Source organism: Miniopterus schreibersii (assembly GCF_964146895.1).
Source record: "Miniopterus schreibersii genome assembly, chromosome: 2".
In the NCBI taxonomy this organism is placed as follows: Eukaryota; Metazoa; Chordata; class Mammalia; order Chiroptera; family Miniopteridae; genus Miniopterus; species Miniopterus schreibersii.
In genome coordinates this window covers 4,526,790-4,598,878 of record NC_138102.1, presented here as the reverse complement: position 1 = coordinate 4,598,878, position 72,089 = coordinate 4,526,790, and positions in this window count along the sequence as shown.

Genomic DNA, 72,089 nt, shown 5'->3' with positions numbered 1-72,089 from the left:
CTTGAAAAATGTCCTCTTGTCTTTCTGTTATTGATTTCTAGTTTCATTCCATATGGCCAGAAAATAAACTCAGTGTGGTTTAAATCATTTTGAATTTGTTGTTCTCTGTGCTACGGCTGGGGACGTGGTCTATCTGGGAGAATGCCCCACGGGCCTTAACAGTGTATGACTTCTGCAGTTTTTGAGTGAAGTGTCCCTATATGTTAATTAGATGACGTTGGCCCGTGAGTCGCTCTCCTGCTGATTTTCTCTGCTTGTTCCGTAGTGACTGCCAACTGCGGACCGTGAGGTGGCGAGACCTTCAAGGACACCTGTGGGTCCCTCTTTTCCCGGCCTTCAGCTCTCCGGGGTGACACCGCACCTGTCTGAGGCTCTGTTACTTGGAGCATGCCCGACGGTGGTCACATCTTTCTGGTGTTCCGATCCTTTTGTCATTATGGAAGGCGTCCCTGACACTCCTCTGTGACCTCTATTTTATTTGATATTAGTAAAGCCTCTCCTGTTGTGTTTTGTTTTACCTAATGGTCGCCTGGCATTATTCCTTTTACTTCCAAATTACTGATTCCATTGAATTTATACTGAGATTCATGCAGACGGCATAGAGTTAGGTCATGTTTTTTAAACACACTACCAACACGCTTTCTTTATATCATTTAATTTAAGGTAATTAGTAGTAAGTGAGGACCTTAGGTGGGCATTTTATTATTTCTTTGTTGTTTTTCTTTGTTTCCCAGTCCTCCGTTTCTCTATTCCTTGCTCTCCTGTGAATAATTTGAACACTGTTTAAGGTTCAATTTTAGTTTATTTATAATATTTTTTTAGTCCATCCCTTTGAATAATTTTCTTTGTGGTTGTCCTAGATATTACAATATACAAATGTCACTTATCAAATTATACTGGTATCAACCATTTACCCAGCCTAATGACATGTGGAAACCCTTCATATTTTTAGGTCCTTTTAACATCCCCACTTGAAAACTATAGCTATCTTACATTACGTTCTTCCTTAACCTACATGGAGCACTGCATTAAATTATCGTTTTCGCTTCAACCATCAAATATGATTTAAAAGCTAATGGTAAAGATGATAGCTTATTATATTTTCACCTCTACTGTACCCTTTCAGATGTTCATTGCCTTCTGAACTTCCAAGCTTACGTCTGGTATAACATCTCCCATTTGGGGAATTTCGTTTAGCTGCTCTTGATAAGCAGGCTTGCTTACTACAAATTCTCTTAGCTGCTCTTCATTTGAGAATGTCTTTATTTCCCCTTCACATTCCTGAAATATGTTTTTGCTGAATGTGGTTGACAAATTTTTCTTTCTTTCAACATTTGGTTTTCTCCATGGTTTCAGATGACAAATTACTTTCATTCCATTGATATTCCCCTGTGAGTAATGCGTTGCGACTCCCTGGTTATTTTCAAAGTGTCTTACTTAGTTTTGCTTTTAGTATTCAGAAGTATAATTAGGATGTATTTTGATGTGTATTTCTTCAGGATTATTCTACTTGGAGAATGCCCAGCCTCTTGGATCTGTGGGTTTATATTTTTTATATAAAATTTAGGAAGGCTTCAGCCATTATTTTTTCAAATATTTTATAATCTCTCATTATCTCTATTCTTTTTTATTTTTTATTTTCATAATTTATGCTTTGTTCTTTTTTATCATTTCACTCCCTTTCTTGGAATTTTCTATTTGTTCATTTATTTCAAGGTAATTCATAATTACTTTTAAAGCCTTTTTATGGTAACTTCTTTAATGTCTTGTCAGGAAGGGCCAGTTTTCTGATTTATCTCTGTCTTTTCTCATTCACATTGGAATTTTCCTGCTACCTTTATGACAGGTAGTTTTCAGTTGTGTCTTGGATGCTTTATAGTATGGGACTCTGAATAAAATGTAAGCTTCATTTAGGGAGGCGGTTCTCCTATTAAGGTATAGAGTGAGGGCAGACTGTGTGTGTGTGTCTGGGTGCCCGATGAGGCCTGGCAATGCCACCCCTGCTAAAAGGGCGCTCTAAGAGCTCCTTGTTCCCTCCATGGACCTCACTGTGAAGGACTCAGGGAACTTAGTGCCGTGTCTCCCTTGCTCGAGTCCCAGGGTCTAGGCAGTCCTTTCTTTCACATTTTAGACTTCCTATTCCCCTCTGTTCTGTGATATCCTGGGATGTTGGGTTGTAAGAAGGAGGACTTGGGAGGACTGCTACTCCATCCTGATGGGACACTTTTGTTTTTCATTAGCCAAATATCAGAATATATACATACCTGTCATTACAACTTTTTAACCCAAAATTTATTTATGAAAAAAAATTATATTTACATTCTTAAAACACAATGGCCTATCTTAAACAAGTTATATGATAAATAAATCTTGAATTACGTTCCAGAAACAAGTAGTAGAATGTCAGAATCATATATAGACATTTTGAAAACCACATGGATGGGCCAAAGGGTGTTTGACTCCGGAGGCTGCTGGCACTTAGCGAGGTAGCATAGTCGGCGAGTTAGGTAGATGCAATAATAAATGTTTTTCTCGAATGTTATGGCAGTAGGATAGGAATCCTTTCTTTAAATTAAGAAACAATATAGGCCTTAGCGTGGCAGAGAAAAAATATCGAACGTTACAATTAAAAGTCTAAACAAAGATTTTAATTTGAAATTATTTTTTGATCCTAAATGTTCAGCCACTCCCTTAAAGCTTTTCTGCTCGCCAGTTCTTATCCAGCACCAGGATGGCAGAGACCTGTGTGGGCTCCTCTGAGGGTGACAGCTTACTGAAGTTGCTGCATCTGCATCTAACTTGTCTGCATCATCAAATTCTGTTTCCACAGAAAGCAATAGCTGATAAACCCTCCTGGGCTCCTCAGTTATCAGCTTGCTTCAAATTTTAAGTCTCCAACTCAACTGGTGAGTTATAGTTTATTACAGGAAATTAGCATTTGATTGTAAATTTTTACATGCTGTTTTTCAAGCAAATTTATTGTTACATGTTATTGGCCTTTCCACATCGCAAACAAAGTGTTTGTGGTGTTATATACAAATCGTACATTTCCCTGCCTTCAAAACGAATGCAACAACCACATTAATTGTTTGATGATAAAGAAGAAAAGTTTTCAGCATTTTTTATACCCAAACATGATATTCTGTAACTTTTAAGTATTTTATTGCGTTTAGGAATAACTTAGGAAACTGGGACTCTGGGTTGAGGAGCAATGCATTGTAAGTTTCCTCATTTTAAATGGCGAGATATGTCACCACCCCCTTACATATTTCACATGGAATGTTAGGGTTTTAGAATCAGGTAATTTACATTAAGTGGATGGATTCTGAAATAACGTCTCGCAACAAAGCACTTGATAAAATATCACAAACAACTTTTCACATAGACGGCCGAACTTACAACTAAATTAGGTTTCAAAATATGATCATGCCTTGGTCCCTAGTTATAATAAGGTCAAGAAGTCACTATTTAAGGTCCTTGGAGGGTGTTGCCTTTTCTTTGCTTTGGCAGCACCCCAATTTGCAGTCTTCGGGTCAATGACTGCAAGGAACAAGAGAAGAGTTTGCTTCCACGTAGCAGAGAATGCTGGGTGCCTGTCTAATTTCCTTTCCCATTAATCTTAATTATTGACCCCAGTTTTATTCGGTTGACAATGTGCACAGTGAAAGACTAAGTTTCCAGCCATTCTCCCAGAGAGAAGTAATGATGGAAATATCAGTTCTGTCCAGTGATTTGCAAGTATAGTTATTCAGTGGGTAACCTGTTAAATCTCTTTATAGGAGCCAGGCTGGCGTGGCTCAGCAGTTGAGCATCAACCCAGGATCCAGGAGATCACAGTTGGATTCCCAGTCGGGTCATAGGCCCGAGTCCAGGGCTCGATCCCCAGCGGGGGGCATGCAGGAGGCAGCCGATCAATGACTCTCTCTCTCCCTTCCTCTCTCTGCAATCAATAAAGATATACTTTAAAAAAAATTTTTTTTTAAAGATCTCTTTATAGGAGACTGTTGTTCAGAGCATATTTTCTTCTTGCTTCCCCCTCTTTCTGCCAGAAATGAGAAACAAAGGGATGTATCTCTCATCTGTAACTGAGTAGCCTTAGGTATATATGCCTCATATTAAAGCTGGCAGAGCAGAAATGTGGAAGGATGGCAACTACTGACTCATCCTGTCTGCTCTAGACTGCTTTCAGATTTTCTTTTTTAGCCTAAAAGAAAACTAATCTATTTTTGTGTGTGAAAGGTACTGATATTTGCGTGGTTTCTATTACATACCACTAAATGTAGTCTTAATTGATATAAATATGAGATTCCTGAATAAACTTATGGGTTTCAAATTTAAATGAAGGGAGCCTACAATAAAATAATCCCCCTTTCAGGATAAGAAAATGAATGAATGAAAAAGGTGCTGTTTTTGGACAAGGCTCTGGCTGGGACCCAGGAGCATTTGAAAGTAAGCCTTTCATCACTTGGGTACGTTGTAATCTCGCTGGTCATTCTGGGAACTCCCAGGCCAATAGAATACTTAAAGAAGTGCTTTTACACAAGAATATAGAACCAAAAAATAAGCAAATAAAGAGCAATTACGACAGAAAACATGTACAGAAGGAGATGCTTCTATCGGGGACACAATGATAGTCATCATTGCCCATTTTATAACAAAGCCTTATAGCGCACATTTGTTTAACATGCATTCTTTTGTACATATCAACTGTATTATGCAACCATTTTAACAGCTGAAAGGTGTCAGAAAAAAGATTTATAATTTAAAAAACAAACCATGTTTTAACGCAAACTAAAGACTGAAAAATATCCTTACCCAGAAGAGAAAATGATGAATTTTCATGTTGAGGTGTGTTCAGTAGAATATTTTTCAAATGATAGCTCACAGTATCCATCATGGAATATAACATGACTGATCCAATATTAATGGCTAATGATTGCCTGAAATTTTCAGGATAATTTTCGGTTTAGTCAAGTATTTTATTAAAGGGATTTAACTTAGTCATCACATTTTTGATGGATTGGGAAAATGAGTGCCTCATAGGTCTTCGTTTAAGAGATAAAAATAGATATTTCTTTCCAGTTTTCATGCAAATGAACAGAGCATGTCAGTTTTTTATAGATGTTTATTTTTCCAGCGTAGTTTTTATATGCTGAATCTTGTCAACAATTAAATTCACAAAACATATTAAGCAGCTAGATTATTCTAAGCACTTAGCATTTAATGTCAAAAGTTAAACCATGAGTTGAACTTTGTTGAGGATCATTTTTTGAAATGTAATCCATATGAATTCAGATCTTACCAACATGTGGGCACATAAAGGGTCACAATAATTTAATACTCAAATTTCCCGAAGATATGGTCCCACCGACAGAATACTAATCTTCATTCACCTAGCAATATCTGTGTTACTTTTTTTTTGTAATTCCCAAGAAAAGCATGTCCTCGTAGGAGTCAGCTCTCTTTCTTTTACCCCGGTTCCATATTGACAATGGCCCCCCTCACCTGTGCTCCTAGTGCTACTGCTGTCCAGGAAAAGGCTGACTTCCCATCTACAATAAAGTCCAAAATGACAAATGGACCCACCAGCTGACAGTGAGAGGCAACTCTGCAGCATCCCACGGGGACCCTGCGGCATCCCCTGAGGCATTAAGGGGGATGGTCTCTCCTCCCCAATAGAGGCAGATGGGAAGCTCTGCCAGGGGTCTTAGCAGAGAGGACGGGGGCTTGGACCACGGTGGAAGCTGAGAAGATGAAGAGAAGCGAGTGGTGAAGATGGGAGATGCTAATATCTCTCCTTGATTCTTTGTTCAAGGACATGAAGACCCCAAAGACACAATCATGAATATGGGTTTAAAAACGGGGATCAGCTCATGATGTCTACACTTTTCTAAAAGACTGAACCTCTCTTTGGTGTAGTAATTGAGAAGTTTTTGTTAAATTATTATACATCTAGCTAAGCTAACTATGGCTAGACCATAGCTTTCTAATGACCAGCATGTGAGATTGCTGTAATTTCCTTCCTAAGAAACAAATGCTCAGGACTTGACATTTCAGACGGCGCTCGCTCCGGGCCCTGGAGGGCAGGGTGCACCCCTGTGGGAGGGTCTCCGTCAACTCTGCGCCTTAGAAGCCTTGCTTGCCTCACCCCTCCCTAGACGCTAAGTCAGTGTATCGTGCAAGCTGGGATTCAACAAGACTTGTTGCAAAGCAGGCCGAGACGGACATTCATAAAGGCAAGGTGTTATTTGCAATGATTACATTAGGGTTACCTACACATCGACACTCTGCCAAGGCAAAAGGCAAAAATAGAACAGTCACTGTTCCAAATAGCTCCATTCATACAGACAGCAAACCAGAAATAAGTTGTCCCAAACCTCTGCTCCTCCTCTGACACAACTTAATTGTAGGCGTTTATTAACTGGTCTATTATTTGTTTTTCTTTCTTGTTAAATTTCAAGTCAGTAAACTTTTCAATTAGAGAAAGTAAATCCAGTCTTCACCTGTGGGATAAACGGGTTGGCAGGGTCTGCGCACACGCATGCCCGCGGGCACCCGGGAGTCCTCTGAGCAGGCCCAGCAGGCCGGGCAGGGACAGCAGTGACTTACGAAAGCCACGCCTCCTTTATGACACTCCACTTCAAAATTTTAAATACCACGCTGGAAAACCAAATAATGCTGCTAATCCAATATTTAGTCTCTTATAACTACTCTTGAAAGCTTCTGTCTATAAAATGTAGCATTAAATATTTCTACTTCTTCCTGATCTCTCCTGCTCCCCAACTACAAGCAACAAGGAAACGGTAACACCGGCAAAAACAACAAAAACTCAGCCTTGCACCAGAGAAACTAATTTGTGGCCATTCTTTCCAGAAAGATGGAAGATGGGAAGGTGCTATGGACGACTTTATGTGGTTTTCTCAGCTCCAGCCAGCCCATCAGCTGCGAGGCCTCGTAGGGGAGATAAAATCTGCCGTCAGTCACTGTGGGTGTGAGGACACGTCAGGTTCAGAGGGAAACCCCAGTGGGCGCAGCCAGAGTCATTAGCCCCGGCCAGCAAGAAGATAAGCCCGGCAGAAAGCGGAAAGAGTTTTCTTTAAAAAAAACAAAAAACAAAGAGGGAGACCCAGAAAGACCAACGTTGATGCCTTCCTAAATATTTTTATTTCCTCTTTGGCCTAGGCCTGGCGCGCAGCCTACAGCTGCAGTGTCTTTAATTTCTTCTCTTGTTTCTGCAGTGACTATTTTTTCATCAGAATGGTTTGTCTGGAACAATGCTAGCATGCGGCAACACCTAGCAGAATATTTGTAACTAATTAATTCCATCACTTACGTGAATGCAGTCGGCCTTGATATAGTTATGGCATTGTCTACACGAAGACCACCTATATCGTGGATTGCTTAGCTTTTAAAGGAATTGGTGATTAAAATACAGAAATAACCACACGCAATTTCACATGCAAAACAAAACCTATTGCTTTGCGTCAAGATGAGTCACAAAGGGTAAGAAGGCAGTGGAAGCAGTGAAATGTTCATTTCTGTAGGGGGCTCTTGGACTCGGGGAGGAAGTGTGTTTCAAGAGAGCTTGCGTTGGGAAGGTTTTTACTGATTTCAGAGAGAGGAAGGGAGAGGGAGAGAGAGAGAAACATCAATGATGAGAGAGTCATGGATCGGCCGCCTCCCGCACACCCCCTACTGGGGATGGAGCCTGAAACCCGGGCCTGGGCCCTGACCCAGATTCGAACCGTGACCTCCTGGTTCATAGGTTGATACTCAACCACTGGGCCAGCCAGCCAGGCATGACTTTGTAAAATAAATTTCTATGTGTGTTCGGGGAAACCATTAATTCTCTCTGGTAAGTGGTGAAAAGATACCTAGCGTCTCTCCTGTAAGATCATCCTCTCTAGTGTCTTAATTGTATGATGATCCTTATGGCTTCAGCACAAACAAAATAAAAAACACAAACCACACTCAGGTGCGTGCACGCACACACATACACACACACACAGAGGCAAGCACAGGCCTGGACCCACCCAAACAGACAATGATTTAGGACTTGCTGAATTAATTATCTCTGAAACCGGTTTCATTTTTGTATGGTGTACACTTTTCTCTGATTCAGAGGATTACCAACAGGAAAATTACCAAAAGACAATCTGAGAATCTGTCACAAATGGTTCCTAAGATGGTCCCCAAGTCCCTGTCCCCTGGTGGAACAACCTGCATGAAACCTGGAGACTGGACAGGATGGATTTTACTCCAGTGATTCTGTTATGCGTAGGACACAGCTGACTAAGAAAGGGAGGCTTCCTAGGGCATGGCTCACCTAAAAGGGTAGCCTTTGAAAAGCAGAGAATTTTCCCCCGTTGGTCGCAGAGGAAGAAGTCCGAGATATACATGAGCACGGGGGGAACATGGCCAGAGGGAGATTCCCCACTCAGGGCTTTCATTCAGAGGAGGCCAGGTGGCAAGGGTTTGAAAGCAGCCTCTAGGCACTGAGCATGGCCTCGGCAAGCAGCCACCAGGAAACGAAACCTGCCCGCCACCTGGGGGAACTGGAAAGTAGATTCTTCCCAATGGCCCCCGGGACGAAGCACAGACACTGTCCTCGGACACTCGGCCCTTGAGACCTCGCGGATGCAGCTGACCTGTGTTGAGACGCCTGAACCTCAGAACTGGGGGCTCAGAACTGGGTGTTGTTTTAAGCTTCAGAGTTTGTGGTAATGTGTTACGTAGAAAAACTAACACAAAAGCAGAAAGAAAAGCTTGAAATGCTAACTTTTGAAGATTTTATAGAAAGTTTATACATTGTCAGGTGGTGCGCGACATCAAGCTGCCCAATCTGAACATGAAAAATGAAAGCAATGCCATGGTAAAAAATCATGACCCTCAATGCATTTTTCAAGTTTCTTTTGTACAATGCCAGATTGTTTTTTAAATCATCTACTGATACATTCAGGAAATTATCTATATATTCCAGATTTTTAAAATTTCTTCTTTCATATTTATATCTAAATACTTCAGACATTTCTACTGTGCTAATAATGTTTGAAAAATGTGGGGACTTGAATGAATAGTAAAGGAAATTAGGAAATTAGCATCTGAATCTTTAAGGATTGTCAACACTGGTTCTAACTCATCTGTTGCAAGATTACTGATATTATAGCAATATTATATATATATAATCCTCACCTAAGGACATGCTCATTGATTCTAAGGAGAGGGGAAGAGAGAGGGAGAGAGAGAGAGCGATCACAAACATGCAAACATTGATCGGTTGCCTTCTGTATACGCCCGACCAGGGATGGAACCTGCAACCTAGGCGAGTGCCCTGGCTGGGAATCAAACCCACAACCTCGCCATGCACAGGAAGATGCTCCAACCAACTGAGCCACACTGACCAGGAACAGCAGTATAATATTTAATGAAAATAATCCTATAGTGTTTCAGTTACATTTTAACGTGGAATCAGAAAATTTAAAATTGTGTTTATGAAATCACACCCTGAACATCTTCTGGCTAGGGTCAATGCAGGTGAGATCTTTATTGATCCAAAGGTACTTCTAAAGCTTTGCCATTGCCCACTACCTATTAACATGAAAGAATTAAAAGAGTTTTTAAAGAAATCAATTATATAAACAGGGCATAGCATACCTACCAGGCAGAAATGGACTAGATTTTTGCAAAAGTAGTCTCGACCAAGATTTTAAACATTTTTTTAACATGTAATTTGTCAAATTAAAATAATATAACAAAAGTACTAACTCAAAAAATTATAATTGAAAATAGATACTATTTTAAAATATTTTCCAGCTTGTTCAATATATCTTAATCAAAATAATTTTCCTGTAACAGTTCAAGATTCTACAAATTATTTTACAAACATTAGACCAAATTGAGTAATTAAAGTACTCCCACATCCCTGCTGCTATAATTTTTTTAAAATGCAGGTAAAATAGGAAAAAACGTGCTAATTTTTTATCTCTTCAGATAAGAAATACTGGGTTGATAACATGACTTTTAGTGAATTTGTACTTAAACATTTTTAGCTTAGAAATTTAAATTCCATGAACAGTCTAGCATACTTGTGAAGCAAAGTCTCCTGCGATTTATCTGTATTATTTAATATGCTACACCTTACATGAGCTAAGTTGATATTCTGAGGCAAAATTTTAAAAATTAGCAGTGGGAAACTTTGAAAGTGCTCTCTGCCAAATATTATTCTGCCCTGGTCATATTTAGGGCACTATCATTAGTGTTTTGCTGTAGTTTTACTTTAACTTTTTTTTTTTTTTTTTTTTTACCTTCGTCATGACCTTGGGCATGAATAAGCTCATTAAAAATTAAATTGCTTATTATAACCTGGCATCACTTTCCATTTTGATCAGAAAGCACAATGGGTTCTTTGAGTGGCTTTACCTATAAAATATTCTAGTAATGAGAGCAGGAAAAGCAAGTTGAATAACCTTAATGCTGAAACAAAAGCTGCAGAAACGCCACCAAGGGGTGATAAGGACCATGTTATGTGGCAAAAATAAACTACAGATTTGTGACATTAAAATTTAGTTTTCTAGCTTGTTAAGTCAACCTCGCTTACAACTCGAAAACCTAGCGATTTCAGTTCTACACAATCATGTTCTGCATGCAGCGTATTTTACTGACATCGTTTGTGTTCTCTCTCTCCCCACCCCACACAGGACTATGAGCAGCCCCGGAATAACTCCACTGAAAAGAAAACAATTTAAGGGAGTAGTATTAAAATGGCTTCTAAATTAGGAATTTGGATACTCCGGAGGCTTTATTCTTCTTTTTAAAATTTGGTTGCTGTTATTTCACAGTTGTGGTTGTGCTATAACAATTTAGGTTGCTGTAGCTCTGTTCCTAGAGTTAGAGCGTAATTTATAGTTTTCCGCCTTTTCAGCATATGGGGAGAGTAACAAAGTAAGAGCAACATGAATTATATCAGAGGTTTACAGCAATTATGTATGAACTAAAATATTCTAGCAGCTTTTACTTGCATTGAAACTTCCTCATATTTACAGCTTACAAATTCATTTGCATTTGAAATTTAAAGGCTCTGCACTTGGGATTCTGTTGTATAGATGAACGTGAAGAGAGTTGGCAATAAAACAGTATATTTACGTCTACTTGCTGTCCACGGATGTAGTTATATCACCATGAAGAAAAAGAAAGCTTTTAAAGTTATTTCTTTTTTTTAAATGTTAGAATGAAGTATATTCCACTAAGAATCTACAAGTTAATATTATTTAAGTAAAAATTCCCATATTATTCAAATTGTCACAATTATCGAAAGTCTGTCATGATCACTACTATTTATCTTTGGACATAAAGTGGAAGCCAGTCAAACAAGGCAGAGGGTCTACAGTCTGCCTACTCTGTGCTTAGGGGTTTCCAAGATTATAAAAGAAATTCAAGCCATTGCAAAGCAGGGATGCTTAAATCAAATTCTGGAGCCAAAATATACTCCTTTTATTGAAGATTAAATTAATATGAGTTTGTAACTCATTTTTGTACTCAAAATATAAAAGAAAGGACATATGACAAAATAGCTACTTGTTACCTATATATTTTACCTTTTTAGAGCTATACCAGTTTTGCAGGAATGACTATGTGCTTATAGTCCTGGATTTCTTTGCATTAAGATGACGTTATTTCTATTATTTCTATTATTTACTTATTTTTAGGTAATTGTATTACGTTTCCTCCAGAGTTTTAAAATACACATATTACTACTTTTATGATACAAAATAAGCAATTTTAAAATACATGTTAATTTTATATGATGCCTTACAATAAAGGGCAGAACAACAAGGCAGACAGCTGGAAGTAGGGCTGGCGACGGAGACAGGGAATCTTGCAACATTTAGGATGATAACTGGGTTTTCTCACTTTCTAGTTTATTTTGGTTATAACAAGTTTTCATTATTATAATTAGTACTCTAATATATATACACATATATAGTCAAGCCTTCTAGCATTTAACCTATATTTTTATATTGTCCCACAAGATAAATTAGCAATAATTATATCACCTGATTAACATACTGGTAAATTGATTTATAAAGCCCTTTTATTTATTTACAGTGATATAAGCAAAAAAAAAATGAGTTTACATTTCTTGATATTTTGTTGTTACCAGTGCTCATATGATATTAGTAAAGCAAAATTTATTTTTCTTTAACTAAGCTGTTTTAAAATTATAATTTTTATCTATATCATTTGCCCAGGTATCTACTAGAATCCACAATATTTCATTAAACTGCATAAATATACTTACTAGCCTATGCTAGAACACTTTTCCTACACACATAAATTAGTCCTTAGACTTTTGTTTTGTGTGTTTTAATTTTGCCAAACTTTTAAGGAATTAAAGTAACTGGACCATGACCCATTTTCCTCTCCTTCCCTGTGGGACATTCTCAGAAGGAAGGCAGGTGACCCAAGCTAATCTTCCTGAAAACATGCTGATAATTGGACCTCTTGGCAAACACACTAATTATATTGCTGGGAGGAGAGTCTTTATGGAATGTTTTTAGCACACTGGCTGCAGCTTAGGATTGCTTGTGGAAAACAAACCTAGAATCTGTATACTTACAAGGCATTCTCCTTGGAAAATGTCATGTAAGCCACAACTGTATAATTCACAATCAAAATTTTCTGTGTGTGATATATCTGATTAATCGCCTTAGAGTTCTCATTTATTACTCTGGGCCAGAGAGCTCATGTGAATATACCCAATTAGTCAAAAGTGGTTCAGAGGAAAAGTCTAAGGAATAGCTCTCTTTTTATGTTCAAAGCACCTGTAATTAAGACGTGACAGAGACACTTGCCACAGGGCTTTGGGCGTGGCTATTGGAGCCGGCGGCTGACTGGGATCCATCAGTGACTGACAGCCCCAAATTCCTACCGAAGATGAGCTTAGCTCCCAAGGAGAGTCTTCTCTCTCATGCCTTCTGTAGATGCAACCAAGGTGTTGAAAAGGAACATCCGGAAGGCAGAGGAAGGTGGGTGGAAAGGGTGGGCCAGGGGGCTACCATCCCAGTGCCGTGTCAGGATTGAGATGAAGGTGAGTCTGCTCTGCAGCTTTAATTCCCCTTTCTGAAGAAGGAGTTATATTGAAGTTATTCTGTATTTACGGGGTGTGTCCTATTAACTCTTTGATCTCTGGGTCAAGATAAACTACGTACAGATCTGACATAGTAAATATGTGATCCTGAACGCTGAGTCTAATGCTGGCCCGGACTCTTGGGTTTACTGCTTGGGGGCTGAGCATATTTGCATGTAAATGGCAGGGAAGCTAATCTTTTTTGAACAAGAAGACAGTCTTTGTAAATTAATTTTCAAATTATTTACCTGTTCTCTCTTATCAGAAGAATAATTGTTTCCCAAAGATGTCCCTGCCCTAATCTCCAGAAAGTGGGTAGGTCAGTTTCTTTGGCCAAAGGACTTTGCAGAGATGATTAGTTCATGATCTTAAGGTGGGGAGATTATCGTGGATTCTGCAGGTAGGTGCAATGTAATCACCGGGGTGCTTACTAGACAGGAGCAAGAGGGGTCAGCATGAGAGAGTGGCTTTGACCACAGAGGAGGAGGCCACTAATGAAGAAATCCCTGCATTAGACAAGGAAATGCGCCGGAGGGGAGCAGGGAGCGGGGCTGGCTGAAAGACGGGAGGGAATTAGCCAGAGAACATACCTGCCTGACCCAGCGACAGGGCAGCAGGGTGGCGATGGCCGGAGGGGCGGGCGGGGTGGAGATGGGCCAACGGGTGGGGACACCTAAAAGTATCAACAATAAAGAGAAAGTTAAAAAAATAGAAAAAATGGTATCATACCACTTTAGCAAGAAGATTAATGTTCCTTTCATGTTTATCAGAGGCATTTACAAGAAATAACCTAAGCTACGTTTCCCGTACGTTCATGAAATAAGCCGGATTTAGAGTTGCTTCCATGGCTTAAATGGTTTTGTCCGCTCAGAATTTTTAAGTTTGGTCTCCATTACGAAGTTTACATTAACAGGACCCTATGGTGAAATCCCTGCAAAAACTTTGCACTAGAAGCCCCTTATCCATAGCTGCATTGATCAGAATAGAAAAAAAGGGGGGGGGGATCAGCTTCCTAAATTTGCATGACTAGAATAGAATGATTGATTACATAATGGTATAATCGGGTCACAGAATATTACATAGCAGTAAAAATTAATGAAATTAAGCTGTACGCATAAGCACGATTGATTCTCAAAATGTACTATAAACTTAAAAATTGGGTCACATAGAATATGGAAATGCATGTGTATATATAAAAGCAGCAAAATTATAGAGGTGACAGAAAAGTAGGTAGATAATAGACCAATAGATCAATAAATAAATAGATGGGTGGTAGAACCTTAAAATCAGTAGAAAATATTAAGGATTTATGGCCACGATTACCTCCAGAGGGAAGAAAACCCATATGAATCGAGATGAAAGGGCTGCCAAGGTCCCACTAGTGTTGTGTTTGTGCATTGGACAGAGGGGATCTCCGAGGCTCATTTCCTTCCTGTTCTTTAAACTGTATTTGTGTGTGCTTGCAATACGTATCCTTTTAAAACAAGATAAATTTCACTAAGTTAGCAATTTTTAAACTTGTAGGTAAACTTCTGCCTGGCATATTTTCCATCTCATGTTTTCGACCTGTGCTTCTTTTTTCCCTTGTCATTGTTAAAACTCAATCATTATGTGCACTCTTCAACTGAGTTTAAAAATGTAGTACCTTTTACGTTTCCTCAGTGTTCCCAAACCCCGATGTCTTGCGTTTATGCCCTAAGATACAGCCCTTTCCCTCCGGATGTCCCTGCACAGCGGTCTCTGAGGCCGGGGTGCCCGGAGACCCCAGCTGGCACTCCTGCATTCAACCGTTTCACCGTTTCTCCGGTTGGCCAGAGCCAAGAGCTTCCTGAGAGCTGGGGGCGTCGCCTGGGCCTGCGCGGCCACGGCCGGCCCTGGGGGCCCCACGCTGCTCTCATCTGCCGCCTCCTCCGGGAGCCGGCTTTGTTTGCCTTCTGGGAGATTGTCCCTGATGTTCTTAAGTCCCCCCAGCACGTGTCTGGGGCGAGTGACTGCTCCTTTTGGTTCTTGGAGTTTGATGAGCCGGACCTTCAGCAGGAGAGTATGAGACACAACCGCGAGTCCTGCAGGCCGTCCCCTGAACCCCAGCAGGGCTGCGGGGGACAGAGCCCGGGGGCCTGGCAGCAGGTCGCCCAGGCGCCTGGTGCATCTCTGCGTGTCTGCCTCAGGGGACTGGCTCGCCAGCCTACCCAGGGCAACCCACCCCTCTGAGAAGTTTGGCCCCAGAAGGCCACTTTGCAGTCAGTGGATACAGGTCCCCACAACCTGTCCTTAGGAAAGACAAGTCTGAAGCGTGTTCTACGAAGGCCCTCAAGCCCCTCATCGAGAAGGAGCCTCTGGCCCGGCCGGGCGTGGCTCAGCGGTTGAGCATCGACCTAGGATCCAGGTGATCCGGGTTCAATTCCCAGTCAGGGCACATGCCCCGGTTGTGGGCTCGATCAATGACTCAATATTGATGTTTCTATCTCTCTCTCTCTCTCCCTCTCCTTTCCTCTCTCTGAAATCAATAAAGATATATTAAAAAAAAAAAAAAAAAAAAGAAGGAGCCTCTGGCCTGGCTGGTGTGCCTCAGCTGGCTGAGCACCATCCCAGGCTCCAAACGGCCAGGCCACATGCCTGGGTTGCAGGCTCGGCGCCCTGTGGGGGCGTGTAGGAGGCAGTCAATAGATGTATCACTCTCACATCAATGTTTCTCTCTCTCCCTCTCCCTGTAAAATAAATAAAAACATATTTTAAAAAAAGAATGTGCCTCAGTTGTTCAAGAACCAATCCATTCCTCCCATCCCACCTTGGTCACTCCTTCCCTTTCACTTCCCGGGGTCACCTGTGTCTCAGGTGCTGTTTTGTGGGGACACAGACTATGAAGTTCATACTGTTTTCCTAGACCCCTGGGTGCTCTACTTGATATCGTTTCTATAGATGCACACTCCCCTTTTCCCTTTCATGATTTCTCCTTCAAAGGTTCCCATCAGAGAGAAATAAGCCCTTCTCATTCTATCCGTTATGTGGCTGTTTTCAGTAATTTGTTTCTAACTAAGCTTTCTTAAAAATTTCTGGAAGAGTTTCTCACCTCAATTTTCCAACTCACTAATTTTCACGTTGTCTGTAGCTCCTGAGAATTTTAATTTAAAAAATGAGCTTTGAATAGCTGATGTAAGGTCTGACAAAATGTAATTTGTATTGTTAACATCGCATGAAAAATAATCATTTGTCAAAAAGAAAAATCATGTGATTTAATTTATTCTCTGTCAAAAAGAAAATTATCCTGTCTCAATCTCTCAGACCACTTAGAGATATTAGACTTGTATAAGCGCTATACATTTTTCTGTAGCTTCATTTATTATAAAGATTTCTGAAATTTCTCACGTTCTTCAAACATTTAGGTGTGTTTGTGTAAATATATACACACACACAGGAGAATTTACACATTAATTTTAGCAGTGCTAGTTTAAACAAATTGAAGATTTTTAGATTGTGATCACAGCTTTTGCTTTGCTTTTTTTTTCTGGACCACTAAACAAATCACTCTAAAACATTATATTTAAATCATCCCTCCCCCCCCCCCCCCGAGATCTCAGCTAAAATGATGCTTGGGTGCTGGAAAACATATCTCCAGTGATCCAAATCAGTAAAAGGCTCTAGACACTTCATGTACTACATTCTGTAATTTTTACACGTTTGAGTTTTATACGTTTCTGCGCTGCTAATATTAAAGGTCTATTTTGAAACATGACGGCACAAACCTCCTTTAAAGCTCTGGGAAGCGGTCGGGAGGAGCCGGGGTTCGGGACTAGGCCGAGCAGGAGCCACACTCCTCGCCCCGTGGCCTCTGGCAAGTTGCTTGTGCTGCTGACTCCTGCTGTGAATCTGGGGCTCATTACCCGGCGGCCGCAGCCCTAACCTCTGGGCTTCTCCATCTGTCACCTAAATTAGGGAGAGACCAGCCCCTGCCTGCCTCACAGGGGTGGTGAGCAAAGGAATTATACTCTCATTTGCAAAGGAAGAAGAAAAATACATCTCCATATAATTAAAACGATGCTGCCTATTTTAGTTTCTCCTTAAATCATTTAAAGAACATCAGATCAACAGAAGAACCTTGAAATAAAGTTTATGTGTAATAACTTTCTACTGTGCTGTGTATATCTACCTCAGCTGGGAGCATTTTTTTTCAAAAGACGGTTAAGTTCTTATATTTAATGCAGCATTAACCTTAATTTTTAAACTTTTACGCTAAAGTATGCATGTGTTAATTTAAGTCTGTTGGCTTTTTTGTGTCATGAAGCAAACAAGCCATATTATTTACGTTTTGGAATTTTAAATTTTGTAGCGAATTATTATTATCCAGCGCAGTATATTTCAGGATTTATCTTTTTTTTCCAAAGATATATTTAGATTTGTTATCATAATTGCTTACCTTTAAGTATTTAAATACTCAAGTAATTATGTATTGGCTAAAAGTGGCAATATTTTGATTGGCTATCTTACCTCTAGAAGGGATAATTAAACCTCAAATTGACTTTCCATTTACTTTGACACGTTGGCTTATTACCGGAAAAGTAGTTTCACCTTGAATCGGTGCTCACACTTATTTCAACTCTGTAATCCATCGCTGCACGCCGCGCTTACCAGAAATTCACTGCGTATCATTTGAATAAACTAATTTATGGAAGCTGATAAGAAATGTCAGGACACTTGTTTTGACAACTCAAATGAAGAAAGCTTTCATCTGATTGACGCAAATGCCTAACTGAAGTAGCTCCTTCTGTTTCTATGACAGCAATTAGGTGATTTAGTGCTAGATAGTTATCTAATTGCATTTTTCTCTCTTACTTTCTTTTACCGCGTTTGAGTCATAGGTCATGCTGTAACCTACTTCCATTCAGTGTAGATTTTCATTCAACTCCTCGGTATCCTGGATCTGGATATTTTCATGTTCTACTAAAATCTTTCAAGGGCATATTTTAAACCTGACATCCATCCCTGATGAATACTCAGAGCTCTGCTATGTAAAATGGCAATAAAAATCAAGATTTAAAAGACACAGCACATATTTACAGCCGTATTTAACACCACCCTGGGAAGACGAGCTGGACATTGAACATCCCAGCAAATCGTCCATGGGGTGGGTCAAGTACATCAGGTGATTATTTCTACTCTCAAACCCTCGCACTCTCTTCATCCCCGAGACCCGTGGACGTAAGGGCATCTTTATAAATCATAAGTTCAAGAGCTTTAGTTTAGCATTCATTTTAAAAGAGAGATTCTACTTAGATTTGGGCCAGTTTTATACTTGGTCATGTGCAGGCGAAAGAAGAGATCAGCTGGGATTTGAACTAAGAAATCGGGGGTGCCCTAGTTTTCAACCTTCCCTTTTATCCACACAGATCTCACCGTTCCATTAATTCACAGTCTCCATTCTGATTTAAGCAAAGATGAAAGTCCAAGTTTAGCGAAAGGGGACTGGTAATTCGTCGTATAGATTCACGTACAGAGTATGTTAAATATGAAAAAATGAATTCACAGACAATAATCACTTTGTTAGTGCACGTTTTCCATGCAACTCAGGGAAGTGCTTCAAAAAGGCGATTTCTATTGAAATCCTGCAACCATCATCTTTCCCCTGTATTTTTAGGTTAATAAATGAGTTTCAACTCAAAGTATGTCCCACACAGGCATATTCCCCCCAGTTTGAAAAATGTACTTAATTATCTTTAGGATATTTCCTTTCACATCTGCCCCCTGAGGTTCCTCCACTTATTCTATACTTGTCACAGAAAGGTCAGGGCTCCCGGTGTCTGTGGACACTTGGTTCCACTTACAGCATTTAAAAGTCAAAGGAGAGAAGAAAGATGGAACTATTACTTCTTTCTGATAAAATAGCTCTTTTGGTTTTATCCTTTAAAGAATAAATTCATCTCAAAATAAAGCACAGGAGATTTTCACTTATGGAATGCTCGAGGCTGGAATAAATAGTTTCAAGTTACAAAAGTGAAATCAGGTGTTGTTATTAAACCATCAACAAAAACACTCTATTGACCGTGAGGCATGGACTTAGGATGGACCTCTCAAAAATCAAGAAGTTGAAGAATTGCACAATATCATTTAATAAAATTCATCTTTACCCATGTCACATAATTACAATTCTGGGTCAAGTTCTTAGAATAATGTATAAATTATCTTATTACCAGAGAATAAAACCTAAAGAGAATAAAAACCTAAAGCTTATTCAGGTCAGCAAACTGTAGCCAAAGGTGGTCAGAATGTAGGACACGCTCGCCCACGCTTGCATCGGCCAGCTCCAGTGGGTGCTGGGTCCAGACTCTGGACGCGGGCTATGACCACGGCTCGAGAGTGAAGTTGGAGCGATACGAAGAATCCCACGGAGGAGGGGCCCGGAGGACATTCTGGAAACGCCCTGGAACCAGGCGCAGCAGGAGGCCCCAGGACCCTCCGAGGAGCTCCCTACTGTCAAATGCACCAGCGGACCCGAGCCACTGGCCCTGCTGGCCTCGGTTTCAACAGAGCAGCTGGATGGACCCGGACTCAGCCTCTCTGCACCTTCTCCTGGCTTCAGCGCTGTGGGGACAGCATTGCCCGCGCTGCCCCGGGCCTGGCCAGGGTGCCAGCCCAGAGAGCCTTCCTGGCTTTGAAGATTTCTGTCATCCCGCCGCCAACCCAATCCTATGGTGGGGCTGTTTCCAAACAACGATGGCCCTCGTAGGCCCGCAGAGGATGAACCCTTCAGGAAAAGTAGTTATTATTTATTTATTATGTATTTGTCTGTCTATTTTTCACAGAGCAGGGGATTTAGCAATACTCAATTGCTGGTGGTTAGGTGGCCAAAGTGAATGACAGTGATGACTGTGGGATCTTTCCGTCACCCGTTCATCAAATGTTGAATGAAGTTACTTTAGGCAAATAAGAAAATTAAGAAGGAACGGAGGGAGGGGGGAGAGCTGTTGGACATTCACGTGCTTTCTGTTTGGGTCACAGCCGCCGCCGGCAGCATCGCCCTGTCTGGCCAGAACTCCTGGGCCGCGCGCAGCGTCGGGAGGGGACGGAAGGGGCGCCAGGCGGGCCCCGGGGCCTGCGCTCCCTTTGTGAGCCTGGCTTGTGGCCTCCCGCCCGCTTCCTGACTTCTTTAATGTGGCCAGGGCCTTAACCACCAAGGCCCTTTGTGGGGTTTCAAGCTTTTGCTTATTTCTGTACCTGTTCCTTTTGAAATACCTTAACTCTCCACTTTTCCCTAGGTTTTATATTCTACATGTAAGAAAGAGAAATAAGATATATTGGTAGATAGATAGGAAGGAAGGAAGGAAGGAAGGAAGGAAGGAAGGAAGGAAGGAAGGAAGGAAGGAAGGAAGGAGGGAGGGAGGGAGGGAGGGAGGGAGGGAGGGAGGGAGGGAGGGAGGGAGGGAAGGAGGGAAGGAGGGAAGGAGGGAAGGAGGGAAGGAGGGAAGGAGGGAAGGAAGGAAGGAAGGAAGGAAGGAAGGAAGGAAGGAAGGAAGGAAGGAAGGAAGGAAGGAAGGAAGGAACTTAAGCATCTTATATATGTTATTTATTGTAATTATATTGAGGTTTCTAGCTTTTCGTACTAAATTCTAAAGAGTTATCCTCATGAATTCTCCATAAGAACACGCTCTCCCATACTCTAATGCTTCCTGAAATTGCCTAAAAGTGTGAGCATGTTTTTCACTTTCCATGAAATCATCAAAATAGCAGATTCAACGGTTTCAGCTTCTTGAAGTGATTTTTAACGATCACCTATTGTAATTGTTACTTGTATCACGTAGACTCTTGAGACTGCCATTAACTGTCCAGAGACCTGACCTCCTCCTTCACAGTATCTGAACAACCTTCGGCAGAAAGCAATGCACTCTGCAATCCTTGTTTTTGATTTCCGACCCTATAGAGTAAAATTTTTATAAGCACTACGTCCCACAGCACTGCAGAAACAGGCTCCCACAGCTGACGTGCTGGAGAGCGTTTGCAGTTTCAAGTCAAATCTATTGACTTAGCTAACCTTTCAAGGACAGAAACTTTTCTAATGACCTCTGCAAAAAAAAAAAAAATTTAAGAAAGTATTAGAGTCTAGGAAAGACTTTTCTCCTCAGACCTTAGAGAAATATCTCATCTAGATTCGGAAACAGAACAGAGATTCTTTTAACTACGATAATAAATTCAGATGCCTTGAAGATTAGGCCAAATTTCTCTCCGGTTCAATGTTCACTCTTGCATGACCAATGACATCTGTGGTTGATTGTCAGACAGAAACACTGCTTAACCCTTGCTACCCACATCTGTTAGGTATGAAAGGTAATTTTATGGCTAAGCTGGTTTGGGTTTCTATTAAAATCATTGTATGTGTGCAATACTGTTTCAAGGATTAATGAAGTTAAGCTATTAATTTATTTTTAAAATATATCTACAGGGTGTCCCCCAAAATGTATACACACTTTGAATAATTATTAATTCCAATAGGTTAAATCTGAAAAGGAAGAAACACCAGTTGAGCTATCAGCTGTAGAGTGTGTACACATTTGGGGGACACCCTGTATATATTGTTTCCTCTGCACAGGTGAAGTGAAACCCATGGCCTCACACCTTCCCCGCGTGAGGCCCGGGTGACGTCCGTGCACACCGCCTCCCCAAAGACACCGCGCCGGGTACAAAGCACGGTGCGTCCTGGGACTCGTCTCTAGCTCTGTAATCACAGGTGCCACTCTCTGCGCTACACTGTCCCAGGTGGGATGCCACAGGCGCCTTTAAAGACAAGTCAGGTCACGAAATTCCTCCACTTAACGCCACTGACAGCTCCTCCTTCCCACGCAGGGAAAGCCAGAGTCCTCGCCGGGGCCTCCATCTGGGCTCCCCGGGCCCTGTCTAGTCGCCTCTGCCAGTCCTCCTGTCACTTCCCTCGCTCACCCCCCACAGGGGCATGAACCCCGCTCCTCCTGGCGGCCCCGGCACAGCGCTGCCTGCGGGCTGGCTACGGCCCCTTCACCTCCTCCCCGTGCTAGAGCGCTTCTGAAGACAAAGCGATGGGCAACTCTAGCATTGCGTGACCAAGGCGCTGAGGCCAAGGGCCCGCATCATCGCATTTCACTTACTTTCGTGTGGGAACCGCAGCCGCAGGCCGGCGCCCTGGAGAGGCCTGGCCGGGCAGAGGGCACATGGCCAGGAGCCACTGCAGCTCCTCACAAAACCACCACAGCAAGGGGACAGCTGGGAGGCATCGGCCATCGGGCAGGGCCGCCGGGCGAGCCGGCGAGGAGCAGGTGGGCATCCCGCCGGGCACAGTCCGCCTCGGCCGCCCGCTGCAGCCTCGCAGACCCGCCGAGGGCTCCTGAATGTGCTCGGCGTCACCAACTGGAACTCAAAACTGGGTTAAAGATGGACTTTCAACCATTGTAAGGAAAAAAATACTTTATCAAGAAAGGTCTATTTCATTCAATCAGGGAGCTCACACGTTATCTGAGCTCCGTAGCTGTGTGGCCCCTCTGCACGCCCACGCAGGGTCCACAAGGACAGGAGCAAAGGCCACGAAGGTCACGCGCCGGGACGCGCTCAGCGCTGTTCTGAGGGCAAGAGGCTGTGAGAAGCATCTTCATGGACCTGGAGGTTTACCAGGGGCGTTGAACCGTCGCTGTGTCCCGAATCCCAGGGACAGAGATAGCTCGGTGACTTCTTAAACACGCTGTGTGTGGCATGCGTGTGTGTTTGGTAGTTCGATGGGCGGCGTTTCCTTGTATTTCTTTAAAGGGAATATCGCCTGAGCGTGTCCCCACACATCTGGGCAGCTCTACTCTATAAAGATAATTAATTATATTACGGAAAAGTGGTAAAATGAAGAAGAGTCTCTTCACTAGTGCTTGCGTTCCATTCCTTTCACTAAAAATGCCGAAGACAAAGGATCCTAAATGGAATCAGGATCTTTGCTTGTCCTATTCCGAGTTGACTTAAGCGCACAGGTAAACTAATTCAATTTCTATTTTTGTTTGGTTGTGTGGTGATCCCAGAGAGGCTCTAAAAGTGACTGAGTGATAGGAAGCAAGCTAATGTCGCTGCCTTCTTTGCAAACGCAATTTTTATGTGAAATTTGATGGGATAGAGAAAGTAATAAATCATTCAAACTAATAGTCTGAAGGCAACCATAAGTTATTTATTTTTAAGTAATAATCTTTACTTAAGTTATTTCCTTTAAGTTATTTATTTTTAAGTAATTATCTTTTTAAGTAATAGCCTGCGCTGTATATCAGAACATGGTTCATTTTGTGCTTGGGGTAGGTTATCTTGTTGGTAAGGTTAAATAACAATCATGGCAGTTTTATTAAAACTATAGATGAATTTTTTCACTTTTAAGCCATCATTAAACGGGCCTAACGCATTGAGACCATACATTCAATGAGGGAATTTAACTGATACGTCTTTCAGCACACTGTGTTGTTAGTCAGTATAAAACTACTTTACGTGAAATCATTGGTGGAATATAGCTTCAGGCAAACTACAAGGTATCTATAACAAATCAGATTTCTGAGAGCTATGCTTTAATTTGTCCTAAAATTCCACTTTGAAATTTCCAATTAACTCCCTGTTTGACCTCTGCCTCAGCAGGTGTGAGCAGGACAGCCTCCAAGGCAATGGTTAATTGGATACTCTTTTTCTAAGTTAGAAGTTTGAAGAAGCACTTTTATAACTAATTCCTTAGAAGTAGACATCAGTATATAACTAGAGTATTTTAGTCTAATTTCTGTGTTCCACAGCATAAATAGCTGACCTTCTTTATGGTCTTCTCTTTGAAAAAACTGATAAATGAATTTTAGAAATTATGTCATTTCAATTAAGTAAAATTATTAATGTTTGTCTCCTGGATTAGAAAAATGAATTCATATTAAAGAGGCTAGAAAGTCAATTTTGCTGTTAATTTATCTCAGGGCTTTTATTTCAATGACTCTTAAAAAATGTTGGAATGAAAAAAAAGTGTTGTTCATACAGTTGTTAATCGGTATATTGGTTTCATTGTGACACATTATCTGGTTCATGATCTCACAGAAATGGTGGCATAATAATTGTATATTCTGATGTAGCTCCTACTCCAAACATATCAATTTTAGTCAAGATTATACATATATATATAACATATATATACATGCATAGATCTATATATTTTATATATATACATGCATATATAATATATATAAATATATATTTTAATATATATTTATAATATATATAAATATATAATATATATGCGTGTGTATATACATAATATATATACATAATATATATAATGTATATAATATATTATAATATAATATAATATATAATATATAATATATAATATATAATATATAATATATAATATATAATATAATATAATATATATACTATATATTATATATATAATATATATATAAATAATATATATATAATATATATATATATATTAGCCCGGATTTAGAATCAGTATCTTCGTAAAACAGGGAGAGAAGGAGTGCACAAGGTGGTGACTGAGGCTGAGCGTTGAGCCTGCTGTGCCATGAAGCAGGAATGTGTGGTGCTGGTTTGACTTCAGGGGTTAAAGTCGAGGAGTCCATGTTAAATTTGGTACCAGAGATAGACTCAAGTGACGACGCTGGGACGTGGTTGCATCAGCGCTCAGCAAGCAGCCTGTGGCAACTGAACTGGGAGCGGAGGCGCAGGGACGGTCCAGAGCTAATTACAGGCGTCACAGAGATTCCGCCGTAACCTGTGACTCTCGCCGGGAAGCTGGCAGGCTGCACTGCGCCAGGAAGGCGGTGCGCACGCAAAGCAACCTCATTAGCCCCATAGAAGAAGGGGAGCACACAGGACAAAATGAGAAAAATAAGATAAAAACGAACTAAAAAGTAGATACCTCCCCTTTAAAATGAGTATTTAAAATAAATAGAAAGAATTGAAATCTGATTGTATAAAAATTAAGCAATGAAACTATAACAAAGCACTGACATATTTTTGCTCATGATTTGTAAAGAAAATTCTAGCAAGCATTTTAAAGGTATTTTCAAAGAAATAAATAAAAAAATGACATCCATAAAAATAATAAATAATGAAATGATAACATGACCAAATGGAGCAAGTTAATTGTAATATGAAATTGAACCAATTAAAATTCTTCCACATGAAAAATGCAGCCTTTAAATTTAAAAATACATACAAGAAATGAACTCTAGATGGTGTAAAAATAGTACACTGGAATATAAAATTGAGAAAAATTACACAGAATTAAGCATCAAAAGATTAAAATGAAAAAAAGCAGGTAAGGGAAAGGAGAATAATTTCAGAAGCTAATATTTTTCTGAGAAGTTTGAGGACAGAGGATGAAGGAAACAGCAAAGAAGTGATATTCAGAATTAAAACAATATTTCCAACATAAGTATATTTCTTAGAAAGGCATTATGTCAAAATAGCACTTGGTATATTAATTGGAAAGAAATTACACATGAGCAGTTCACATGTTGAGGACTGAACACCAGGAGAAAGTAAGCATTTTTAAACAAATATCAGAAAAATAAGTACATGAACTAGTGCGATGATAATTAGGCTTAGGACAATGTGTCTACTGCAGCAATTAATGCTGGGAGATAATGGCGCTGCATAAGAAAGTAATAAGAAAATAGATTTCTATGTAGAAGCAGTTACCTTGCTAAGCAGTCACTCAGGAGGTACAGCAAGCTCCCACTTCTTTCCCAAATGAAGTAACTGGGACCGATTTATTTCCTCTGCCTCCCGCCATGAACAACTAAAAATCCAGATTTATTGTATGAAGTGATAGCCCTCAGGAAATTAGATATCAGGCAATGAAATACAGTGATCTCTCAGAGATGGGAAATAAAACAAACAAGGGGAGTCATTCAACTGTTCTGGTCACGTCAAGGTGTGTACAGTGTACCGGTCCAAGCACCAGAGAAGGAGGGGTTGCACAGAAAGACTCCAGAAATTTTCAGAGGGTCCCCTTCAAGTATATGACCTTCTACTAATCAGCACAAGTGTGCCAAGAAACTGACATAGGTTGGCAAGTGAACCACCTAGAAGGATTCGTAGGAAAAGTGCCTGACACTCAAACAAGGCTTAGACTTTTTCCACCAACCAGAATGCAAAAATCTCAGATTAATGGGACACTGAACAGAGTGCTAAGTAAGATCTAGTGGGAGTAAACATCCTACACTGAATACTGATTTAAGCTGACCTAAAAATGCTCAGAGTCAAGACCTGAAACAGGAAATGATAACTGATGGCCAGGAAAAAAAAAAATCAATCAAATTGATTCAGAAATGGCCCAAATAATAGATGTGATACACAAGGTACTTGAAAATATAGACGATGACTCTATCATGTATTTCATTTGGAAGCTAAGTCAAAGGCTGAACATGTTAAGTAGAAGATATGAAGGAAATAACAAAGGATCAAAATTTGACTTCTAATCATGAAAACTATAGTGTTTGAGATGAAAAACCCATTAAGGTGATAAATGTTAGATGAGATAATTCAGAAGCAAAAATTAGTAAACTTGAAGGCATAGCAAAGAAATATAACCTAAAGTGAAACAGAGAGAAAATGAATAGAAAAAAACAAACAAAATACATATTCACAGAGCATCAGTGAACTATTTGTAAAACTTCGAACAGCCCACCATATAGGAAATTGGAGTTCCACAAAATTGGGAGGGGAGGTGGCAAAAACATACTTAAAGATATAATGGCCTAAAGTTTCCAATGTAAGAACTAAGTAGTACAGCACCTCGAATGTACTAGGAAATAATGGAAAAGTTACCTTCTAGACATTTGAGCGTGCGGAAAATTATACCATATGGAAACCTGGATCCATGCAAAGACGCACAGAGCACCAAAAGTAGTGGATCATGAGTAAAAATATAGATTTGTTATTATTAGTTAAATAACTATAATTTAATTCACTGATTATATACACAGAACTATATTATAGGGTTTATAACATCTGTAGACATAAAATGTATGGCAGCCATAACACAAAGGTGGGAAGGCATAATTTGAACTATTTACTTGTAGGAATATTATACACTATGTTAAGTAATCATTTGAAAGTAAACTGTGAGGAGTTAAGATTTATACTATAAGCATAGAGACTACTGAAATAACACTAAAAAAGTGTTACAGGCAATAAATTAAAACAGGAAATAAAACTGAATCATAAAATTACTAATTAATTTAAAAGGTCAAAAAAGAGAAAACGGGACAATGAATTAATAAGACAAAGAGAAAATATATTAACAATATTGTAGATTTAAACACAAACTTATCAATAATCGCATTACACATAAATGGTCTAATCTTCTCAATTAAAAGACAGAGACTGTTGTTGAAGTTAAAAATAACTGCCGACTATGTGCTGCCTATAAAAAAATCCATTTTAACTATAAAGACACAAGTAGGTTAAAAGTATGAATATGTAAACAGATAGATACATCATGATGACACTAGTGAAATTAAATTTAGGTTGTATCTATTGATAACAAAGTAGATTTCAGAATAAACAAAAATAATAAAGAGGAAAAAGAAAATGTGATAAATTCACCACTAGAAAGTAACAACCGATCATTCACCTACCAAGTAATAGAAATTTGAAATATGTGAGCAAACACTGATGAAACTCAAAGAGAAATACATAATCCTCAACACCACTCTCAAAATAATTGATAAAACACGTAGAATGTCAGTAAGGATAAAAAACACTTGAAAAATATTATCAATCAACACTTTCCAATTGACATTTTATAGAACCCTCTCCTCAGCAATCACAGGATGCACATTCTTCTCAAGGACATACAGGACATTTTCAAGATAGATGGTAACCTGGACTATAAAAATCAATATTTAACTGAATTAAATTATAAATTAATAATATAAAGATACCTATCAAGTCAGCTAATATTTGGGAACTATAGAATATTTAACATGAGTTTGAGTGATAGTTTGAGGTTATGTGTCATAAAATAGAGGATATTTGTCATGATTTTTAATTTTCTTTAGCCACATTGAGCTAGAGAACTGGATTTCAACTATGGTTGCATTTTACCAAAGCAACTCACAGGAAGTGAGAGAGGGACAAGACTGTGGAGGGCGTACACAGGAGACTTACTATAAGATTTGACCTTGGAAATTAAAAAAAATTGTAAAACAAACAAACAGTACATAAAGGAAGAGAGATGGAGGAATCTTCAGTGGGGATCATCCCTGGAGTTGGGTAACAGTTGGAAAGATGTAAGCTCGTTGTCAGAGTGAGATATTTGAAATTTATAATATGGAATGTTTAGTTACCGCTATTAACAATGGTTCATGTTAAAGCAACTAATTTCAGATTGATAAATAAATATATTTGGAAGGAGGAAAAATGAAAATGTGGTAATATTTAAAATTCAGTCATGATAAAACAGTGAAAAACGGGTAGAGATTGGAAGATGACTTTACAACACAAGTAACTAAATGAAGAAGCAGAAACAGGATTACAAGAATTCCCAAAAAGGTAATAAGTAAAGCAAACATAATTATAGAAGTAAGGATAAATGATATGGAGTAATCACTCAGAGAGGTAAAGAATGGCCACGGAACATAAATGAGACAACCTCATTACTGATCAGAAAAGCGCACATTTAAGAAGATGAAATTCCTCTCATATGCAATGATTTTAAAGGTGATTCATCCTGATTCATGGAGACACAAGAATTATCACACGGATTGGAATATGATTTGGTCAATCAATCACTTTGGAGAGCAATTTGGCAATTTCTGGGGAAGCTGCATATGCTATAATCCAGCATTTCCAATTCTGGTTAAACACTCAAACATGTGCATGGGGAGGCATAAAAAATAATACTCACTGTAACATTAGTTACAATGTGGTAGAAACCACAATACTCACCTATAAGAGAATAGTTAAATAACTTGGGGTATTGTTATGCCATAGAAAAATTAGGATAAGACATTGTATTTGAACTGAACCCAAGAATATTAACTTCTATAAATCTCAAAACCAAAATACAAAACATGTAGGTTTAGTATAATGTTATTTATATAACATTTCAAGGGAACATATATAGTATTAGTGTCTATGGATATATATATATATATATATATAAAAAACTATATACACTAATAGAAAATGAAGGTTTCTTATGCAAACAGAGACAATGGAATTGCATAGTAGCATGGGAGATGGAATTTATTTTATCTGTACTATTTTGTTTATTTAAAATATCTTAAAGAAATATTTTAAAAAATCAGATTTGTTATAACTGGTTAATGGGTATAGAATGAGAGTCTTTATCTCCATATTTGTTTTATTTTTTTGAAATATGTCATCATGGAAAAAATATATGGAACACTTGTATCTCTGAACATAAATAAAAAATGGATAATATTTAAGGACTACTACATTGTTCTGGATGAACAATTTTAACTAAAAAATTTATACTATTAACCCATTAAGAAAGGTTTATATTGGTTGGTTGTAATTTATACTCTTACAGGTGCAAAGTGAAATTTGGCTTTTCACTGTGTATAAACATAATCAAAAATATCACCAGGTCATAATTTCCTTTTCTTTACAATATTTGTTGAAATTCAGTTATACCATAAAACTATCTGACTAGTTATATTTTCTTAAATATCATGAATGTTTCCTATAAAGATATTTTCTTAAATATCATGAATATTTCCTGTAAAGAAAGTAGGTGTTTTTGCAGCAAATATTTCCATAAGTACTTCTTGGAATCTATTCATATAACTAAGGAATTCCTACTCGGTATCTTGCAAATTCACCAAAAGTGTTCATTTATCTTAAAGTTTGCATGTACAAACTATATGCATTTACAAAATATGCAAGAGGGCTATTCAAAAATTAGTTAATACTTACAAGTTAAGTGACTGACTAATGTATTTACAGAGATTCTGTCCATGTGATAATTGTGCTAAACTTTTTACAACTGATTTATAAAAAAATTTCCATAAATGAGAGAAAAAAGTTATCTATCTTGTCTCATAAAATCTGGATACACTTCAAATAATTGAGAAAATGTTAATATTTAATGAATAATTTTGATAGTAGGAAAAACGAAAAGTTTTTAACTGGCTAAAATCTCCTCATTATTTTTCCAATGTTTTAAATTTGGAGGGTTATCTTTTCTTTTGGTTATCGGTTTAGTGGTTTAAAAAAAGCTTTAAAAATGTGCCCGGCCGGGCGTGGCTCAGTGGTTGAGCGTCGACCTGGGATCCAGGCGATTGGGGTTCGACCCCCGGTCAGGGCTCGATCAATGACTCTCTCATCATTGATGTTTCTGTCTCTCTCTGTCCCTCTCCTTTCCTCTCTCTGGAATCAATAAAGATACATTTTTAAAAAATAATAAATAAATAAAAATAAAAAAGCTTTAAAAATTTGATAGAAATGGTCCTCACTTCAGCATACATACCCTTGATTTTTTCTTAAAAGGTCCCTCTCTCTCTCTCTCTGTCCCACACACAGAGCTGTCATCCTAATAAAATGTTAACAGCTGTTATGTCACCAATGGTGAAATATCTTTACACATTATTTGTTAGGAAACCTTCTAAACTCTTTGATGACAGGAAACATTGGACGCGATATCGTCTATATCTGAAAGTTAACTTCTCATGAGGGTGACACAAGCTCAGCGCGCCCGACTTTCAGCAACGCGGCTCCTCAGCGTGGGCCCCTGATTCCCCTCGATCTCAGTCCATGTCCCGGGGAAGAGTTTAGGAAAGATTTTTAATAGAAAAGAGAAGGTTAAGAACAACAAGTATACACATCATCACGTTTAAAATAGTATTAACACACTAAAAACTGAAATAAAAAATTGGGGGAAGTCTTCTGAAGCATAATGTCTTTTTTTTTTTTTTTTTAAGCATAATTTCTTTTCTGGATGGTTCTATGTTCAGTGATAGTCTTTTAATGAAACCAAAAATGTTGAACGTTCTTACAAACATATAGTTAACAATAGTCATCTTTGTGTGTTGATACTGTGGCTTGAAAGAAAACAAAAATAAAGTTGTGGAGCAAAGGAGACGCTCAAAAGTTACCACGAGCAAAAGTGATTCCAGTTTTATACTTTGGGCGATGCTGGGGAGGGCTTAGAGGCTTTCTGTGGCTCGAACAACTTACGCGTTTCAGTGTGTTGGCTAAAAAGACAAAGACATTGCGAATAATACTGGCTTTTCAAGAGTTAAGTAAAATCATCTTAATTCTGCCACCAGTCGTGATGCAGCCAGAGTCGAGTTTCGGGAAGGTGCCAGCTTCCGATTTGGGGGCACTCAGTAACCCTGGGGGGCCGTAAAGAGGAACCAGGAGAGGATCCCCACCTGCAGCTGCCCTTCTGCGGGTGGCATCTGAGCCCACGCAAGCTCTCCATGGCTGTGCCGACGGCCTGGCCAGCGCCCCCGCCAGGGCGAGTGGCCTGGTCGCTGTGCCCGTTCCCCTTCCCACAGGAGGGCCTCTTCTCTGCGGAGCCTGGTAGAAGGGAGGCCCAGGAAAGGATCCGTGTTTGTTCAAGGTAAGGGGCCCCTGTAAAATGGTGAAGTGATGAGCGGAACGTGAGAAATGATGAAGAGGAGGGGGCAGGAGGGCGAGGGGAGGGCGAGGGGGCGGCGGGTGGGTTCAGAGGACAGGTCGGGAGGCGCTTTTTTGGTTAATGGCGGTCTGCTCATTAACTCGCTTTCACAAAAGCTGTCATCTCTGTGAGAGTCAGTGGTGTATGTCTTTCCCGCTTATTAGCTTTGCAGGTTTTGGGCAACTCAAGCTGTGTTACTGGGGCAAATTTTTCTCCTTCTGAATGACTTTATCTCTAAGATGGTGGGATTTTATTGCTAGTGTTATAGATTTGTTATAAGAATCAATAAAGCTAAAATTTAAAGTGCTTTAAACAACTCCTAGTCTATAATGATACTATTGAGTATCATAATTATGTTTGTATTTATAACTATAATTATATGATGTTTTTAATTGTTATGATTAATTATAACTATTACAATTAATGCAATTTATTATTATATCACTGTATTTGCTTCTATCTTATCTTTTGTCTTTTTTTGTTCAAACATATATATATATACTTACACATACACACAATATTTGTAGAAAGTACACCCATTTTCAATAATGTCAATATGCATATTTTCAACATAGTATTTTCAATGTGCATATTTAGGTACTTCCCCCAAATGTATAAAGTATATCTGTGACCTCGGAAAGACTACCGCCCCCGTTATGATTACCTTCAAAACCTGTCTCAAGACAACCCCTGAGTCCACATTTGTATGACTTATTTCTGTGTGTTTTTCCGTTTTTCATTTGCACCTGGAAACAAGGCTGCGCAGCTTAGACAGGAACGTGCGCCCCCGCTGGTGCGAAGCTGCCTCAGGAAGGGGCTCCCCGGGGCTGCGCCCAGCGGCGGGCGCAGGTGGGGCCCTGCGGCAGCTCTTGCTCCGGTGGAGTGAGTGGCAGTGACTGTGCCATTTCTGGACCAAGGTGGTAAAGAAGGGGTGATTCTTCCCACGCTCCCCTTCCCGTCAGCCCGACGGCTGCAGGCCAGAGTGGCCGTAGGCAGTGGCCGGGCCACAGCAGGGCAGGAGTCGCCATGCAGAGGAAAGCTAGCCACCCAAGAAGCACGTGCTTTGGAGAGTTACGTAAAAAAGAAAGGAATTCCGAAACTTTCAGTTTTGGGAATTGGGTACAGCTAAAAGCTAACTCATGCAGGTCTATCTATATTTGTAAACAAAATGTTTATTTTTAAAAGTGTGCCTGATTTTTTCACTTTACAAAAAACCTTGCAAATGTATTATTCCGTGGCTTGTTTTCATTTTTTTCTATTTTTAAAAACTTTGAATTTATTGGGGGGGCATCGGTTAATAAAATTATACCGGTCTCAGGTGTACAGTTCTACAACACACCATCTGTATATTGTGCTGTGTGTTCAACACCCTGAGTCAGTCTTCTTCCATCACCATTTGCCCCCCCTTTATTTTGCTATCTGACATTTTTTATGCAAGCACCTACAGTACTTTCACTTTTGTTGCCTAACGATATTCTATTGTTTAAATATGCTACACTATATTTATTAACTTTCTCTCTTGATTCAGTTGGGGAAAAGTGTCATCTTCATGAGAATTAATGATATATCTCCTTCCATATGGTTCAATGAAGTTTTATCATTTTGTTCCTGAAGGCCTCTTAACAACATTTGCTAGATTTACTCCTACATACTTCACATTTTTTATTTCTGTTGTAAAATATATTAATGTTGACAAGATATTGAAACATGCTTTGGAAATGTTAGAATATAAAGAACGACTGTTAACATGTATTAATTTTTTTTAGTCAACCATGCTAAACTCTCTTAGGAACCCAAATAATGTATCTGTAAGTTCCTCACATGCGATATATGCACAAGACTTTCATTTGCATATAATTATAATTTTGTTTCACCTTACTAAATATTGTTTTAGATCCTGCCTAGGGTCTCCTGAAAAAAAAACATTCGCAGAAGTATAAATAGTTTGCATCTGTATCTCAATCCTAATCTTCAAGAATTGCAGTAAAATTTAACTACTAGGTATAATGCTTATAGTAAAATTTGTAATACAGCCTTTATTTTGTAAATAAATACTTTTATTCTTTGTTTGCTGAGAGAGTTTATCAAGATATGGATATTAGATTCCATTAACTCATTTTTTGGTATCTACTATGATAATTATATTTTTCTTTTCAATTTTTATATATGCCAGCTTACAACATTTTATTTTGAAACGTTCAAAAAAATTGTGTTCTAGGCATGACTCTAAATTGGAGGTAATATCTGCTTTACAGGTGGCTGTGTTCGTTTGCTAATACTTTTATGTTCTTGCTTTTATACCCATGAATGACACTGGCCTAAAATCTTTCTGCGTTACGATGGTTTTATCTGGTTTGAGCCTCAAGGATATACTGACCTCGTGAAATGGGCTGGGGCGTGTTTCTTCTTTAATCTGGGGAATAGATTGTATAAAATCAGCATCATCTGTTCCATGAAGGGGTGGGAGACGTTGACCTTAGGATGATTTTGGCCTGTTCATGTCTTTGTGAAAAGACTTTGAATAGAAGTTTAGTTATTTAATAATTACAGAATCATACTGCTTTTGTATTTCATTTGAGTCAAGTGAGTAAGTTATATATTTTTTCTATTTGGGCTTTTCTATTTCTTCTCATCAAATAGTTTTTAAGGCTTTAATAATTTTAAATCTATAGAAAACTCTCCTAAATTATTGGAAATACATTCCTTTGACCGTAGCTACTTTCGTTGTCTTTGTTGTGAATCTTGAAGGGGTTTGTCAGTATTTTCTTAGTCTTTCCCAAGGAAAGCTGTGCTTTTATTCTGATTGTTTCCACTAAGTTTGACCCACGATTATTATTTTCTTTTTTTCGTTTCTGCGGTTTTGTCCTACTGTTCCGTTTTCTACCTTTTGGCTAAAATGGGATTAGATACATAAAAATTTCCATTGTTTCTTATAAGTTTCTTGCTCTGCTTTAAAGTTTTTCACAAATTTTGTTTAAGCCCCACTATACTGCATCCATCTAAGCATTTTTATTTAATATTTTGAGGCGTAATTTTATAAAACAAAGCGATCAACATTAAGGTCCTACCTTGCTGAATGTTTGGAAATGCACCCAGCTCAGACCCCCGCTCCCGATGGGGCGCCTCAGGCCTGAAGGGGGGTGCAACTCAGTGTGGAACCTACTACCCAAGGAATTATATGTCCTCCGTGTCTAGCTTCTGTCACTACATATGTTGTCCTGCTCTAGGTTCTTACTATCCCTAGGTATTGTTCTTTTTAAAAAAATATCAGACATTCTGTTAAGGCCTTCTTTCCTTTTGATTCAGTACCACTCCTTATTGTTTGATTCTAACTCTTTTTAACTTGAATTATAATCTTATTTTGATCCATGAGCTAGAATACAAGTGCATTTTGTATTTCAAATAAATGTGACTTCTCCAGCTATGTGTTTGTTACAGGATCATTTTCTGCATGAGAAGAATAATTTTAAATTCATGTATCTTCCTGGCTTTTTTGAATTTTTTATCTTATGGCCGTGATCTATATAATGCTTACATTTCTGCCTTAACTTCTATTTTGATTGATATTAATAATTATGTATCAGCACTAATTAAATACGCACCTAGTGTAATTTATTTAGAATTTACTGGAACTTTTGAATGCTGCTTTTCAAGCTGGTCCCCTCCCTTCAGGTCAGCGCCTGCCTTCTTTCCAGCGCCTATCTGTGCTCTCCCTTTCTCTCCTTCGCTCTGTCTAGTCCTGAGGTCCCTGCTGCTTCTCAGTCCATTTGCACCCTGTTCTGTAAGCGACTGTCCCCGCTCATTGTTATTGCTGTGGGCGGCGGGAAGCGTCTTTATTCCGCGCTCCTCCCGGCCTTGTTCCGCACTCGCTCCTGAAAGACGTTCCACTGATCACAGCATTCAAGGTTGACCTGCCTTTTCTTTCAGCACATTAAAGATAAAACAATTTCCTTCCCTTCCCTTCCTGACCTTGAAAATTCAGCTCTTAGATTAATTGAAGTTCCTTTGCAGGCAATCTCCTGCCACCTCCAACTGCTTTTCAGACGCCCCTCCACTCGGGTTCACAGCAACTGCACTGGGCTGGCCTAGTGAGGAATCTCTCTCTCTCTCCTAATCATCAACTTAAATGGCATCTTTTCCATCTATCTATCTATCTATCTATCTATCTATCTATCTATCTATCTATCTATCTATCTATCTATCATCTATCTATATCTATCATCATCTATCTATCTATCTATCTATCTATCTATCTATCTATCTATCATCTATCTATCTATCTATCTATCTATCTATCTATCTATCTATCTATCATCTATCTATCTGTCATCTATCATCATCATCTATCTATTTATCTATCTAATCATCTATCTATCATCTATCTATCTATCTATTTATCTATCTATCTAATCATCTATCATCTATCTGTATCTTACATCTATCATCTATCTAAATTATTTATAAAACCACCTAAGCAAATGAAGTTTAACTACTTGACGCAGACACACTGTCTAGCAAAGAAGCAGTACCTCGTGGATGAGTGGGTCACAGAGAATATCAAGAGTACACATATCATTTATCATCACAGTTATCTTTTTAAAAATATTTATGAATATTTAAGAGTTAAATATTAGTCCCTGAAGCAAGTTAAATCTTTCTGAGTGGACTTAATTAGTTTTGAAAAAAAATCCTGGATAAAGACAGTGGATATGACAGAACAGGTGACCCAGTTGGGCCCCCGCTTTATTGTTTGTCCTGGCAGCAAGTAAAACCAGTGTTTCTTCACAGTCTCCACTTGAAGGACATACTGGCTGAAATGCGGACCTTAAATCTGGGTCACGTTCAGATCTCTGGGCCACTGTGGACAGCTCCCCAAGTCCCAGGACAGAAAGGAAAAAGTGCATAGGAACCGACGCTGTGCCCTTTACTTGTGCATTTCCCCTCTCTCACCTCTGCCAATCTGCCGTTCTTTCGGTGAAACAGAGGATACAAACATTTTGCTGAAAATGACTAGTTGGTAATGAAAAAAAGCTCATTTTTTTTTTTTACATGTCAGTTTTATAAACAAAGAAGTTAGTAAAAAATATATATATATATTATATCCTTGTTAAAAGTAAAAGGAGAATATTAAAATTATAATACTTTATATATGTTTTCTCATTTTAAATTTCTTCTAAAAGCTGTTACTGAAAGGAGAGAAAGGAGTACAATTGTGATTTTTGGGGGGTAAAATTGTGGCCTTGGTTTCTATGCTTTAAAATAAGAACAGGACACTTGGATATGGGTATGATTCAAAGAGCCCTTAAAATTTGGTTATCAATTTAGAGGTTTATAAATTATATTAAAACAAGAAAACAGATATTCAATTAAACAAATGAAATAACTTAATAATATTGATTCAGAGACAACTCTATATTTCTCCCCAGGTTTCACTATATAAAAATAATGTAATCACAATATTCGACTATTATAAAAATAGGGTTAAATTACTTATGGACATCTAAGTTATATTGATTTCATGAATCAAGTATGCTGTAAGTAATTTCTTATGTTTAAGATTTTAAAAATAGCATCAACTTAGGTTTAGCTGTATGAGATTGAAAGGGCAAATATTTTGAAAAAGTTTAAACATGTGAAATTCTCATAACACACAAATCAAAGTGCTAGTGAAAATTATAGGTGCAGGTCCTTTTATTGGCTTTAAAACCTTATCTAAATGTTAAACTGAGTTAATTAGAATATACTGTTGGGATATAGTTCCAATTTTTAAATAAGAGTAGGATACACACTGGTGATCACTGGCCTAGTTATAATGTATCCCTATGTAGTAGGAACTTTATGACACTTTGTACAAGTGCCTTTGAGTGCTACTGTAATTATGTTTATTTTTGCCACCTTAAAATGTAAGTAATATAAAATGCTTGCTCCTAGAAAAAAAGTAGACAGTGTGTGTTTTCCACTTGTTTAGCTTTCTTCTTGTGTTTGGAGAAAACAATGTGAATTGCTTTGATTAAAGCTGTTAATTAATATGAATATTTGAATCTGTACAAGTGTGAAAGTCACAATAATTATACGGACAAGAAGATGTTTGATCTCTTTATTGAGGACATGTTCATGCTGTATTAAGACGGTGAATACATTATAAAATAATATTGGCTTCTTTAAGACAGTGACGCCTTAAGCTATTCAAAATGGTGAAAGCTTTAAATTGATCACCTATTTGTATGTTTACGTGTCTATGTTAGTGTAGGAGCAAAATTTATATGTCTTTGTTAAGATTGGAAAAGAAATGGTGACTTATAAATCCTTTACAGCAAAGTCTTACTTGAATGGTATCCAATTTTTAAAAATAAAATGACTAGTTACTTTGTGCTACATTGTAGTTTCCTCTTTCACCATCCAAATATTGTTAACTTTCTATGCTTTTGTCCTGTTTTTGAATCCTTACTTTTAAATAAACTTTACTGATACTTTTTTCTTATTCCTGTACATCGCGAAAATATCAGCTTCAACTATTTTTTTAGAAATTTATGTCTTAAGAGCATATCTTGTCTCCTCTAAAAACCCTTCCTTGTGCCCTTTCCAAATTCAAACTCCAGACGTAGAATAATAAAACTATTTTTTTCCAACTAAATTACCTTTTGGTTTCCTAAAAGGACTAGAAAGTGTTGCAAGGGTTTGCTGCTCCACCCCATAAAAAGTGGGCTAAAAACAATTACATTGTTTGATGGGCTGCAAATTTTATTTAACGCAAAACTATGGTAGAAGCTGTCGTTCCTCAAGCTCACAGAACAGCTGAGAAGTCAGAGGAGAAACGCGGCCCTCGCTTTAGCCGCGGGTGAGCAACGGTATTATTGTCAGAAATATGTTAAGTGACTGAACTTTCGGGGTTAAAAACACAAAGACTATAGAGTCACTTTCTTTAAAAACTATTTCGTTCTCCCTTGAGGTTGAACACTGGGCCAGTCGTAAGCGACCCTGACATGCTGCCAGGGAGACACTGAAGGCCCTGGGGCACGTCCATGCCTCTGTTTTTCTCACCTTCTCTTATCTGCAGGAGCCACTGTGACCCCCGGACCCCAGCAAATCTTGTGAGTGTTGGTGGGCTGTTCCTGTCAGTAGGAGGTTGAACTCGGGGGCCGGCTGTTCCTTGGTACCCTCAAGAGACCCCTATTTACTCCTCCTGGTTTCTTGGGTGGCTGGTGTTTCAGGCTCTCAGTTCACGTTCTGTCTCTCTCGTATCTTTTTCTTATTTATATTATATTCAGTAATATCTTTCTGGTCTATACTTTGACACATTAATTCTCTCATCAGCAGGGTGCCATTCAATAATAACTAACCTAATAGCTACCTTTCTATACGCTGCTGTTTTTCTTTTTGATTTCAATAAAAATATTTTTAGTGTAAGATTTTCAGTTCCTCCCTTTTCATGGAGCCTTTTTACAATTAAAATCTCACAGTTCCTTTGTCTTGTTTGTAGTCGGTTGCCGCTGTTTCTCACCAGCGTCCCAGCTTCGCCTCTCTCACTCCCCTCATTCATTAGGCTCCAGCCCTGCTGGAGCTGCTTTCAACATAAAGATTATTTTATCCTATTCAAATATGTCAGTGTTATTTTAATAGCCACTTTCTAGAGGGGCATGGTCAGTATGGCCAACTCATAGGTATTCACAAAATGATAAAGGAGGCCTGAAACTCGTGTATGATAGACCGTTATTTTCTGATATTGTTTAGACAGTCATCTTTCAAAATCAGTAGGTTTGTTCCCATCAATAGCCACTTCGTAATATTTTCATTGCTTTTCAGAGAGAGAGGAAGGGAGAGGGAGAGAGAGAGAAACATTGGTGTGAGAGTGACACAGATCGGCTGCCTCCCGCACGCCCCTGCCGGGGATGGAGCCTGCAAACCTGGCCTGTGCCCTGAACCAGGGACCTCTCAGCACATGGGAAGACGCCCAGCCAGCTGAGCCGCACCAGCCAGGGCAACGGCCACTTCTTTCATTAAAATGCAATATATTAAAAAAATAGAAATGAAAACTTATGCAGGGGAGACTTAAGTCCAAGACAGAACTCCAAATGGATTTGAAATGTGCATTCTGATCAAAGTGTAATAAGACTGAAATAAGATTAAACTTCAGTCAAACGCAATAAAGTACTGCATGAAGTACTGACTTTTATTTTGGCTTCAATATTTGTGTCATTTTTAATACTATCATTTGCCTACAAATATAGGAAAGATTGTTATGATCCAAAATTTAAATAATTACAATTTCAAAATTATTTTTACATTGATCTGCTCTCTCATGACAATGTGCTAACTGTATAAGCCATTGCTTTGAAAAAACTGCATTCCCCAAAATAAATTTTGGTTAAAATTTAAGAATAGAAAAACTATAAACTGTTTCTCATTTTATTTGGTGATCATTCAGGGCTAATTTTTCTAAGACAATTTATCATTAATGTTTTTCAGGATTTTATTTAATAGTCCTGGGTAAATGTTTTAAGAATTCTGGTTGTCTTTTACCCATGGTTTTCTATGCAATAGCAATGCTAAATAATGTTACAATAACTTACCTAATTCTCAAGGTGCGAGGCTTATATTTTTAGTGGAACATCATTTCTACTTTTTAGCTGGAAAAGACATTGGAGATCATTTAAGTTCAACATTTAAGACACAACTCCTCATATTAACTTTTGTTCTATTGCCAGAATAATTAATGTTTGCCTTGACTTGTCTGTGCCTACTATCCTGCTAAGTCAAACACTATAAAGACAGTAATAGTCTGTCATTTAAAGACCTACGGTGGCACTAAGTATGCGTGCTTGTGTTCCCTGCACTGTACCTGCTACTCTGATTGAATTGTTACAATTGATAATAATCATTATGGAATTAGGGATTTAACACTTTACTTTAAAATCAGTTCAGTTTAAGGCAGTGGAACCAGACTGGTGAATACGTTAAACCCTGTGCTTCTCCTGTATGGTCTTAGATGTTACAGGGTTTCTATCTAATGTGGAAGAGACATCTCCTCAGCAAGTTCAAATATACAGGTGGTTGCAAAGGTTAAAATTTTCAAAATCTATGAAAGGTAACAGAGCTGTGTTTATTCTATTCTTTTAGTAACTAAATTTATTCATCAATAATAAGCATTTTGTACCATAAGAATATTCATTTCATGGCTGTGAGAAGAAAAATAACCTCTATTTATAGTCAATAAGCAACAAGCTCTCTATGTAAGATGCGTGTGTGTTTTATATGTATAATTTATAAGCACATGCTAATACAAACTATGTGTATGCATGGAGTTTTACCTATATACACATACACACAAACATATACATACACACCCGTATAGAGAGAGAGTTGGTTAGAAATAGAGATCTATGCATAAATACATCTGTATGCATGTAGATATGAACACAGTTGACCCTCAAAAGACGCAGGGGTTTGCAGGTGCAAACCTCCCCCTCCACTCAGTCCTCATGGAACTTACGTCAGCCCTGCAGGGCTGCAGGTGGAAAGCACAGCTGGCCCTTGAACCACACCGGCTTGACCTGTGCAGGTCCACTGACACACGGATTATTCTATTTTAACAAACAGCGGAGATAATTGAATACCCATATGGAAAAAATGCATCTCGATTGCTATCTCATATCATAAAATTTCCAAGCATTATTTCTGAATGCGAATGTGAATTAAGTCTGTAGGAGGAAATACAGAAAGATATGTACAGTGTGTCCCCAAAAATATAGACACACACTTTGAATAATCGCAAAGGCAGTGTTTATTAAACTACATTTCACTTTCAAAACTGAGCTGTCAGCCGTTAAAGTGTGTATATGGTTTTGGGGGATACGCCACACACACACACACACACACACACACACACACACACATAATATAATATTTGTAAGATGATGAAAATGAAACCCAAAAGCATTATTTATTTAAAAAACAGGTAAATTGGACTCTATTAAAATGAAGAACCTTTGTGCCTCAAAAGATTCCATTAAGAGAGCAAACTAGCAAAGCCCCTCTTTGAGCAAAATGCACGTACCACGTAAAGACCTCACTTCAACAAGACACCTTTGAATCGATAAACTAACCGAAGGAGATCCAATAGATCAATGACCAGAGACCTGAATAGGTACTTCATAAAAAATGATATTTGTTTAAAAATTGTGAATAAACATGACAGTTTGCTGAACCACTTTTCTTGTTAGATAAATGTGAATTAATGCACAATATAACACTACCCACACCCCAGAAGAGCGAACGTTGAGAGACTAGCAGATGGTGCCCTTAATAAAGAGCTTAAACACGCGCGTAAACGGCAGAGGAGAGCACGGCGCCATAGAAGTATCTTAGAAAACCGACACCATCCACTAATACTCAAAATACGTGACCTGCGGCCCAACAACTTCACTTCTCGGAGTAGCTCAATAGAAATATGTATATAACTTTGCCAAAAGACACGTGCAAAGAGATGTATAGCAGCACAATTTCTAAAAGCCGTACCCTGGAAACAGCCAAATATGCATCTCCCCAAAAAATGGATAAGCAACTGTTGGTATGTTTATACTATTATAGAGCAGAGATTTTCAAACTTTTCCACCTTATGGCATATAAACTAATTACTAAAATTCTGGGGCACAACAGAAAATGTATTATTTTTTGCCTATTTAACAATAACAAAAAAGGTATAATTTTTAATCATTCACACCGGACAGCTATTGTTGTGTTGGCTGTTGTCATTTTTAACTTGACAATCTAAGGGGAAACAGGTCGGTGCCCCCGACTAAATAGTCAGGTATTACGTGCTTTAAAATTCTTGCAGCTCACAGGCTGAAAATCACTGCTACAGAGCAATGAAAATTAACAAATTACTGCTAAACACAAAAAAACTGGCAAATTTCCAAACAAATGTATAGTGAAAGAAATGTGACACCGAAAAAGCACATATTCAATGACTCCATTTATGAAGCTCAAAACCAGGAGGAAAAGAGCCTAATCCGTGGTGACAGAGGTGGACACGGAGGTCGCTCAGGGCCTTCGGGTCTGAGACAGGGCCTGGCGGGCGGGGGTCTCCTTGTGTTAGCAAAGGTCTAGCTGAGAAACTGAATCATGGGTCCAGATTTGTGATCACACTATATTTTAAACAATAATAAAACTTTAAAAAAAAAAAAGATATATTTAAAAAAGAAGATTATACAAAAAATATATACATATATATCACTTCTTCCCCAAATAAACTGCCATTTGAATATCAGAAGAAAAAAAAAAAAATGAACCAACCTGCAAATTTCAAAGGATTCCTAAAAATTGTTTTACTTTAATAAAATTATTTTTTCTCTTAAAAGGACTCTAGCTCACAGTATGTTTATAGTATGGTAGGTTTTAAGAGAGAAACCTCTTTTTTAGGTAACTAACCTAATTATAAAGAAAATGCAAACCTAATTTCACTGTAAAACATCAATAACACTACTCATATGATTTTCATTTACCCAGTGAATCAAGAGTTGGCACCAAACTATTTGTAATTCTAGGCTTCTTTTATCTTATCTGGTCTAGATAGTTGTAGGCAGCTTTCTCTGAACAAAAACTGATTTTTGTTCAATCCATTTCATATTTTATTGTTGAATTCTATATTTTGTTGCATTCATTGTAATAATGACAAGAACAGTTGTAATTTATTGTAGTCAATTCTGAAAATACAGAATAGCATAAATATTATCATATACTAACCAAGTAAATCCACCTTCAATATAATATTTATATATAATACATACATATTTATATACAAACATACAGAAAGAGATTAATAGAAATGATGGCATACTTAAGATATTGTGTCACCTGTTTCATTTACTTAAATTATATATTATGAATATTTTCTTCACTGTTTTTCTAAATCTTGTTTTTATCAGCTACTTGCAATGATATCAGAATTATTTACACAATTACCATTGTTGGATATTTTCGCTAGTTCTGATACAAACCTGTTTTCTTTTTTCCTCAGATCCTCCCGCAGATCTCTTGTCCCTTAAGGTGCGGGTGCCGAAGGCGCGGACCTTGCACCTCCAGGGTTTCCAGTGCGGCCCTAGCGTGCGCCGTAGCTGCTTCCCTATTTCTAATTTCTGCTTCACCAGCAGCAGATCAGGAGCCGCTCTGATGAAAGGTTTTTCTTGGAGTATTGATTATGGGGAAGTCTGTGAGTAGTATTAGAATATTATGTTCAATCTCTCTCCCCCTGCCTCTTTCCCCCCACCATGTACACACGCACGCACAGCCACACAGGGCCTTTTTCTCTATTTTTTGTTCTGTGCCCTTTATATTTCTACGTTTTAATTCATCACTACATTGTTTCAACCTCTGCTTTTTATTTTTAATACACAATAGCGCAAATCTATACAATTCTAATTTTTTAAAACGCCATATTTTCACCTGGAGAGTTGTTCTAACAAGGGTGAAAAGGTTATGCTTCGGATGAAATTATACATCGATATGCGGGGCGTTGCTTTCGAATCGGCCCGGGTGGCGACAGGAAGCAGACGGCATGTTTCCGACGGTGTTTTCAGGAATCTTCGCGTATTAAGGAATATTTATGGAGGGCGGGCGCTGGGAAGCGGAGCTCGGGCTTCCCACTCTCAGGCCGCAGTGGAGGAGCGGGCACCGTGGCGGGGGCGTCACTCAGGGTGAGCCCCCCGCTGCACAGCCAAGGTGGGGGGCATGAGCGAGGAGGGGCCAGGCTGACCCAGGGAGGCTCTCCCCCCCCCCAGCCCCCTAAGCCCAACTGGGAGTCAGTGGGTGAGAGAGCCCCCTGAGTGTCGTCCATGGTCTGTCACCCCCTAGGGCAAGGGCAAGGCCAAGGGCAAGGGCAAGGGCAAGGGCAAGGGCAAGGGCAAGGCCAAGGGCAAGGGCAAGGGCAAGGCCAAGGGCAAGGCCAAGGCCAAGGGCAAGGCCAAGGCCAAGGCCAAGGGCAAGGCCAAGGGCAAGGGCAAGGCCAAGGGCAAGGGCAAGGCCAAGGCCAAGGGCAAGGGCAAGGGCAAGGGCAAGGGCAAGGCCAAGGCCAAGGGCAAGGCCAAGGCCAAGGCCAAGGGCAAGGCCAAGGCCAAGGGCAAGGCCAAGGGCAAGGGCAAGGCCAAGGCCAAGGGCAAGGGCAAGGGCAAGGGCAAGGGCAAGGCCAAGGGCAAGGGCAAGGGCAAGGCCAAGGGCAAGGCCAAGGGCAAGGCCAAGGGGACGGTGACTCTGAAGGGACATCAGGAAGACCGACACAGCCGAGTTGAAGCCCCAGGGTCGGGCGCCCAGCCGTGGCCTCCTTTCCCTGCCCTCTCACCTTCTAGAAAGGCGGGGAATGCTGGCCGTGTCCTTCATCACCATGCTCCTTCCAAGTTTACCCCACGTGGTTACATCTGGGGCAAACCTGTGAGATCCTGTTATTTGGCGTCTCTAATAATCAGTAATCAAAACATACACTGAATTTGCTCTTGGATACCAACTGAAACCTCATGCAAATTCCAAGGTGGATTTTTTTTTCTGTTTATTTTATTTTGAGGTGATTTTTCTTTGTTATATGCTGAGGTGGGTGACTGTTGTTTTTAATTGGACTTTTGAGTCCTCCTAGAGTCATTCATGTTCATTGGTAGCTAATTGTTTTTGTGGGGAAAATGATGGCTGGTAACCCCTACTCTTCCATTGTGCTGACATCACTTTTTTTTTTTAAATAAATATTTACCCAATTGCTTTTCTGATGCTTTTGGCCTAATTAGGTTATTAGTGTTTTTCTAGAATGCAGGTTTTTTCATATAATTTTTAAAATTATTTGTAATGAAGTAATGGCATTTTCATCTTTTTATAAATTAGATAGAAATATCTTCTGTACCTTTTGAAATTTATTTTCTATCCTCAATTCATAGTTGTACCTTTTCAACTTCTCATAATTAAAAAACACTAAAGTAAGATTTTTATCAAGATAAGAAATTAAATATCTACTTCAAGATAACAGATTGAGCATGTCTGAAAAAATTTTCCCCTACGTTTTTCTGAAATACCACTAATAAGAAAATGATGTAAGAACGTAATACTGAGAGAAGAAACAAATCCGTAATAATGCCGAGCATCCTAAATGATACCACTGGTGGGACTGAAAATTAGAGGAAATCTTAGTTGAGATTTACTCGGAAACAATGCTGAGTAGAGACTCTTTCACTCCAGCCTAATAAACCAAAGTCGTCTTTAGATATAGTCCATCTTCTCTCTAGAGACACCAGGAAACTCCGCCTTCAACAGGTTTAAAATGAGCAGAAATACTTGTGGAAATCTAGTTATTCGTTAGTTCATTCTAAAGTACGCATGTGGGAAGTTTCTCCCTCCCTGTGCTTACAGGGACCCGACCTGCGGGAAGCTTTGCTCCGGGGATGAGGCCCTCCCTCTCCTTCAGGACAGTTCCACTGAAAGCGAAGGAGCGTCGCTGCCAGTTAGGGGCGCGGCTCCCGGGGAGCCGGAGCCTCATGCTCCGAGGAAGCCGGTGGGAGAGAGGGAGCAGATGTGAGACAGCGCTTCCCTCGCGGAGACTGCATGTCCGGGGGACGCTTCGGTCACCTGCTGGCGACACAGGTCTGCAACTTATGCAAAGGCTATGGACTTATAACCATAATTTAAAATGAATTCCTGAACACCAATAAAGAAAGGCCATCACCCCCCAGTGAAATGTGAACAGCAGAGAAGGAAGACGACGAAAGGCCAGCGGACACTCGACAGCTGGTGAACCGCGCCATGGTCAGAAGGAACAGAGGAAACCATGTGGCCGCTTTCACTACACAAAATTGGCCCCATTTTGAAGTTTGATAATACCTAGCGTTAGCGATGTCAGGAAATCACATTTTCTTACATCGGTAGAGGGAAGATGGGGTCTTGTTCTAGTTGTTACATTGAGTAAAACAGATGCATTTTCAAAACACAAGTGATGCTTCTGACATAAGAAAAAGCCAATAAGCAAACATTTCCAGTTAGTTGAAACTTTCTTCGTTTACCCATCCAAAACCCAAAGTCATAGTGAAAGCTTAAGTAATTTTTCTAAAAAAAAAAAGACTTAAAACCCAGCCAAGCCATTTTTTAAATCACTGTAGACCAGAAACGGGACAGAAAGGCCCAGCCGGCATCAGGACTGATGCCACAGCCCCCGGGCCCTGGTCCAGCCACAGGCAGGGACAGCCCGGAGCGGTCCTGGAGCAGAATCGGGAAACCGAGTCCAAACACCCCCGTTGGCTCTTTTCAGCTGCAGATATATAGGTGACAGTTACATAATTTCTTTTCATATATATATATTTTTTTCTCTCAAAAAGAAAACCTTCTAACCACGAAAATGGTTTGTCATTATGGCTCAAGTATTCATTTGGTTTGTAATCTTTTGTAATTGACTTTGAATGTCAGTTCCCACCTTTCTAAAGTTGGGGGTTATACACACCTGCCCCATCAAGTTTTCTTAGGGAAACATCAGATGTCACCAAAAATGTATATCCCAGAGCTTTCCATGGGATGCTGACTATAGATAGATCATAACCATGGATCTGAGCTGAGACAGATAAGAAACAAAGGGATTTTGAGGTTGACTGTTGAATTTTTTTTTCATTTATTTGATGTACATATGATGCACTCACAAATCTCATTCCTAAACAAACTATTTGGATAAATACAGATACATCTATAGATGAGATATAGATATAGATATAGATATAGATATAGATATAGATATAGATATAGATATAGATGATATAGATATAGATATAGATGATATAGATATAGAGATAGAGACATAGACATAGACCTATAGACACAGACACAGACACAGACACAGACATAGACCTCCTCACAGCTCTTTGATTTAGTCAGATATTCCTACCTAACCTCAGAGAGTCAAAAGCGCAATCTTATGTATTTAGAAGGGAAAAAAGTAGGAAATAATTGTGAAAACACTAGTGCTACCATAACACATTTTATATGTTGTTTGTATTTCTGAAGTTGTCCACCTCGAGCTGCCCACAAACCAGTTTTGTTGATAAGAGACACATGAAATCATGGTAAATACAGGTAGTTTTCATGTTGACTTCATTTAGTCATTTAAAGAAATGTTTTATTGTTCCTTGTGTTCTGTAAAATTCATCCTACTTTACAAATTGTATATTTTCAGTGGGTTTTTCTTAGATCTTATAGTGCAAAACTCGTAGAGAGAATTGAATCTTGAAGTGAATGAATTTTCCTCAGCGCATTGAACAGTCCTCTGTAAGATTACAGGGCACGGGGCTTCTCTGGCTCTGCCTTTGAAGTGTTGGATTATACGTTCATGCTTTTATTCAGAAACGGTGATTCCTGCACTGCAAATATAATGAGCTTGATCATTTGAAATCTCCAATACGTACACATTTGCAGGGATGTAGTGTTAAAGAAAAAGTTATCCATGACTCTTGTTCAAGAACGGTAAGGCAGACTGGGTTCAGAGGGCCGATTGGGACAGCTATAGCGGGGTTCTGCTGTGGGGGGGTGGGGAGACTGGGCTCAACATCAAGCACCACAGGAAAGTGTGGATTTATAGCCGAAGAGCAGGGGTGTGGAGGAGGCTGTCAGTGGGTGGAAAATTACTAACAAACATTAGGAGAAAGAAGAGATTCTGGCTAAACCCACATAGCAGGGTCCATACTGAATGAAGGCAGGTCAGGTGGTTGGACATCACCTGGGAGATGGGAGAGGGTAGGAATCTGATCAGAGACCAAGGGTGACCAGGTGTGGAGGGTGGAGGATTCTGGATAAACTGTCCTTGCAATTATTTTTGCCCCTAATTAGGCATATTTTATAGATTCTTATGAAAAATAATTCTTTGCCTATGATGTAAAGTTCACGATAACAAAGAAGCCCACTGGAAGAAGGCTCCGGAATGGAGGGTGTTGATTTCTCTTAGGGCACCTTTACTTTTACCTTTCAGTAGTGATACTTTTTAGTTTGTGTATTTTTTACACAGAATCATGTATCTGGTCATGTTTATAATGTACCTAATTCAATAATTTCACAAACGATATCCTTGGAAGGACATGCAGATTACTCTGAATCACATACAGCTTGTCTCTGACATTATTGTGTTACATGTAAAAAAATCAACACATTGTACTTACTTTCCAAATGAGTAATATTCATTTGTATAAACAAATTTATCACCAGCAACATAATGATAGCATACATAGTTCTACACTGAATAATATTCGCAACAACTGTGTACGGAGCCTGATGGGTACTGGAAATATTGGGGGGAATCACTGTGTAAAGTATATAATTGTCTAACCACTGTGCTGTACACCTGGAACTAATACAAAATTATACTGAACGTAAACTGTAATTGAAAAATAGAATTTAAATTAAAAAACAAACAAAACCAGATACATAGCTCATGTTACAGGAAAATTTAGGAAATTTTACAACTGATAGTTGGGATAGAAGAAATTTTTAAAAATAAATAAAAGGGGTTAAAATCTGTAAGAGCATTATTCATAATAGCTAAAAAGTGAAAATAACCCAGCTGACCATCAATTGATGAATGGATGAACAAAGATACTATATTCATATAATGGAGTATCATTCAGCCACAGAAAGGAAATGAAGTACTGATAGCTGCTATAACACGGACGGACGCTTAAATCATTAGCCTAAGTGAAAGGAAGTAGAAAGAAAAGACCATGTGTTGTGTGATTCCATTCATATGAAATGTCCAGAATAAGCAAAACCTGAGGTTCAGAGGAGATTATTAATAGTTTCCAGCCATTGAAGGAGGAATTGGGATTAATGCTGACAAGTAGGAGTTTCTTTCAGTGGCTAATGAAATATTCTAGAATTAGATAATGATGGTGATTGCACAATAGTGTGGATGTGCTAAAGAACACTGAATGGTACATTTAAAATGATTAAATTATTAAAATTTACAATATATGAATTATTATTCCAATAAAAAATGAACAAAGAACCTGTGTAGTGTATTTGCCTCAGATGTTAGAACTAGTGATTGATCTGTAGTCACACACAAACTGTTTCACATGCTATTCTTTCTACTTATAATTTACTTCCTGAAATTTTGTTTAGTTCTTGAATTATTAATTCATTTTCAAGATTCAGCTTACAAAACATGCTTTTTGAGATACAGTTATTACTGATCATTTTCTTCTAGGGTATGAGTCAATCATGCAAATTTCTTCAATAAAATCACCCACATTCCCTGCATATGTGTTTTTACATGTCTGCCTCTTCTAAACTATTTAAGAAGAAATAAAGCATTAATCAAGCCTCATTTTTTCAGTAATTTTATAGTCCATGGAATGTCCTTATATTCCAATCAATCAATTAATGCTAATTAATTTTATTGGTAGAATTTGTTTTTTAATAATTTATTTTAGAAATTATTGAAAGCTATTGCCCCAAATTATTTTATATATAAATCAATATTTTAATTTAGAAGTTATCATTTACATTCAGAGATTTGTTGTATTGAAAAGGCCTCATTTATGTCTATTATACCTGCATTGTTTTTCTCTTTTTATATCTATAAAAGACAAGATTTGTCTTGAAAATGTTGGGTTAAGGAAGGCATTGTTTGATGTCAGCTGTGAATACAAATCATTCTTTTTAATCTAGCCCTCCTCAAAAATCAATGTTCACGAAATGAAAACAGAAAAATGTGAGAAAGCGAAATCCAAACCCTGGAGCTGTGGAATCTTTCTCCCCATCAAACAATAAGACTAGCTCGGCAGAGAGGAAAAGATTGAACTATCACAGGACGCAGTGCCCAGCAGATACGTTAATAAAAGTGCTTAGGGGGAAAGTGTTCTAAGTGCTTGTTGAAGTGGCCTGTGTCTTTTCAGCGGAGAGGAGTTTAAAAAACATTGATTTCTTCTTAAAAGGTTCTTAATGAGTCATTGATTCAGACAGTTGCAGAGTGGGCTTGTTTATATGTCCAGACAGTACAGGTGTAAGGATAAATTCAAAGGCATTATTTTTCATTGCTGATTTTATCCCATAATGATTTTCCTGAAGGTTTTAATTAAATAAAAGTTGATTTTCTGGCATTACATATGGAAAGAATTGTCATTTTCTATTTTTTTATCTTATTACCATAGTTCCTGTGAAAATAACTTGCATAATGTATCTTAAGAAAATACAAAGATTAAAGCTATTTTTTCAACCTGAAAGTCTATCCTTAAATATTTAACCTTTCAATTATGTACTTTTTATTTCTCACCTTCAACAATCACATGTTGCCATCACTCCTGCTTCATATTATTCTGCAGAAGAAGCTTAATTAGTCAATTCAGTTCTCAAGTATGTTACATTTTCTTTGTACAGTTATGTTACAAAACGTCACGTGCAAGCTGGCTGTTTGGAACTCAGAATGCATTCTTACAATTGATTTTTAAAAAGTTGTTTAGAAATGTAATTAGAGCCTTTGATTAGTTTCTCCAAAGTTTATTGAATGTATGTTGCATGATATTAGATTCTTAAAATGGTTATTTTTTTTTTACATTACTAGCATCAAAATAAAAATATGTATAGTCAAATTAAATAAAAATTAAAAACATTCATGTTGGCTTTGTATATAATTGGGAAAAGGGACCTAAAATATCAGAATATTTATGGAGTACGGGAGAGACCGCCAGGAAATTTTATGGCTTATAATAGGAATCAAAGTAGTAACAATTGGTTGACATCAGTTCTTACGCCTGACCTCACATCATTTTCACCTGGATACATTTTTTGTTTTGCTTGATTATTGAATTTTTAAATTATTGTCTGTACACACTTATAAGCTATAAAAATAGATACTCTTTTTCTATCAGGACATATTTTAGATGTTGGGAAAAAGAATAGATTACATATTTTAAAAACGTATTTCATATAAATAAAGTTTTTGATTGAAAAATCAGAGATTTACTCACCACTTTGTGTTACAAGAAGCCATTACATTCTGACCCCTCTCCCTTCCCTAGGCCTCACAGCCCATTTTAAAATATCTCTGGACATAGAGTATTGTTTGTTGTCGTCCGTGAACTGAGCCTGATGAGTTAATGAGGTTGTCATCGTCCTTTGTCCCAGCAACACAGAAAAGTAATATAATAAGTAATGACAGGCAGCCCACAGCATCTCGGGGAGGGCCCCGAGCCAGGCTGGGAGACCGTCACCAGAAATAACGCCCAGGAAACACTGCAGGGCGACCAGGTCGCTGTCACCACAGGGAGGCTCCCCGCAGTCTTGTCTCGGTGGCTGCTCATTTGGGCGTGGATGTCTGCTACTACAGTGACTACCACTGTGGCCTCTAACAAATTAAATGTCCTCACCTCCCTAGCTAGGTGCCTGCCTCTCCGCATGCTTGGGTTACAACCCAAAGCCTGTCTTGGCTGGATCTCCTTGGTGTAACATGAAGTCACTTGCCTACACCCTAGCTGCAAGGGAGGCTGGAAACGTGCGTATCTGGCATCTGTTGTCCCTGGCGGAGATAGTGACATGAAAAATTCTCCCAAACGTAAGAAGACGTTATCAAGTGCAATGTCACAAAGAGAAATTACAAATGTTTTCTTGAGGGAGCAAACTTATTTGAATAAATGTTCATTAAAGCTTTTTGGTCAAGGAAAGAAAAAATTTCTATTCATTGGATTGCTCTCACTCTTAAAAAATAAACTGTGGTTTTTACATACATGCTATTATATTCACTTATAGACATATAGACATAGAAAATTGGAACCACATGAATTGAAATATATTAATATTATTAAGACTAATCACAACTACTCTGAATTTAGAACTATGCTCTAATTAGTATTACATAATAGTAAAGCTTTATATAGGGTGTCCTCACAAAAATGTATACTCGCTTCGAATAACTATAAAGGCAGTGTTTATTAAAATACATTTCATTTTCAAAACTGAGCTATCAGCTGTTAAAGTGCGTATACATTTTGGGGGGACATCCTGTATTGTTAAATAGGTAGTTAAAAGAGATAGATGATATTCCTTGTGGGTAATCCCACCTGAGTGTGAGGGATAGTTGTTAAATAAAGCTGTTGGTTCAAATTTAATCCCACATGTGTGTTGTGAGCTACATTGTTTACCTCACAAATATGTAAGTCCTAACCCCTTAGTGTGTCTAAACTTACTCAGAAATGGAGTGTTTGCAGGTATAATTAGGTTTAGGACCTCAAGATGAGATCTCCCTACATTTAGGCCGAGTCTTACATCCAAAGGCTGGAGAACTTATAAGAGAAAGAAGAGAGCGATTTCAACACAGGAGGAAGGCCGTGTGGAACCCAAGGCCGAGGCTGAGCCGTGCTGCCCAAAGAGGGGGGACGCCAGGAGCTCCGGGAGGGAAGAGGCAGGCTCTGCCCGGGACCCTCCAAGGAGAGCCCTGTGCCAACGCCTTGGCTTCAAACTTCTGGCCTGCACAACTCTAACTATGAATTTCTGCGTGTTTTCAAGCTACCAAATTTGCACTAATTTGTAGTGGCAGACCTAGGAAATTAATACGAGTTAAACAGGATGCATTTGCCAATATTCTTTTCCTACTTGACTTTACACTGACATAAGGAAGATAATTTTTTTCTGACTAGCTATTCAAATAAGCAGATGGTTGATCATTTAGGTTACTCAGGATATGCCCATAACTGGAGTTGTTCTAGCAAATTTATAATTTTGTGATTCAACCTTACGTGTTTGAAAGTTTTGTGCAGCTTTACAATGATAAATACCCAAATATTTTTTAAATAAAGAAACTGATAGTTTTGAAGCCTAGAGGTTGATTGCTATTTTAGAATATTAAAAATATATATATTGGCTAATTTTATCATAAACAGAAAAATTAAAATGTGGAAAATGGGAAAGCTTAAACAATGAGCCACTTGACATGTATTGATTTCTCCGGATAGTCAGAGAGTAAATTTTATCATGTTTTCCATTCGACTTAGCAAAGTAAAGACGGAATATAATTAGCTTGAGTTCAGCTGGAACTTATATGAAAACAAAAAGGCAAGAGAAAGGCAAAGCGATGGAAGGAAGCCCACACCTCGCCCGCTCGGCAGCCCTGTGAGCGATCCGACTTCAGAGCATGGCGTTCGAGCGATGCGGCCTGTGGGTTGGGGGGTTCGCAGGTTAGACTGGGGGAGACACCAAAACCTGAAGTGCACGTTGGACACGCGTGTCCACTCGGCCGCTGGCCTGAGGAGGGATTTGAACAGCTGGAGGGACGGTAACCAGACAGACAGGCGGTAAGGAAAGTGTCAGAAGGCCGTGGATGTGCCCCTGGGGTAAGAGAAGGGGACAGAGGGAGGCGCTCCCGCTGCGGGCTGCCTGCAGGGAGGGAGGGTGACGCCGGGCCGGGGCTGGGGGACAGCCAGGACCACTGGCTGAGCTCTTACTAAAGTCCCCGGCACGGCCACAAGGGAGAACGAAGCCTGGGACACTGTCCCCCCCGCGGCGGGGCTGGGGGACAGCCAGGACCACTGCCTGAGCTCTTACTAAAGTCCCCGGCACGGCCACAGGGAGAGCGGAGCCTGGGACACTGTCCCCCGGCCCGGCCTGTGCGCCCTCACCGGGTCGGCGATGCCACCCCTCACACTACTTATTTTATTAAAATGGAAAGCTCTGAGAAGTAGAGCTTCAGTTCCTCAGCAAAATAGTCTGAACGTGGAATTGGTCTGGCAAGAAAGATTATGGTATTTATTGCCTAACGTAGCTAGTTTATCTCTGACCTAAACCAGTAATGACCCTTGGTCTCTGGGCCTCAGTCTACCTGTCCTATAATCCTTTGGATTTTCTTCCTATTTTCAACTACCCCTTCCGCTCAGTGTCACTGTCAGGTCTTCCCCAACACAAATATTACAAAGATCCCTTGGAATAGTCTTCTAATTGTTTTCCTTTTTTTGCCTCAATATTTTTTTTTACCGTTACAGGTATTAGTTTCCCAAGATTTTCCTAGTTTCAAAGTTCTCTGTGCCCACAGCAAAGCCGTTTTCTCAGCCGCAGCCTGGTACTAAAGACCCTCTTACATCCGCACCAGAAAACCTGCTTTTCCTCATTGCTTTTTGCTCCCTTCACAGTCCGTTTCTGAGAAATGCGGTTCCTCTTAGAAACTACTCTGTCACTGGTTCATTCCCCCCTTCTAAGGATACCTCCTCTCTATTCGACCCATGCCCATCCTGGAAGATTAGTGCCATGTATATATATATATATACACATCCTAAATGCTCTCAACAAGGGTTCTCCCTTTGCCTGAATGGCCATTTGGGGCTAGATGATTCCGTGTTGGGAGCAGGGCCACCTTGTGTATCGTGGGATATTGCACAGGATCCTTGGCCTCGATCCACTAGACACCCCAAGTGGTGAAGAACAAAATTGTTTCCAGAATTGGCTAAATGGTTTCTGGGAGATAAAAGCAACCCTGGTGGGAATCACTGCTCTAAAAACAATAATTTTTTGAAATTAAAAAAAAAAGTAAGGTTCACTACATTTGTGTAATTCTAAACATTTCATAAGTTACTCTTCATTATGTATGTGAGTTATAATAACGCGATGTACTATTTATTGTATATTTAACATCATTTACCCCCCCCCCCAATACTGTCATGTATTTTTAGGTCCTCAGAGATGAGAGAGAGAGACTCAAGGACATGAAATTCAGTACCTGGTTGATTACTATTTTCTTGTTGGTGGTTATTGTTTATTTCTTTAAATAGATTGTAAACAATTGGAAAGCAATGTTTATCATATAAAAGCTATTGGATATATCAGCAGAAATGTTATCTACCCCACTGTTTTCCATCAATACCTAACTCTGCCCTTCACCTGTACTAACTGCTAAGTCAACATTTAATGAAATATTTAAAGAGAGCTAATGAGCCCCCTTAGGCACACATGGGACTCAAGCACGTTTTCTTTGTCTGCAGTGGCTTCTCAGTCATTTTCTCTTGAAGACCATTGTCCTCTGCCTTCTTGCTCTCGGGGTCCACGTGGTCACCCTGTGTATTAGAGGGTGCATCCAGAACCCTCTGCTAAAACTTCTCGCCCACTCCTGCTCACATTCACTTTTTGTTTCATCAAAATATATTTTTACCTGAGATTTGTCATAGCATTAATTTCCCTGGAATAGATAAACTTAGAAAGTTGAAAGGAATATGTGATCAGATACTGTGATGAGGCTACTGTTGAGTTAATAATTTCATGGCTTTAGGGGCATTTTAAATGTGAAAGAGAAGCTATTTTGAACCAAATAAGAAATCGTTTTTCCTAAATTTATTTAAGGTAGCTTTAGAAAAAGACATATCTCGTAAGGAAAAATCAGATTGCAAAGGAGGGAAAAATGTTATTCAAGTTAATAATTTTAAGATAGAATCACGGCAAACAAAATGGTTGAGGTACCTGATTGTGCGCATAAATGAATTAGTGACAGAGATGGTTTTTGATATTAAGACAGAGTGACCATGCGAATGATGGTACTAGATAAAATATGTTCGTAAAAATTAATTTACTTTGAATTGAACACATTCAAATTAATGTTTAAACTGCATCTAGATTGCTTTATATCTAATAGGTGAGTGCATCTGACTAGTAGAGAGACATTGAGGGTCCCCAAACACATGATTCTGTCAGAACCTCTAGTATGTGATATAAATATAATAAAATGTGTGAACAGTGGGAAATAAAAATGGGAAAAAAATAATTTCCCATGCTTAAAGGATTTCACTTCTGCAAGAAAGAATAAAGAATTATACGAGTGAAATTATGCCTATGGGAATTCATTAGGAACAATTGAAAATTAAAAGTTAAAAAGTCTATTTCTATCAAATTGTCTCTGAATCTATCCCACTTTTGAGAGAGGGGGACTTTAATTACTATATTGTGTCACTCTTAGGGACCACAGCACATTGCAGGATGATTGATTGCAGCTGGATGTGAGGCAATTCTCATTTTCCCCGCTTCAGACTCGATGCTAAATCTAGGAAACAGACACAATAGTTGTAACAGAACATTCATCAGGGCAGACTGGCTTAGACTTTGACGAGGGACCAGGGGTTTTATCTAACTTTTGTCTTACTCAAAAAAATGCTCTTGAATATGTCATTTGTAGAAAATTAACCTATCATGACTGCTCTGATATATTTTAAAGGTTCTGCGGACATTTCTTTAATATCCAAAAATAGAAACAAAGAGTTGACAGAATTAATGAGTGAAATGATGGAGTCGTAGGGACTTTTGTTAGTTAACTGAGGCTGAGGAAACAGCCATGGAAAGATCCCACGTATGTCAGACTTTTGAAAAATCGTGACAAGGGGAGTAAAGGCAAAAATAAATGAATGGGACTATATCAAACTACAAAGCTTCTGCACAGCAAAAGAAACTGCCATCAAAACCAAAAAGCCACCAACAGAACGGGAGAAAATCTTTTCAAACAACAGCTCTGACACGGGGGCAATATCCACAGTATATAAAGAACTCACACAACTCAACACCAAACAAACAATCCAGTTTAAAAAATGGGCAGAGGGCCTGAACAGACACTTCCCCCAAGAAGACACACAAACGGCCAACAGACATGAAAAGATGCTCAGCTTCACTGGCTCCTAGGAAAATGCAAATCAAAACTAGGAGATACCACCTCACGCCTGTCAGGACGCTGTGACCAAGGGGACAGGGAAGAGCAGGCGCTGGAGAGGGTGTGGAGGAGGGAGCCCTCACTCGCTGCTGGTGGGGTGTGGACTGGCACAGCCACTGCGGAGGCCAGTACGGAGGCTCCCCAAAACATTAAAATAGATTTACCCTATGGGCCAGCAACCCCTCTCTGGGTATCTACCCAAAACATTTGAAAACATTTAATCACAAAGAAATAGGCACCCCTATGTTCACTGCAGCGTTTTTCACTGTGGCCGAGACATGGGAACAGCTGAAGTGTCCCTGGCTGGATGACCGGGGAGAGAAGATGCGGGACGTGTACCCAACGGGACGCTACTCAGCTGTAAGAAAAGATGAAATGTGCCATCTGCAACATGGGTGGACCTCGAGAACGCCGTGCTAAGTGAAGTAAGTTGACAGGAAAATTAAGAACCATATGATTTCACTCCCATGTGTGTTATAAAACTTAAAATAACAAAGGAACAAACAAGAAAACCAACCAGACGAAACCTCACAGACCCAGGCAACAGTAGGGTGGTTACCAGAGGGAAGGGGGTCGGGGGTAGGACAGAGTGTAGGGGGTCGAATGTATGGTGACAGAAGACAGTGTGGTGTTGGGTGGTGGGGACACAATGCAATATAAGGACATGTATCATAGAAATGTACACTTGAAACCCATATAATCTTATTAATCAATGTATCCCCAGCAAATTTAATTTAAAAAAGAAAGAAACCATAAACCAAAGACCTAAAGTACGAAGGGATCAATATTTGTATTCTCTACTTACTTTCTTTTTATTTTCTATTTTTTTCTGAGCGAAACATCTATTTTGGTTCCACTTATTTATGCATTCATTGATTAATTACTCTATGTGCCCTGACTGGGGATCGAATCCGCAATCTTGGTTCTTGGCACATCAGGACAACTTTCTAATCAATTGTGCTCCCTGCCCGGGCTTCAGTATGTCTGTGTTAGAATTTCCAGGGAAACAGAATGCAGAGAACGGCAAAGAATAAATGTCTGAAGAAAGAATAAAAAATTTAAAAAAGGAAAGAAAAGTCACAACAACACTAAGAGAATTTAAGTTCTCACACAGTAGGTGTCTTCATACTATATTCTACCTATTAAACACTGAACCATTTTTCCCTGGTAGTAAATTAGCACAATTTTATTTATTTTTATTTTTTTTTAAATATATCTTTATTGATTTCTGAGACAGGAAAGGAGAGGGAGAGAGAGAGAGAGAGAGAGAGAGATAGAAACATCAATGATGAGAGTCATTGACCGGTTGCCTCCTATATGCCCCTGACTGGGGATCGAGCCTGCAACCCGGGCCTGTGCCCTGACCGGGAATCGAACCCCGATCGCCTGGATCCCAGGTCGATGCTCAACCGCTGAGCCACGCCCGGCCCGGCTAAATTAGCACAATTTTAAAATGCACGAAACTCTGATCACTTCATTGGTCTTTCTAACTCTGTCAGAAGTATTTAGTACTGAAGATACTAGAGCATTGCCCATCGCAAGTAATGGGCGGAAATGTCTCGTAGTTTTGAAATTCCAATAGTTAAGATTTGGTTAAACACTCATTTTTTAGTGACAACGACGAAAACTGCATGCCCCAAGCTTTCTTATCCTCGAGGTCATTTCCCAAAAGCACTACTGCTGAACTCAGTTAAAATGTGACTAAACACGAAGGAACAAGTCACACCCAACAGTCCTTCCCCAGATATCCTCGCTGAGCGCGAAGGGCGGATTGGCCTTTTACGATTCTAATTCCTGTAATTCTGGGACTTCACTGTGATTTATCAAAACCCTCGGAGGCAATGCAGTGATGAGTCGATACAAATGACCTGTAATGAAAATGGGGCATTTCCTTGATTGTGTGTTTAAGAGACTCTCAGAGGTGATTGTGCAAAGGGTTATTCACGGCCGCTGATGTCGCCCTTCACGACTTTATTTCCCCACCCCACATGCGACATTTTTCATTGCTTTTCTGGAGGATGTCCAGGAATTCTGAGCACTTTCAAGAGGCTATTCAAGAGCTTTATAAAGACGGGATATCTATACTCAAAGCTTCCGGCTTGTAATCGCGAGGTCGGAACTGTATGCATTTCAAAGCACACGCTCCTCATTCGCAAAGCTGGGCTCAGGATGACAACAGGAAGGCAATTCTGTTCCACCAGCGTAAGTCAAAGACCAATGTCTCGATCTAAATATTTGGAGACGCAAGCAGATGACTTTCATTTCTAATGCATGTCTTCTAAGCCCGCTCTCGTTTGCTTAGATGGCTGCTTGTAAATTAAAATGAACAACAAGTAGCAAAGATAAACAAATGGCCTGAGAGTCTGTGTAGCAAAAGTTTGGCGAATATTTTCCCCTCAAAACGTATGTTCTAAGTCAGCCTTGTAACAACAACCAACAGGTCACTAATGCTTCAGTGTATTTGCTAAAAAAGGTTTCACAAGTTTAGGCAGGAGGGTGTTTAAGAAGTACTTTCTGAGTTGATACAATATCATCTTGCTCTTTTTACCGTAAACCATGAGAAAAAGACCTAGGGAAGTGGCTGGAAATTTGGATGTGCCTAATGCATATTATGAAATAAATGAAGGGACTGCTAAGTAAGAGGGATTAAATATATAAATATGAGTAAAACATAAAGATTTATAGATATAAACAGGGTGGGACAAAAGTAGGCTTACAGTTGCTCATGAAAATAATGTGATAATTAATAAGTAATAATATAAGAATACAGTTTGTTTCCTTTACTCACTACTGTAAACCTACTTTTGCCGCACCCTGCACATATATCCCAGAGAATTTCTTTGATACAATGTATTACTATTTACTAATTCATTTACTATACATTATATCTATAGAAAAGAACATATTCTACAAGAATTTCTTACTGCTTTAACATCTTAGTGAGTGGTCAATGCACAATACATTTTTGGATTGGTCTAGAAACTGGTGCAGAGATAGGCTCTGGGCAAGCAGTGGCTCCTAATTCCTCTTGACCACCTACTAGCTGCATTTCAGTGGTTCAGTTATTTGGACTTAATAACATTCAGCTTCCTTCCTTATCAAAGGGAAATAATGAGTTTCTACCTCCCTCTATTGTGTGCAGATTGACTTACATGTGTAGGTGAAAAAAAACTCTTGCCACCCTGACGACCTAGAGGAAGTCCACACACATGGATACCATTATCGTTGCATTATTGCTTAATCTACCTCCAACCGTTGCATGTTTTTCTTTTCTTAGGCTGGTGAGGAGTGTATGCAGGTGTTAGAAAGTGACTCTGAGATTAAGGCTCCCGGTAGAAGGGGCAGAAGCGCTCAGCCCAGGGTGGGCCTCACCCAGGGGCCTCCACAGGGCCAGGGGTACCTGGGGGCGGGGGAGCTTGGCACCGCCCTGCTCCCCTTTACCCAACGTAAATGAGAATAGCCCCTCATCTAAGACTATGGCAGTCCTCTCTCACCCATGACACCCAGTGGGTGCCTCGAGGCGTGGACAGCACCCAACCCTGTCCGCACTGTTTCACCTACACACGTACCTACGATGAAGCTGAACTTACCCCCCGGGCACAGAAAGAGTAACAACAGTGACCAGCGATAGCCTGGAGCCTGGTAACTGCCCCCTAATGGAAGCCGCGCGGACGGGCCCCTCTCCGCCCACCCCGGGGCGGGCACTCACCTGCCCTGGCGCTGCGACGCCCGGCTGCGCCCCGAGGGCTCCGGTGCCACGGGGCAGCGCTGGCGTCGGTCACACCCCAAGGCCGGCCGGGCTGCAGCCCCTGGGACCCTGTGCGGGGAGCCCGCGGGGCGGCAGGAGCGCGGGAAACCCGCAGCCGGCCGGGGCCCAGGGGAAGGAGCGAGCGAGGGGCGCCGGCGGGAGCCGGGCTCCTGGGGAGGGCGCGCCCCGCCACCCAGGGGTGCTCCTTTGCTCAGTACTGGGCCGCGGCAGGCTGCGGGTGGGCGCGGAGGGTAAGGGGGGGCGCTGCTGAGCACCGCGCAGCCAGGGGAGGGGCGCGGCCGGGGCCCCGGGGCCCTGCCCTCCCCGCGGGGGGACCCCAGGACAAGTCGGTGGGGGTCACCTCAGGCCAGGGCCCAGGCGAGGGGGCGCACGGAGAAGCCCGCAAATGCCGGTGCCATTATTACTGTTGCCTTAGTATTACTCAATTGCCCTCTCAGCTTTGTGTTTTGAGCAACAAAAATGCTATTTTCTTATTACTAATTTTGGGGATATTTAAAAAGTTTAAATTCAGGGAAACCTAATTTTTTCTCCTAATACGGCATTATATGAAATTATATCCTTCTACTATCCTGCAATTGCATTAAAATAAATACAGTTTAAAACTCAGCAGTATTTAAATGAAAGGAATGACATTGAGCACAGATAAGTGCTTCACTTTGAAAAGAGCAAATTATTTGTTTAATAACTTTTATTTTTAGTTTTGATAAGACAAATATAGCCTGCACTCAACTTGAAGGGCTACTCCATAAATAAACATTTTAGACTTACTTACAGGAATCCATATTAGTAAATTATCTTCGGGGAAGATGGTTATACAATTTTTTGCTTTTCCCAAATCATAAATCTAAGTTCTTAATATATGTTCCTTCTAAAGTTACGGATTTTCTTCTTCCTACATTGCTAATTAGAGATTTGCAAGCCAATATTTTGCATGAAGATCATATAAACTCTACTCTGATGGTTGTTTAATTCTTTAAACCCAGGCAGATAACCCTAAAAGGAGGTCTTTCTGACTTTTGTTGAATTCTCAACAAGTAGGGACCAGTTGCAAACTAAGTTTAATAAACTTGATTTCAAAACCCACAATTGGTGTTTACAAATGACCTGCATTTTATCATTACTCTAAAAGTCAGGGTTATATCAATGGTTATTTGATAGTCTCATAATTTTCAGTTAAAAAAAGATATAATCTGTTAAATTTATTTTAAAGTTTTGCTTTAATAATTTTCCAGCAGAATTGAATGCGTTAGTCACGTGATTTCACTTAAAAGTAGACCAAGTAATAAAAGCATAGTATAAAAAAATGGCACCCCTATTAAACATAATTATTTATATATTTATTCAACATTTACTTGGAAATAGACCAAGCAGTGCAGAAGGGAAGGGCAGAAATAGGACCACTGGGGTCAGTACTCTCTCAATATGTTGTCCCTAGAAATAAATATTTTGCCCTAAAGTTGCACATTCCACTCAGCGTCAGTGAAACTTTGCCCATTGCTGGACAGGTTTTAGAAGGCTCTTCAGCAAGCCTCGGTGGCTAAGCAAAGTGTCTTATTTGTGTTCACTGGGTGCGGAGGCATTTAAGCAGTATCGGAGAGGAAAAAAGCTTGCAACCTTGCCTGGCACGTAGAAAGTAGGCCTGCGATGTGTTCGGATAAATTCAATTTTCTACACTTTCAGTAATATTTAGAATCCCAGAGAAATAGTTGCATTTGCAGGCCCCTGAGCAGCTGGCCCACTGTCGAGTCCTCTGCCTGGATCTTATCACGCAGACGCAAAAAACGTGTTCTCTATGCAGGTGACACTAGTTGAAGGCCCTAAATTGGAAATGATGATGAAAACCCTGTAAGTAATGTTGCCTAATTTTCACAAGAGGAAGATTTTTTTTTCCTCATGTTAAACAGAAATGTTGAACACATTTGCGTAGCTGTTTATTAGTACAGACATGGGATTAGAACCCAAGTATGTCTGAATCTCCAGCCCATGCTCCGAAAAGGGATATTCTACTGATTCCAAGTGGATTTAAGGAATAGCAGATAGTGTCATGCAAATCTTGCCAGAAAGAAAGGCCTCAGATGAACTATTCCAGACAAATGCCATTTCTCAAAATGTAGAACTGGCTGATAGCTGAAGAACCTGTAAAGCAACCTATCATATTTAATTAAATGTGGACATTACACCCCTTACCCCCCACTCAACGCATGTTGATAAGCTCCCCAGAAATCACTTGCTTGATTTGGATATCCTACGGGTATATTCTTTTTTTGGTTTGTTTTGTTTTACATAGGTGAAGTGAGTATTTACTGATACCCATTTTAAAGTTATTTAGACTTAAAGCATTTCAGCTGTGATCTATTGGCTAGCCTGAGGCCTTCAAACATGACAATGTAGATCCTAACTTATTTACAGAGGAAACTCCTGACTACAGTGTTCTCACATGATTATAACTTGTTATTTATTAGAATATTCATTATATGTTCATCTGCCTGGAACTTTGCTAGATTCTGAGTATATGTTGGTGAATAAGACTCTTTTAGTCTCCACAGAGAGCTTACACAGGAGAGAGGAGGCAGTGCCTGAGTAACCCATGCGTATAAATTATAACTGTAATTAACAATGTGAAGAGAATAAAAATGTATCAATAAGTTAGAATAACAAAGAAGTGGAGCCTACTCATAAAAGAGGTCAGGGGATGGAGCTCTGAGAAAGGTCCATTTAGGCCACATTACAGATGAAAAGCCACCGATATCAATAACCACAGGAAGAGCGTCCCGCGTAGAAGGAACAGGCTTTGGAATACTCTGAGATGGGCAAAACCTCCTAGCCAGTGAAAGCAGCTCAGTGGGACTAGAGTAGGGTGGACAAAGAAAAAAGAGATATATGACAAGTTTAGATAATTGCCAAATGTGTGGGGTCTTATGTAAGTGATATAGAGCAGGCCCCCAAAGGACATCCTGTGCTGGGCCGGTCCCATGTGGTGCCCTGAGCTGCCCAGAGAGGCTCCACCCCAAGGACCCTGAGCTGGAATTTGCAGTTGGAAAAGAATGGCCTTGCTTGCTTTTAGGAGCCTTTCTTAAATGCGTGTATAGCTCACATATATTTCAATGTTCAATATTAGAAGTGGTTTGGGTCTTTACTTAGAAGTTTGGTGATGTTTTTGTGACCAGAAATATGCCCTAGGAACTTAACACTTGTTTATATCCATTAGCTTAGGGAAAAATTGGTTTTCTTATACGTCATTTCACTTAAACTCGCAGCTTTCAAGAACCTGTCCACTGCCTCGAGAACTTAGCGTGTGCCTATTCACTTCACACATTTTTAGAGAATCCATTGAGAGCTAGGTGCTCTCAGAACTGAGGTAAAATGTGTAAAATTGACATGGCCCTGCTCTTGTGAGCTTGATCTAATGGGAAAGATAAATATCAATTAAGTAATCGTACAGCCCATATAAAGTGGCAACGTCAGGATTTCCCTGGGAGATTGATGGTTGGTGCTACAAGAGCTAATGGGGGGACATGGCCCAGTGAGAGAGATCAGCGAGCTTTCTCAGAAGAGGTGATGCTTGAGTTGAGAGCTAAATGCTGAGTAACCAACAGAAAAGGGGGATGATACGAATCACAAGCTCACATACACAGGCCATAGTGAATGATCTTTGGGGGGAATCTACTCATTTTAATGTACGTGGGAAATAATTAGAGCAGGGCCAAGAGCAGATGTGGGTGATAAATTACTGAGCGGCTACCACGGCCCAGGTGAGAACCAGCAGTGATCACGACCAGGACGCTGGCAAGGGGGTGGAGGGAACTGCGTGATTCTGAGACATATCGCAGACGTACAAAAGCCTGACTTACTGATTAATGGGGGAAGTAAAAGGAGAGGGAAGACCTGGATACTCCGTACGTTTCTGACCAAGGTACTGTTTACTGGGGTGGAGTAGGATTGAAGGGTTAGCTTGTGGGCTTGTTGAGTTCGATGGCAACATTTCAGTGTCAAAGAAGAAATGTCAGCTGGTCTGTTGGTTAAACAAATGAGGAGGGCACCCTGTCTGGCAAGTACTACCATGTAGATATTGTAGGTGTGGGGGTGTGTGGTCTTCCAGTTGGGCAAATATGTATATTGGGCTTTGGAACTTTCATAAAATAGTCAGCCACATTTCCGGGACGCTTTATCGTAGTCTTAACTGCCAACATAGAGTATCCGCATCCGCATTACTGATATTTTAAGGTGTACAGTGCTGAGCAGTGTTATTCAGCAATTCCTGAGATCTTATTTGTGAGAAATATTCGTGAAAATAACTTAGGGAAGTTGAAAGTCTTCCAACTTTTGAAAGCCCATGAAACAGTCGAAAGCTGTTCCTGCATGTAACTAGGATTTTACAGATCCAGGAGAACCTACACCGATTTCATGTTAGTAGAAAACCTTTATTTTGGCTGGACATGTTTCAATTATAATAGATATTTCTTTCCCTATTTTACGTATTAGAAGCGTGCCTTTTAAGTGTGCAAAACAACCCGGAATCACAACTGAATGTAACATACTTGTTTTTTGCAGCATTGACCCCTAGGATAAGTGGTGTTGAAATAAAATTCTAGAACCAAATGGAGCTTCTCCTGCCCAGGGCTTCAGTCACATTAGCAAAATGAAAGTTTGTCTTTCCTGTCTCTGTAAATCCAGCCAGCCAATCCCCAAATACCAAACCAACTCTGGGTCTTCTTTGCCCCAAACCAGACTGAAAACAAGGGTGATTATGTGGCTCTGGCCAATCAGGTGTTTTCTATTCGCCCCCCCTGGTTCTATGTTCTTTAGCCCACAGGGCCTCCTGCCTTTTGCCCCATTCGGCAGCTCTCCCAAAGGAACCTGTCTATTTCGTGAAGTGTTAAATAAAATATGCTTCTGTCACCTAAGTGTTGTCTTTCATAAAATTGTAAGAGTTTTTGGCTACAGGGGATGAGATCAAAGCTAAGGGACTGCTGACCAAGGAGAATGATGAGCCCTTTGAGCTCCCCCTTCTTCTCGTGTTTACCAAGGGCTGTGGGTAAGTCACTGGAGGCTCTGAGCTCTGCTCCTTGGCATGTAAGATAGATAGATGGAGAGAGAGAGAGAGAAAGAGAGTTTTCAGAAAGGTTCTGGGGTCCCAGGAAGTTCCCAGATAGTCATACTGGGGGTCTTCAATGGGCAGCAGCCATTAGGGGACTCAAAGAAAATAAATAAAAGGAATTCCAATGCCCACAATCAGTGGCAGCCAGAGGGGACTCGAATGGTCTTGAGGTGAGTCCACAGCATAAATAGCTGGGGGGTGTGGGAAATCCAGATCCATTGGTTATGGATCCTTTCTCTCCCAGGGACAACTATTGCCTTCTTGTTTTTCTTTTCTTTCTGCCCTGAGAACGTGGCTTGGTCATTGTCAGGGTGGAGGCCTCGAGAATATGCTAAACAGGAATGAGCACTGTGCTCCATTTGCGCTGGGACCCTGCAGCCTGCGGCCTGGCAGCTCAGGGGGGCTGCCTGAGTCTTTCCCTTGGTTCTCTTTGGGAGAAGCTCTGAATCTTGGGAGCATAGTGGCCTCTGTGCCCTTGTGAGGATGCCTCCTGAGCCAGGGGCTGTTCAGTACGGCCTGGGGTATTTAATGTGTGTCCCGACTGAAACCCCACAAGATAGATATATGAAAGGGTTTTTTAAGTAACTTTATGGTTAGAAGTTGCCAGATTGGAAGCTGGGAAACAGAGCCTGTAATGACTTTTATTTTTAGGCTTTCTTCCCTGAACTCAATGAACTATGTGTCCAGAGGGAAAGAAAGCGTTCCAAGGACACCCAGCTCTACATGTGGGGCAGCTTTTGATTTCCATCTAAGTTGATCTCCTCCCTGATACAAAAACAAACTGAGGATAATGGAGTTGGATGGGTGGGAAGCACCTTGATTTCACTCAGGGTGCAACCCAGTTCTTTGAGGGCTTAAAAGGAAAGAAGAAAAAAACTGTCCTGCAAACTGAGGCCAACTTATCAACTCACCTCCCAAAGTGAGTCTTAACGAAACCAGAAAAAGCCCCCCCAGCCTTTTTACCAATCCCAGCGCCGCTCCTGCTCTTCCCTAAAGGCTCGTAGGTATTGTAAAATTCTAGATTCAGGAAACGAAATTTCTTCTTGGGAAAACGTGCATTGTGTCCTTGTGCATTTTGAGATCTAAAGGTTCTACCTGGTCTTTTTTTTCAGAAGTGGAAAAAAAAAAAGTGTCAGGGGAACTATTTGGAAACTAGGCAAAGTGACATTTGCTTGTATCCCCTAAATCCTCTTTTTAAATAATTTTCAACAGTGGTAGGGGTAGATATTTGAAAAAAGTAATCAACAGACATCTCAAATGGCAACACTGAGGGTGAAGGGACTTAAATCATCATTTTAAATAACAATTGAGGGCAGAAATCTATGCATTTACCCTATTCCGCAGGAGTGGGCCTTGGGTAACCTGTTTAACTGCCCTTCCCCACCGTCCCTTCCTGTTTCCAGGTGACATCCTGCTTGTGAAACCCTCCCAGGCAGCTCCGTCCCCACAACCCTAGTACGGGCCCTGCCTGGGCTGCCCAGCTGGGAAGGTGAACTTGACCCTCCCCCTTGGGGCCTATTCCTTGGCCAGCCCCTAGGTGGCAGCAGTAAATAGTTGTATAATTAGACCCTGGGGTTGGCCTCACTTTTTTCTGTTTGCTCCATAATATTTTCTGGATTTATATATTAATACTGCAGAGCAGTTCGTGCCGTTATTTAAATTAAATCATGAGCAAAAATAGCATTCTTGTTTTGTTTTTTTGAGATTGTTAGGGAGAGACATGAACTGAATGGTTCCTGGTATATTCGTTCCTCCCTGGGCTCTAAGGTTTCTTGAGTTGGGCTAATTCATTGAAGGGCGTAGTCTCGACCACACTAATGCTGCCTCCGCACCCCCATCACCGAGTAACTGTGCTTTGCTGTGATTCGTCATCCCTGGAGAACTTAAGGCTTTGGCATTTCTTACTCTAACGAACCTTTATTCACAGTCAAGAGTGAGAATTCTATCCCTTTCCAGTTCTACTCTAGGACAAACCTTGGAGGTTTCCTATCTTATGGTTATAGCCTGTGGGTGTCAAAAACAAACAAACAACGAACAACAAACACACACCACATGCCCTGTTCTCCACCTTCTACAGTTCAGGTATTTTCTCCACCCTGCTCCCCCTCTGGCCCCTGTGTTATGGCACAAATGGTCATTTGCCATCCTCTGTTCTTTTTATGCCTCTGTAGTTCTGCAATATTTCATTATAATCTACTACCGACGGCTTCCATTTCAATCTTCCAAGTTCAGTTTGGAGGACATATAAAACCAAAAAGGAGCCCCAGCTTTTCTGTATGGTTCCTCCGAACAAACCTGACTGTCAGTGCAACTAGATGTATCAGCCTGGCTAGAAAAATGCCAGGTACTAATAAGAATGTAGAGATGGTCATAAATAGTACCATTTAGAGTTATTATATTGCTATTTAATATGTAACTTACTATTCACCCATCACAACAGCTTTCATTATGAGGATGCGTGGGGCACCACCTCTTGGACCTAAGGCCCGTGTTAGAAAGTTAATGCAACTTTTGAGTTTTCAGTCTCTTGAATCAACACCATTTGGCTACCAGAAACCAGGGCAAGATGCGTGGCCTATCTCTGCTATGAAATGGGAATCCTGGAGGAGTACCTGGCTCTATTGATCTGAGGCTCACTTAAAATGTGGAGATATTTTATATTGCTTTGTTCCCGCTTCCAGCTCCAGTATCCAGAGGAAGTAAAAAATCCCACTCAATATTCAAATATAATATCTTTATATCTGTTATATTAATAACTGATGATTCACTGTGTAAATGTCCCAAGAATTAATAACTCTTCCTCTGCTCTTGTACTACCTTTCCCCAACATTTTGTTGTGTGTGACCCTTTTCTTAAGTTCCTTGTTCAACACTTAATATTAAAAATCTGTAGGTCTTGAAACATATTATGAAACATTTTCCAAAATCTTTTATGTCCGTTTACAGGTCAAATATAAGTTTACTTGCTTTGCTCTAATGAAGCTGGTCAGTGATATAATTATTTTTAATTCTCTCTTATGTGGTAGAGGTAAAAGGTACAATTTTTAAAGTATTGCATTTTCTTTTTAATTAGCCAAGCTGAAACTTTCCCCATATTTAATCACACCCTACATTAACCTTTGGAGAAAATCAAGAACAATGTAAAATAAAAACTTATAAATCTCCTACATAGATTTCGCTTCAAAGGCAAAACATAACAAAACAAAACAAAACAATGTTTTTATGTGTCTAATTTTAGGTCTTGACATACAATTTTGGTATTTTATCTCTTTCCCTAATGTAAAAAGAAACTAACTGTATTACTGTCAAGGTATTCATGTAGACATTTTTAAAGGAATCTTATGCTTCTTAGGATGTTTTCTGTTTCTGAAATGTTAAAGCTGTTTTTACCATGGATGAGGAACTTCTCAAGTCTTAAAGTGGGTTGGTGCGATTTTGATCTGTTGAAAATATTTAGAATAGCCACTGATGCAGTTGAATAAAGGAAAAGTCAGTAACAATGACCAGCATGGATTGGGTTATAATTATTTGGTATTTAAGTGGGGGCTTAGTAGACTCAAAAGGACTTTTGATTGCTGTCTGTCATCTAATTAGAGATTTCAATCTTTAAATTTCATATTTAACATCTAGCAGACAAATTACTCTTGAATAGGTTTTCAAATTTCAAAGACTTTAAGAAAATAGAAGCCCAATAAAGACCTACCAGTGGATCAAAAAAGGAGTTGATCATGATTAAAATATCATTTTAAGATACCTGTGGGAGAGATTAAACCACACTTATGATTGTAGCTTTAGAACCTTTCAAAGATAGTAAAAATAAAAGACAACTTTCTTTTAAAAAAGGTTAGTATGCTATTTTACTTAGAAGTTAAATAATTTTCTATAGATGAAATAGTTAAATATTCTTATTAAATAACATTTCAGGAACCATAGAAGTAAATGATCCACAGAAGAGTATCACAATACAGTAACACTAAGAATTATAATACAACTGAAATGATTAATTAAAATGTAAGTGAAAGTTCATTTGTTTCAGCTGTCGTAACCGTTAGCACCTATTGTCTCTGTTTTGGTCTATGGATTGTACCAGAGTACATGCTCAAACAATCTCAATGTTCTAAATAGAAGGTGCTTCGATTTGGCCTCTAAGATGAACCTAAGAATCCAACAAAATGGGCATGAACAGAGCACAGATGGGTCAAACCTTCAGCCATTTTCTACTGCTGTCAGGGCCACAGGCTCTGTAAAACCAACATAAACTGAATAGAGTGACCTGATTGTGTACGTGTAATTTATCTACCCATAAATAATACATAAATGAATACTAGTTGTCTTTTACTATTCTCGTTCTAGTTCTTTTAGTTGTTGTGTTAGATGGTTCATTAGATCTTTTTCTTGTTTCCTGAGATAGGCCTGTAATGCTATGAATTTTCCTCTCAGGACTGCTTTCGCCGTGTCCCATAGGTTTTGGGTTGTTGTCTGTTCATTTTCGTTGCTTTCCATGAAGTATTTGATTTCTTCCTTGATCTCATTGGTAACCCATTCATTGTTTAATAACATGCTATTTAGCCTCCATGTGTTTGAATATTTTTGAGTTTTTTTATAGTGGTTGATTTCTAGTTTCATGGCTTGTGATCCGAGAAGATGCTTGATATGATTTCAATCTTCTTATATTTGTAGAGACTTGCCTTGTGCCCTAACATGTGGTCTATTTTTGAGAATGTTCCATGTGCAATTGAGAAGAATGTGTATTCTGCTGCTTTGGGGTGAAATGTTCTGTAAATGTCAATTAAATCCATTAGGTCTAGTGATTCATTTAAGGTCTGCGTTTCCCTGTTGATTTTTGTCTTGATGATCTGTCCAGTGCTGACAGTGGGGTGTTAAAGTCTCCCACTATGTGTTGCTGTCAATCTCCCCTTTAAAGTCCCCCCAAGAAATTTTTTTATATATTTAGGTGTTCCTATATTGGGTGCATAAATGTTTATAAGGATTATTTCCTCCTGTTGGATTGATCCCTTTAGTATTATGTAGTGACCATCTTTGTCTCTTGTTATGATCTTTATTTTGAAGTCTGTTTTGTCAGAAATAAGAATTGCTACTCCAGCTTTCTTTTCCTTTCCATTTGCATAGAATATTTTACTCCATCCCTTCACTTTTAGCCTGTGTGAGTCCTTTGCTCTCAGATGGGTGTCTTGTAGACAGCATATTTTTGGGTCCTGTTTTCTTATCCATTCAGCTACCCTTTGTCTCTTGATTGGACCATTTATTCCGTTTACATTTAAGGTTACTATTGATATCAACTTATTTAATGCCATTTTTCCCCTTTATACTGATGTACCTTTCTCTCACTATTCTTTTTCTTAGAGCAGTCCTTTTAGCATTTCTTGCAATGCTGGTTTGGTGGTACTGAACTTCTTTAGCCTTTTTTTTTGTCTGGGAAGCTCTTCATTTCACCTTCAATTTTAAATGATAGCCTTGCTGGATAAAGCAGTCTTGGTTGCATGTTCTTGCTTTTCATTACTTGGAGAGCTTCATGCCACTCCCTTCTGGCCTGAAGAGTCTCTGTTGAGAAATCAGCTGTCAGCCTTATGGGGGTTCCCATGTGGATCACTGCTTATCTCTCTCTTGTAGCCCTTAATATTTTCTCTTTGTCCTTGACATTTGCCATTTTAATTATGATGTGTCTCGGAGTGGGTCTCTTTGGTCCTTCTTGTTTGGAACCCTCTGTGCTTCCTGAACTTGTGTGTCTTTCTCCCTCACCAGCCTAGGGAAGATTTCTGTCATTATTTCCTCC